The 72,089-nt window shown below is 36.7% G+C and overlaps 1 protein-coding gene across 1 annotated transcript; it reads left to right on the top strand.

Annotated features, from left to right (window-relative positions):
• The first annotated feature begins 31,391 nt into the window (after positions 1 to 31,391).
• LOC121474081 (transmembrane protease serine 11E-like) lies at positions 31,392 to 66,095 on the top strand. Its single transcript, XM_041726887.1, has 10 exons — positions 31,392 to 31,450; positions 41,959 to 42,131; positions 46,123 to 46,244; positions 48,639 to 48,706; positions 51,982 to 52,145; positions 55,293 to 55,331; positions 56,914 to 57,091; positions 58,438 to 58,697; positions 59,494 to 59,636; positions 65,798 to 66,095. The coding sequence occupies exons 1-10, from the start codon at positions 31,392 to 31,394 to the stop codon at positions 65,957 to 65,959; spliced, it is 1,368 nt and encodes a 455-aa protein (XP_041582821.1). The 3' UTR covers positions 65,960 to 66,095.
• The last annotated feature ends 5,994 nt before the right edge of the window (positions 66,096 to 72,089 follow it).

Genomic DNA, 72,089 nt, shown 5'->3' with positions numbered 1-72,089 from the left:
AGCCCCAGATTCTTAAATGACATCTGACTTCTGAACTCTGGAAGGCGTAGTAGTCTGGATGAAGCACTTTCATTGTCTCCACCAAAGATGCAGTATTGCTTCCGTGGAGAATCATGCCTTACTTGTAGCACTCAAGTGGTGCAGGTTAAAGGCCCTACCCCCCCATGAGGGGTGTTAATATAGAGAAAGCCTGCCACTCAGATTTGCAAAATTTATGGAAACTCTGACAAGTGCTTCTTTATAAGGAATGGCTAGTCTTTATTTTTCATTTTATTATTTTCTATTAGGGTACCTTGTAGCATAAAGTCTTATGCATATAATTTTTCAATAGTAAAACAATAGATACAAACAATAAATATTGAACTGGGGCATTTAATCAAAGCAAAACTTTTCATTAATTTTGAGATTAGGAAGCAAAAAGAAAGAAACATGTTACTGATTATATCTCCCTTACATTTATTATTGGCTATAATTGAGTAGAACGATCCCCTCAAAATGTCTCAACTTTCTTCTCTAACTCTGTGTTTTTTCTAGTTTCCACTCAATGCCTATCCTCCTTAAAGTCTTTTTTTTTTTTAAGATTTTTATTTATTTATTCATAGAGACACAGAGAGAGAGGCGGAGACACAGGCAGAGGGAGAAGCAGGCTCCACGCAGGGAGCCCGATGTGGGACTCGATCCCAGGTCCCTGGGATCAGGCCCTGGGCTGAAGGCAGCGCTAAACCGCTGATCCACCCGGGCTGCCTCTTAAAGTCTTTTGTACCTCCCACTATCTTTCTCCCCATAAAGCCAACATTCTTTTCTAGAAACTGGGGTCTTGCCCTCAGAGTTTGAATTCCCACTAGATGAGAATTCACTGAAATAGTCAGTGCTGCTTGGATCTTTGTATATGGCCTTCTGGAGAACTACCTTCCTGCCATGTCCTATCCATATTCTATTACATTTTTCTTACCTGGGATTTGATAGTTCTTTGTCACTATTCTTTCCATGTAGTGTGTTCTACTTTGCTTCTCTGAACAGCCCCTGTGTAATGCTAGATTTGCCCTTACATGATGTTAGGACTGAATCTATATTTTGGACTGTCCCCATGGTTAAAAAAAATCCTTGTTCTCATTCATTTGTTCATTCATCAAACATCATTTATATTCCTGCTATGTGTAGGTACGTGAGATATAATGACAGAAATACCCATGGATGGACACAGGAACTCTTGCCTACTGCTCATGGGAGTGTAAATTGGTAAACAACATTGGGAGGCAATTAGGCAATATTTTGTAATAGTTGCACATGGACACTCCCTATTATCCAGATCTTTTCTGTCTCCGTTTTTACTTATAAAAACTATTTTTTCTCAAAAAAAAACCAAAAAACAAATCAAGAACAACAAAAAACAAAGCAGAAAAAAATTCTCGTTTCTCTGCATTTGCTTCACATGCTTCTCTTTCCTTTATGACATATTAGATAGATTATATAAAATTTATAATTAATGTACATACATATAGGTACTTAAATTCACTTTTTTTAAGTGAATTTCTTTTAATTCACTTTTTTAAAGTGACTTAAAAAGTTATTCCTTAGATAACGATGCTCAGTTGGAGGTCCAACTCTTGTCTTTACAAGGCTTCTTCCAAAAAGAATATACCTATCCCATTCCCACAGTATATCTGATCTCAGGTATTTCAACTTCCATGAAAGTTTTCAGGTTTGAACTGTTGTACAGCAGATCCCTCCAAAAGCAAATGCAACAGCACAAATTACATACTGTCAGTACTCTAAAATACAGAATTATATAAGAGTCTATTATCCATCTAGCGAAAATATTCACATTTGTGACCACATTTGGGGAAAGTATAAGGTTTAAGCTATGCTCCCTATAAGAAGGTGTGACCCACATCTAAATCACTGCCTTTCTATAGCCATTAAAGAAACATGTCACTCCCCCCTACCCCTGTCTACTGTTTCCAAAGGAAAACTGCTTACTTTCTGTTCTATTTAAAGTCAAAGCATGCCTTCACATGCAAGTAAGAGAGTGAAAAATAAATAAGAAAGTGAAAAGGTGACCCTGAGATGACCCCTCCAGAACTTGTGCAATACATGTCTCCAGCTTCATTAGCTTGTCACTACAAACAGAGGCGATGTTTAATTTTCATGTCTAGATAATGATGCATAAAGACTATCTGATTATCAGATATTTGCAGCTGTTTGGAGAGTTTCCAGAGTATTGCCTTGCATATGGCTAGGAGCTCTGCTATGTGAGGTTCCTCCCTACAGCCTTCCAATCTTGCTGGCTGACAGGATATTTGCTACCTTTGCGGCTACTCATGTTTATCACCCGGTCACTCTGCCTCTAACTACCACTGGCATTGCCTGCGCAGCTCCTGAGGGGTGACACTGTTTTGGAAATTCTCCATAAGATGCTTGAGACCCCACTAGGTAATGGAGAAGTGCACAGGCTGCGTGCTATAAGAAAAGTGGCCACAAGATTTGGCCTAAATGTCACCAAATAACAGGCAATGTGAGAGTTGTGGTGAACTGGCCAACACCTGCTCTATTGAAAGGGAGAAGCTGCTGGGAGCAAAGTTTACCCTTGGGAACAAAGACCTCGGTTGCCAGACCTGATTTTGCAAGAAGTCTGAAGCTAATATTTTTTAGCAAAACTTTACTCCAGAGCAGTGTGGCACCTGATTCTTTTATTTTTTAAATGACACTGCCATGGCCAAACCAAACATTTCTGTGGGCTTCAATGGGACTGTGAGCCACTAGTTTATATCTCTGACTAATAGCTGCTATCACAAGTAGCTACTCTTAGAACCTACAGCCCAACTATACTTCCAAGTCCCTGCAAAGCAACCATCAGACTTCGACGTAGCATGAGTCAACACACACACACACACACACACACACACACACACACACACACACGGCATGTGAGGAACAATTCCATTCTGATCAGAGGAAAACCCACATCCTTGCCGCTAATGGAATCTGGTTCAACCAATTACTTAAACCAGTCACATGATTTGTCCAATTCCATCTCAAATAACACTTTATGGATAGTAATTTTCAGGTAAGGAGCAGGCTGAAAACAGATTTAAGAGCAACTGTCTTCAGCTCTGTGGAGGCAGCCTTGCTAATAAATCAAATTTATATAACCAAGCAGAACACTTCAGCCCAGTGTCAGGGCTCTCTCCTTGGGGACTACTTCCCTATATTCAGGACTCTCCTCAAGAATAATGGAAAGTTGCTTGTGTACAAGTGTAAAAGGCCTACTTAATTTCCACATCATGCAGGAAAACTGTATGTCATTTTCTTCTTGGAAGCTTCTGCTTCAAAATTTAAAGTTCATTTTCCACTAGACAGATGGTTCAGGAACCCCAATAGAAGACAAAGTAAATTTAAAGGAAGAACAATTAAGCCACAGAAGCAGAAACCAGTAGAGTTCCAAGGTCTACTATTAGTAGCAAGAAACAACATCAAACCGAGCAGAGGGTAAGAGGCCACCCCTAGTTTTTGGATAACCCAGTGGGTAGATGTCCACTGCGGAGAAGATGCATCAGCTACACTGGAATTGCCTAACTAATGTTTATTCTAACACATGTTCACTAGAGAATATTCTGATAGTTTGATTTTCTCAGGAGATTTGACTACCAGAAAAGAATGTGCTGGTCAGGCCAAACTGAAAATTATGGTCCACTTAGCTAGGTCGACAGTATTTCTCATTGTGAGTTAACATACAAATATTTTGGTTTATATGCTTTAGTTACACAAATATATAACTACACGGTATAAACACATTGGGAGTGGCTCATGTGTTTTACATACTCGAATATTTGATAATTTTATTTTATTTTTATTTTAAATACACATTTATTTAGCGTCATGATCAGACTATTACATTTAGCAATCAACAACATGAGTGCAAAAAAAAAAAATCTACATTAAAGCCCTTTGTTGGGCTGCTTTACGCTTTCCACAGAACAGAAACTAAAATAACCTGTTATACAATTTATCACAAATACTGTCCTTGAGTTTTTTGCCCATACACATGAGTATTGTCTAGGACATGTCTTCCTTGTAGCAGCTAGGCCCTGCCACCACTGTGCTTGGCGGAGTTCACAAATCTGTTGTAACCTGTAGCTTCCCTGTCACTTCTCTGGCTCTCCTCGCCTGCTAAGCCTTGTTTCCTGGCAGTAATTAAAAACTTCTGCCACTGCCATAGCTGCTGCTGCTGGAACTGCCATAACCACCTTGATTTCGTGGTTTGGCAAAGTATTAGCCTCCACCACTATAGGAGCCAGAGCTTCTGCCTCCAAAATTTCTTCCTTTCACGGGTCCAAAATTTGAGGATTGATTGTTGTAATTGCCAAAATCATGATAGTTTCTGCCACCTCCAAAGTTGCTTCCAGCATTACCAAATGCATTATAGCATCCCCACTGCCACTGTATCCACCACCCCCTTGACTGCCACTGAAGCCACTCGACCACTGAAGTTCCCTCCACGACCAAAGTTGTCATTCCCACCAAAACCACCTCCACGACCACCACCAAAGTTTCCAGAATCACTTCTTCAACCACTTTGTCTGGATGAAACACTAGCCATCTCTTGCTCCGATAGTGCTTTCCTTATTTCATAGTTGTGGCCATTCACAGCATGGGATATTTGAATAACAATCTTGTCTACTGAGTCATGGTCATCAAATGATACAAAAGCAAAACCTCTCTTTTTGGCACTGCCTTGGTCTGTCATGATCTCAATCACTTCAATTTTCCCATACTGTTCAAAATACTCTCTTAGGTGATGTTCTCACCTAATGATGTTCTTCTCTAATGCCACCGACAAAAATCTTTTTCACAGTTAAGGCCACCAGGTCTTTGAGAATCTGTTGAGGCAGCCCTCTTTGGTTCCACAACTCTTCCATCCACCTTGTGTGGCCTTGGATTCATGGCTGCATTCACCTCCTCCACAGTGAAGGTGACGAACCCAAGGCCTCTGGAGGGCTTGGTGTTGGGATCTCTCATTACCCCACAGTACATAAGCATTCCCTATTGCTCCTCAGACTTCCATTGATTGTTTCAAAGCTCAAACCTCTGATGAAGAGCTTTAGCAGCTGCTCAGGCTCTTTGGGAGACTCTGACTTAGACATGATGGCTGTGGGAGGGGAGATTTTAATGATGCTTACTGGCGGTGTCCACGGGCAGAAAGGAGTAATCTAACGAACGCTGATGACTTGATTTTTAAATAGACATTTACAGATAGCAACTTGGGTAAATTGAAATATCACCTGGTGCATTTAACTCATTTTTGACCTTTTAAATTCATGGACTGGAAAAATGAATTTTTGTTTTTATTTCTCAAATTCTTTTTCAAAGCTAAATCAATTTATATTTCTTTATACACAGAATTTTCCCTGCTCTTAAGAGGGAGAAAATGAAGAAAACTCCCATCTATTGATAGCCTACTATTGTTTAGGCTTCTTAAATATATTAGATCATTTGTTTTGCACAATAACCCTGAGGTAAAAGAGGTATTCTCCTTATTTATAAAAATAGGTTTAGATGTGTTTAGTGAGACTGGCCCTGGGTCACACAACTAGTAAATTGTGGGACTAAGATTTAAATTTAAAGAGGCTAGATGACTATTTTATTTCTTCGGTTTATCATTGACACATTGTGGCCTCAAGCTCTGACATAACATATAATCTCCTATGTCACTAAAAATTTTAATTTGCCCTAACCAAAGCTTAAGTGGTATTTGTATGAGCCAGATTGGGGTAGGCCATGATTCAAGTCTGGTGGACATATGGGATTGTAGAAAGATGGGTTTTAGAGATATGGGACTCAGGGCAGAGACAGGAGGCTCCACATAAATTTAAAACCTATGTTCTTTGTGAAGTAGAGGGGAGGCATAAAGAAATGGGTAGAAAATAAGCATGTTACAAAGAAACAAACTGAGTGTAGCTTCCAAAGAATAGATTTCATTGTGGAGAAATTAAGGATTGCTTTCATCCATAGTAGGCTGTTGGCAGGGAGCCTGAAGGCAGGATCTGCCTTCCTACCTGAAATATGTTTAAAACTTATTTGATACTTAGCATTAAGCTAAACTCATGCAGAACTAGGAAAGGAAATCATCACATTCCCAGTTATTTTCTCTGAAAATGATTTTGTTTGATAATTTGACTAGATACAGAATTTAAGGTTCAAAGGTTTTCCACTTAATATTCTGTTTATTTGTTTCACTGCAAGCAATATGCTGATGAAAAGTCTGTTTTCCTTGTCCTGTAAGGAATCTATCTTTTCTCTCAAATGCCATCAAGATTTTCCTCTTTGACTTGATATTCTAAGATTTCACCATCTTTTTTCTGTTTTTAATTTTGCATGGCCCTTGCTGGCCCTTTGTGAGGTTTCATGTCTTTGTGTGGTTCTGGAAAATTCTAGTCATTTATCTCTACTGAAATATTTCTGCTATACTTTCTCTCTAAACCTAGTGAAAGATGTCATGGCTGGTAGGGTAACTTAATGACTGGTCTGGATTTGAGGGCTCCCAATTCCTCTTCATGCCACTAGCCCTCAAGGCCTTTGTCCTTTTTCTCTGCAATGACTGCTCATATTCATCTTTCCTGCCTGGAGGTAGATAGTGCCATTTGTCTTGCAAGAGGAGGAAGAAAGAGATATACATGGATTGACCTGCCTGGCTCCTCCCTTTGTGGTACTCCAACTAATCATCCTGCCAATTGCTTCTGGGTTTAGCTCTTTCTCCTGGATTTCATCATCTTTAGGCTTAGAACATTAGTGTTGCTACTCTTACCTCCTAGGTCAGACTTTCCCAAGGGAATCCTGATCTGTAACCTCTCTCATACCTGTTTGTATTTTTCAAAGGTCAATTAATCTTTTTGTAGTTCTATAAGGTCTTGTTTGTTTTTCTGTTGGTGATGGTTTTAATTTAATTTAATTTAATTATTTTTTAACTATAGTTGGCAAACAATATTACATTAATTTCCTGTATATGACTTAGTGACTTGACAAGTTTATACATTATGCTATGTGCACCATAATTGTGGCTACCTTCCTGTTACAACACTATTACAATATCATTGATTGTATTCCTTTTGCTGTGTCTTTTATCCCCATGACTTATATTTGTTTGTTTTTTACTCTGGTTGTTTTTATTTTTAAAATACATTTCCTTCATTTCTATAAATTTAGTGTCGGAGGAGAGATTACCTCAAATGTTTGCCATTTTGAAACTGGAAGTTTGCCCTCCACCCTTTTCTCATTAATATGTGTGTTTTGTACTCAGTAATATGGTCAAATAATTATTCACGGAATAATCTGAAACAACAACCTTTAAAATTTGATTATTTCATTTGTATTTCATTTTTATTCCTTATAACTTATCTCAGTTCTTATTCCCCATCCCTATCCTTTTCCCCCCAAAATATACACATGCACTTCATACACTTAGCATTAGCATATACATAGATCACAAGTAGATTTAACTATGTTTGAAAATGTAATCCTCCATTAAGTAATGATGGAGAAGTAAAGAAGGCAAACCAAGAAGGTGTGGTTGATATATTAAAACAGTTGATTTTAACATTATTAGTCGTGACTGTGGAACATTCATTTAGATTTTAAGTCATTTATTTATAGCTTCATAATACCATTCCTTTTATTTTTTCAAATGTCTAAATATTAGGGTTGGGGAAGGAATAGTTTTCTTCTGCAAAATAACAGTCCTGAGAGGCCAAGTTTTTTCTTATTTTCAAAAATAGTATTTTGAAAGTTTTTAAATAGATGCACTCATTATGAAAATGCTTTCTTTTGGGGGTACCTGGGTGGCTCTGTCAGTTAAGCATCTGCCTTTGACTCAGGTCCTGATCCCAGTGTCCTGGGATCCAGCCCCACATTGGGTTCCTTGCTCAGCAGGGAATCTGTTACTCCCTTTTCCTCTGCTGCTTCCCATGCTTGTGCTCTCTCTCTCACTCTGTCAAATAAATAAATAAAATCTTAAAAAAAAAACCTGCTTCTTTTTAATTATAAGTATTTGGCATGAAGAGTTTAGCTGTGTTCAACTGTTGATTTGCCTCTGCATTTGTGAAATTTATTTCATAGTTCCTGTCAGTTCTTAAATATCAAAAGCAAATCAGAAGTAAACTCTGTATGCTTGTATTTTGAGTTTTTATTAACTGAATCTGTGTTTGACTGGAAGAGGGTTATTTTTTAAAAAGTAAATGGTATAAATGCCTATCCTTATAGCTATTATTCTACACCTGTGTAAGTATCTTGCTATCGCACAGCTCTGATCCTTTAACTTCTCAAAGTAATGAAAAATGAAAACTTTAACCATTTGATTGACTATCTTAAATCCTTAAATTTATCATGCCTTAAAAAAACATTTACTACTGGTAAGAAAAAATGAACTTTTAAAAAATTTGTTATCGAGAACTAACAAACAATATGGGATATAGAGAATACACATAGGAAGTTCCAAGAAAAAAATTCTTAGCAATTTGTATTCTTTGTGTTTTGGATATTTTGGTAAGTAGCCTAAGGAAAGGTCCTCAATTCTTAGATTGGTTTATAGAAAGGACCACTTACTGTTATTATTGCTCCATGAACATTTATAGAAAGTCCTGTTTGGTGGGACTTACACCTTTTCATATATACAAATTCAAGTTTAATCATGCTTTCTTTTACTTAGATGTCTTACCCTGATCTCCCATAGTTTTCAGGAATATCTCAGGAATGCTCTGTCCCGCTGCATCATCGGTCCTTTCTCCATTCCTTTAACTAATGTCATACTTGTTCTTTGTCCTCATATCTCATAGAGAGATTCTAAAATTTTGACACTTTGGTCAGACCTACTTTCATCCTCAGCATATCCCCAAATGAACATATGCCTCACAAATCTACTGCTCTACTTCCCAATAGGCTTAGACCATCTGGAAGCCAGAGGATGTAAGGATCCATGAATGATGTCTAAACCGGCCAGCCTTCCAGTACAGAAAGTAGGGTAGAAAAAGGTAGAGAGAGGACAATGGATTCAGAGGGGCAAATAAAGGTGCACCACAGGCAGAGAAACTATAATGAAATATCTCATTTAGAGAGAAAAAATGGAAGAAAATGATCTCTTGTTAACAATATATACTATAAAAACCATAAGAAATATAATTCCATTGCCCAGACACCATGATATGGTAGGATTAATTTTCTAGTCTACTTATAGACAGAGATTAGATATTTTAAAAATTACATTTGATTCTCCAAATCATTCCATATTATTCTCCACTGAATTGCAATACTCTTGTTTGGAAAATTGACTTTAGCTCAACCAGTGAGCCTAACTGGTCTAAAGACAATCACAGGCAGGGAAGAGGAAAGGTCACAATACTTATCTCCTGGCTCCCTTCTTACAAGTTTGCCTCCTGTGACCTTCACAGAAGGTCATTGATCTGCTCAAGCCTAATCACTCTGCGTGACTCTCTCTTTCCTTTGGTAACTTCTGGCCTAGGGGTGATAGCTCAACTGCTACAAAACCCTGGGTTCCTGTGTTCTACCTTGTAATTCCCACATCTAATCCTTAGTAAATAGTCCCTTTGTAAACAGTTCCTCCTTGAAGTTAACCTGTTTAGTTGTGCCATCTGTATCTTTTTGGGACCCTGATTGAAGAATACTGAAACTCATTCTCTGACCCAAGACTGGTATTTTGAAACTCATATTAGAGTCTGATTCAACTGAACTGAAGGAGATTATACAGAAAGTTTGGACTTTAAAACACTTGCCACAGGATATTATAAAGGTCTAACAGACAGGACTTAGTTTAATTTCCCATTTGGAAAGGAGATGGGTGTTTGTTTTTGGTGGCACATGGTTATGCATGTTGAGGATATTTTTGGAGCTAGAGGTGTGTCTTTGGATATGTGCGAGGCAACTGAAGAGTAGATTATAGTGAATATCCACTGTGGTTCTATTTTATGCCAATAATTTTAATTTTCTATTCATAAAGTAATCTGAGTTAGGACCATTGCCAATTTGGCAACACTATTTTATTAGAACAAAGGAGTATAAATAGGGCATAAATTAACCTATGTAGAAAATAAAAAGTAACATGAGTATTTGAGATTTTGGCAAACCACCCGAAATTAAAGGCCAATAGCCAGGTAAATTGGATCAAGTGCAGTCAAGTTTAGTAGAGCACTGATATTTGCAATATTTATGGTTTAACAATGTTCTTTTAATCATTATGTGGTTTTTGATATGATTATTTATTGAAGTGACTATTCATATATGAACTATTGCCTCTTTTCACACTTTCCCTACCCGTATTAGGGGTCCTTGATACAGATAGGAATGCTACAGCTAAAATAAATTATTGTCTATTCTCTTTAGATAATCCTAATCCTAATATGGTAACACGATATCCTTTTTGAAAAGATTGCATCCAGTCAAAGAATAATTGGTTAACATGACATAACAAGTTAAAAAAAAAAAAACCCTAAATGGGGCCCTCTCAAAACCTACCTTTCCCTACAACACCCAGAATTCCTCTGGGGGCACTATTTTTCTTTCAGATTGAGTTTTTTTGAACATTTTATAAATGTATTGTGCATTTTATTCAGTACTTTTGCTTATGCTACTGCTTCTTCCTGGAATGAATTTTCTTTGTTATCCTGGTGAAATCTTAATTATTTGTGAATTCTTGGCCTTCTGTAATCTCTCTGCCAAGCAGAAGCAATTATTTCATTGTCTCTCTTCCCTTAGCCTTTTTTTCCCCATGTCACTGGAGGAGCATCTACAGTTTCCTCTCCTGCTATGTCTTCCTGCTAGTGGAAAACAATTAATCATTCCATCTTCTAACCTTAGAACTCAGTACAGCACTTAAATACAATAGAAATTTTAATGCACATATGAATTAAATGTATTCATATTTTATTTTATTTTCATAGTCAACTGATTACTTTATCATTAAAAGTCTATACTATCTCAGTATTTGGAAAATTGAGGTTTATTTTCCCTTTCTTTTTTCTCAATAAAAGAATGAGACAATGGTGGTGACATTGGCATTTGTTCTGAAATTGTCTTGATTAGATGAATATGATGTGAGACTCATTTCCTATTGAGTAATTCAGTAATAAACAAACCCAATCATTGGTGAACTCCTCTAAGGTGGAGAGAAAGGGATAGGCCTGTCCACACACAGTTGATCAAGCAAGGCTGAGTAGAGGAACTGAATGAGAAAACTAATGAAGAAAAGCCCCTACCCTTTCCATGCTCTACTATGGATATTTAGTCCTGTACTTCAAGCTACTTAAACAAAAGACTGATGTCTAGACTTTCTTTTCCAACTTTAGCCCTCCTTTTTTTTTTTCCATTTCAGGTGTGTCCTTTCAGACACAAAAATATTATAAGGTGACACTTGATACTGAATATTCTCCCTTAAATATTTTCAGGGAGGTCATATGCATTCTGACAGCCTATTTGGGGGGGTTCCATTTTTAATGATTATTTTCCCACACTTTCAGGTATTCCACACATAGCGCGGGGTCTCATTCTTACTTGTGTATTTTGTTTTAACTTTATTAGGCCCAACAAACTAAGACTTGCCAATAGGTAGAAAAACATATTATTGTATTTGGGATGGTAACAGGAAGTTGTGGCTTCCAGAGATCAAAACAGCCTTGTTTGTGACGTTAGAAGGAAACCAAAGGAGTTGTTCACTTAGGTCCAGTTTTAAACAAGCAGAACAACATATTTTACCATAATATTTTTGGTCATTTATAAATGCTTTTGGGTGAGTCTGCTGTTCTAGGCATTATGCTAGATGCTTTGAGGAAAAAAGATGAATAAAAACAAAGTTATTTCCTTAAAAGAGGCTCAATAGAAGTTAGCCTTTTCCTTTATTATAATTAAAATCATTTTGTAACTTCCAAACAGAGATGTATGTGCCAAACACAACTTGCTAAAACTTATTTAAATAATCATTGTCAGGTTCTATGGTTCAATTTCACCACTTAAGCTCATTTAACTTGGACACTTCTGGTATTAGATGTGTCTTTTATATTATTATCCACTAAATCATTAATATTGTTAAATATTCATTCCTATCTTTTTTTTTTTTTTTTTTTTTTTAGAATGAGGCATTACACAAAAAAAGAGGTAGGCGGCAAGTTTAGAAAAGAAACCAACTCTGGCATTGTATTTTTGACTGGATGTTGAGTGTGAATGCCTCCTCTCAAGCAATTTAGATAATTTATATATATTCTGCTTCTGGTTAGCCTTCTAGATTCAAAAGCTGCAGTCTTTCAGGTCTTTAGTTTAATGACTTATCAAGAATACATCAGTGCTGGAAAACCACCAACCTAGAAGTTAAAGATATACTTTAAAGTTTGTTAGTTAGTAGGTCTGCTTATAACCTAGAACTAGACTGATTGGGCTCACATTCCAGCTTAGGCAGTTACCAGTACATTACCTAGGTTAAGTTACATAAGTCCTGTTGAAAACAAACAAAAACACCTCAAAAATAAATAAGTGGGACTATATCAGAGAAAATGTTTGTAAACCACTCATCTGATATAAGGTTAATCTTCAAAATATAGAAAGAACTCCTATAATGCAAACAAAAACACTAATACCATGATTTTTTAAATAGGCTAAGAACTTGAATAGATATTTATCCAAAGAAGATATATAAGTGACCAAAACACCTCAAAACAAAACTCTGTATCACTAACTATGAGGGAAAAGCAAATCAAAACCAGAATGAAATATACCTCATACCTGTAGGGAAGGTTATTATCGGAAAAAGGAAAAGAACATTGGTGATAATGTGGAAAAACTGAAACTCTTGCACACTGGGAATGCAAAATGGTGTAGCTGCTGTTATGAAAAATAGTATGGAGCTTCCTCAAAAAATTAAAAACAGAACCACCACATGATCCAGTAATCCCATTTCTGGATATTTATCCAAAAGAATTGAAATTAGGATTTTGAAGTGATATTAGTACTCATATTCATTGCAGCACTCTTCATAATAGCTAAGACATTGAACCAACTAAATGTCCATGAACAGATGACTGAAAAGAAAATGTGGCATATAAATAGCATTTCTCACAGAACTAGAACAAATAATACTAAAATTTCCATACAATCATAAAGAATTCCAAATAGTCAAAGAAATCTTGAGAAAGAACAAAGCTGGGGCATCCCTGGTGGCTCAGTGGTTTAGCATTGCCTTCAGCCCAGGGCGTGATCCTGGAGACCCGGGATGGAGTCCCGCGTCGGGCTCCCTGCATGGAGCCTGCTTCTCCTTCTGCCTGTGTCTCTGCCTCTCTCTCTCTCTGTGTCTCTCATGAATAAATAAATAAAAATCTTTTTTTAAAAAAGAACAAAGCTGGAGGCATCACAATTCTAGATTTCAAGATATAATGCAAAGCTATAGTAATAAAAAATATGGTACTGACATAAAAAAAGACACACAGGTCAATGGAACAGAATAGAGAGGTCAGAAATAAATCCACATATATATGGTCGACTGATCTATGACAAAGACATAAGAATATATAATGGGGAAAAGAAAGTCTCTTCAACAAAGTGTGCTGGGAAAACTGGACAGCTACATGCAGAAGAATGAAACTGGACCTTTTCCTACATCTTACACAAAAATAAACTCTAAATGGATTAAAGATCTAAATATGAGACCTGAAACCTAAAAAAATCCTAGAAGAGAACACAAGACAGTAATTTCTCTGACATTGGAAGTAGCAACATTTTTCTAGATAGTCTCCTAAGGTAAGGGAAACAAAAGCAGAATTAAACTATTGGGACTACATCAATATAAAAAGTTTGTGCAGAGTGAGGGACATCATTAACAAAACAAAAAGGCAACTTACTGAATGGGACGAGATATTTGCAAATGATATACCTGAGAAGGGGTTAATATCCAAAATATATAAAGAATTTATACAACTCAAGATCAAAAAACCCAAATGATTTGATTAAAAAATGGGCAAAGGAACTGAATAGACATTTTACCAAAGAAGATATACAGATGGCTGATAGACACAAGAAAAGATGATCAACACCACTGGTCACCAGAGAAATGCAAATCAAAACAAATGAGACATCACCTTATCCCTGTCAGAATGGCTAGAATAAAAAAACATAAGAAATAACAAGTGTTGACAAATATGTAGACAAAAAAACCAAACAAACTGTTGTGCACTGTTGGGAGTGGGAAACAGTATGGAGATTCCATGAACAATTAAAAAGAGAGATACTATATAATCCAGTAATTCTACTACTGGGTATTTACCCAAAGAAGATGGAACACTAGTTTGAAAATATATATGCACCCTATGCTTATTGCAGCATTATTTACAATAGTTAAGATATGGAAGTGTCCGGCCAATAGATAAATGGATAAAGAAGATGTGGTATACACACACACACACACACACACACACACACAGGAATACTGTGCAGCCATCAAAAAGAATGAGATTATGCCATTGTGGTAACATGGATGGACCTAGAAAGGATTATGCTGAGTGAAATAAGTCATAGTGAGAAAGATAAATACGATATGATTTCACTCATATATGGAATTCAAAACACAAAACAAATGAATAAACAAACAAAAAGCCGAATCAGACCTGTAAATACAGAGAACAAATTCATGGTTGCCAGGAAGAAAGGGAAGGGAAGAATGCAAAATCAGTGAAAGGGAGTAGGAGATGCAAGCTTCCAGTTATGGAATGAATAAATCATGGGAATAAAAGGCACACATGGGGAATAGAGTCAAGGATGCTGTGATAGGGTTGTATGGTGACAGATGGTAGCTCCACTTGTGCTGAGCATAGATAGCATGACATACAGAGAAGTTGAATCACTAGGTTGTACCCTTTTTAAAAAAATATTTTATTTATTTATTCATGAGAGACATAGAGAGAGAGAGGCAGAGACTCTCAGAGGCAGAGGGTGAAGCAGGCTCCATGCCCGGAGCCCAATGTGGGGCTCGATCTGGAACTCCAGGATCGTGCCCTGAGCCAAAGGCAGACACCCAACTGCTGAGCCACCCAGGCATCCCCACTAGGTTGTACCCTTGAAACTAATGTGTCCACTGTACTCAAACAAGTTTTTTAAAAGAAACCTTTTAGGGCAGGCCGGATGGCTCAGCGGTCTAGTGCCGCCTTCTGTCCGGGGCGTGATCCCTGGGGACCCGGGGTGGGTCCCGCGTCCAGCTCCCTGTATGGAGCCTGCTTCCCCCTCTGCCTGTGTCTCTGCCTCTCTCTCTCTGTCTATATGAATAAATAAGTAAAGTCTTAAAAAAAAAAAGAAACCTTTTAAAAAATTAAAAAAGGTTACAGTAATACCATTCCTTTTGCTGAGATGAAATAAGTATTCATATTTTTAAAGGTTATGATGTAATGTAAATTTTCTGATGAACATATTTTGAATTTTGCTTAAGAAAAGTGGGTATATTAATATAATAAAATACTATCCAGCCTTAAAAAAGGAGGGAATTCTGAAATATGTGACAACTTGAATGGACCCTGAGAACATCATGCTAAGTGAAACTGGCAATCACAGAAGGATAAATACTACATGATTCCAATTATATGAGTATCTAAAATAGTCAAATTCATAGACTTAAAAAGAATGGTCGTTTCTTTCCAGGGACTGAAGGGACGGATAGGGAGCTTCTAGTCAATGGGCATAAAATTTTAGCTAAAATGAATAGTCTTTAGAGATCTGCATTGTATCTATAGTCGACAATAATTCATTATACATTTAAAAATTTGTTAAAAAAGTAATTTCACATTATTCTTACAACAATAAAATAAAAATGAACAAAAATTATATGAATCTTTGTATTGTACTTCCCTTGTCCGCAAAATGGACTTATAAATAGTGGCTACTTTACAGGCTTGTTGTGAAAACTAAAACATACATGAGGTGCCATGAAGAGGCTATGGCACAGGCAAACAGTCTATAAGTGTTATCTATTATTATTATTATTATTTTTTAGATTTTTATTTATTTATCCATGAGAGACACAGAAGAGAGAGAGAGAGGCAGAGACATAGGCAGAGTGAGAAGCAGGCTCCATGCAGGGAGCCCAATGCAGGACTCGGTCCCAGGACTCCAGGATCACGCCCTGGACTGAAGGCAGGAGCTAAACTGCTGAGCCACCCGGGCAGCCCCAATTACTATTTTTACTTGAGTGTAAGAACCTGTTAATTATACCAGTGGTTTCCTATTATGACACAAAGAGATTGGGTACAAAGAAATGTTCGATAAATAATTCCTTCAACAAGTATTTTGAGTGCCCATATGTTTTAGGTGCTATCTAGGTCCTAGGGATAGAGCCAAAGAGAACAATATAAATTTCTTAGTCTTAAGAGTTTTCACTCTAATGGAAGAAACTGAAAATAATTTTAACTATTAATAAATACTTTGAAGAAAAAGAAGGCAAGCTAAAGGATGGAGAGTGATGGGAGATATTAGGGAGACAGATTGTTTTATTTATTTTTTAAAAAGATTTTATTTATTTATTTGAGAGAACAAGAGAGAGCATGAGCAGAGGGAGGGGCAAAGGGAGAGGGAGAAGCAGGCTCTCCATTGAGCAGGGATCCCAAAGCAGGGGTTGACCCCAGGACCCTGGGACCATGACCTGCACTGAAGGCAGAGGCTCAACCAACTGAGCTGCTCAGGTGCCCTGGGACAGACTGTTTTAGATGGAATGGCAGGGACTCCCTTAAGGAAAGGATTTTTGAGCATAGACATAGGTGAAGTGACAGAGTAAGATCTGGGAAGATCAATGAGAATTCTAGAAAGTGGAAACAGCAAATGTAAAGGTGATGAAGCAGAACTGAATTCAGGGGTCAAGAGCACGTAGGAGTGACATCTAGTATTCTGAGATAAGGTGGGAGGAGCCAAATAATTTTGGATTAATAGTAGATACATTCCATGGGTCAACAGAAATGATGGAAATCATGATTAAAAAATACTCCAGGAAGATAAGGACCATATGATCCCTTTTTAAAAAGATTATTTATTTATGAGAGAGAGTGAGAGAGAGAGAGAGAGAGAGAGAGCATGAGTGGGGGAGGAACAGGGAGAAGCAGACTCCCCTCTGAGCAGGGAACCAGATGTGGGATTCAGTCCCCAGACTCCGGGAGCATAACCTGAGCTGAAGGCAGACACTTAACCAACTGAGCCATTTAGGCACCCAAGAATCATATAAGCCTACAAATAGATGCAGAAAAAGCATTCGACAAAGTACAGCATCTGTTGAGGTTAGAAAAACCTCAACAAGGTAGGGATAGATGGAACATATCTCTATATAAAGGCCACATATGGAAGACCCACAGCTAATATCCTCAATGGGGAAAACCTGGGAGCCTTTCCCCTGTGGTAAGAAACAAGACAAGGATGTCCATTCTCACCACTACTATTTAACAAAGTACTGGAACTCTTAGCCTCAGCAATCAGAAAACAAAAAGAAATAAAAGACATCCAAATTGGCAAGGAAGAAGTCAAACTTTCACTATTTGCAGATGATATGAGACTCTATGTAGAAAATTCAAGGACTCCACCAAAAATTTGTCAGAACTTACACATGAATTGAGCAAAGTCACAGAATATAAAAATCAATGTGCAGAAATCTGTTGCATTTCTCTACACCAATAATGAAGCAACAGAAAAGAAATAATGGAATCAATTCCATTCGCAATTTCACCAGAAATAATAAGATACCTAAGAATAAATCTAACTAAAGAAGTAAAAGATCTATACTCTAAAAACTATAGGACACTTATAAAATAAATTGCAGAGGACACAAAGAAATGGAAAAGCATTCCATGCTCATGGACTAGAAGAAGAAACATTGTTAAAATGTCTGTACTATCCAAGGCAATCTACACATTTAATGCAACCCTTATCAAAATATCCCCAGCATTTCTCACAGAGCTAGAACAAACAATCCTAAAATTTGTATAGAATCACAAAAGAGCCTGAATAGCCAAAACAGTTCTGAAAAAAAAAAACAAAACTGGAGGCATCACGATTCTGGATTTCAAGCTATATTACAAAGCTGTAATCAAGACAGTCTGATACTGGCACAAAAACAAATCCATATATCAAAAGAATAGACTAGAGTACTCAGAAATGGACCCTCAACTCTATGGTCAACTAATCTTCAACAACAGAATGAAAGAATATCTAATTGAGAAAAGACAGTGTCCAAGAAATGTTGGGAAAACTGGCCAGCCACATGCAGAAGAATGAAACTGGACCACTTTCTCACACCACACACAAAAATAAATTCAAAATGAAAGGCTTAAATGTGAGAGAAGAAACCATCAAAGTCCTAGTGGAGAACACAGGCAGAAACCTGTTTAACTTTGGCCATAGCAACTTCTTACTCCACACATCACCACAGCCCAGGGAAACAAAAGCAAAAATGAACTATAGGGACTTCATCAAGATAAAAACTTCTGCACAGTGAAGGAAACAATCAGCAAGACTAAAAGGTCTTGGAATTCCTTCCTTTCCTATGGAATGGAAGAAGATATTTGCAAATGACATACCTGATAAAAGGTTAGTATCCAAAATCTACAAAAAAACTTATCAAACTCAACATCCAAGAAACAAATAAACCAGTTAAGAAAAGGGTGGAAGACATGAATAGACACTTAAAAAAAAAAAAGACATCCAAATAACCAGTAGATACATGAAAAGATGTTCAACATCTCTCATCATCAGGGAAATACAAATCAAAACCACAATGAGATACCACCTCATACCTGTCAGGATGGTTAAAATTAATAACACAAGAAACAGGAGGTATTTGTGAGGATGCCAGAGAGGGAAACCCTATTGTGCTGTTGGTGGGAGTGCAAACTGGTGAAGGTCCTCTGGAGAATAGTATGGAGGCTCCTCAAAGTGTTAAAAACTGAATTACCCTACAATCCAGTAATTGCACTAAGTATTTACCCAAAGGATAGAAAAATACAAGATACAGATTTGAATGGATACATGCACTCTGATGTTTATAGCATCATCATCAACAATAGCCAACCTTATGGAGAGAGCCCAAATGTTCATGGACTGATGAATAGATAAAGAAGAGGTAATAAATAAATAAATAAATAAATAAATAAATAAAAATATAAAATATGGTGGTATGTTTTATATATATAATATAATTATAATATATTATTATAGAATCATATTATATATTATTATATACTTAATTATATATAATAAATATATAACATATCTTATATATTATAGAATATTACTCAGCCATCAACAAGAATGAAATCTTAAAAAGAAAAGAATGAAATCTTGCTATTTGCAATATATGGTTGAGCTAGAGTGTATTATGTACATGAAATAAGTCAGTCAGAGAAAGACAAATACTTTATGGTCTCACTCATGTGGAGTTTAAGAAAGAAAACAGGTGAACATATGGGAAGGGGGAAGAAAAAAGAAGAAGGAGAGGGAGAAGCCGTAAAAGACTCTTAACGATAGAGAACAAACTGAGGGTTGATAGAGGGAGGTGGGTGGGGAATGGGCTAGATAGGTGATGAGTATTAAGGAGGGCACTTGTGATGCACACTGGGTGTTGTACGTAAGTAATGAATCACTGAATTCTATTCCAGAAACCAATATTACACTATAGGTTAACTACTGAAAATTTAAATTAAAATGTTGTATTTTGTACCTATAAAAAAATGAAATAAATAAACAAAAATACTCTAGGAAGTACTAAATGTTATGGAAATTAAGGGCCATAATTAGATATATTTGTAAGAAAGATTTTAGGATATTGAACAGAAGGACTTTTTCTGTTGTTCATAATTGAAAAGAATAGCTAAGTAACACCCTTCCTATGAGAAAGTCTGAAAAGATGCCAAAAACTGGGGCCAGACCCTGTTCCCACCAAGTGTAGACACACTATGAGGTGAAATAACTTGTTCTCCTAACAGCACTCAGCACCCAGTTGTGAATATGTATAAAGAGAAAAGAGTGTAAAAGACAGCAAACTCCTGGAGTGTTCACAGATAAAGCCTATTGGGAGAAACATGTGTAAAGATCACGTGTGTGTGTGTGTGTGTGTGTGTGTGTGTGTGTGCAAGAAGGGAGATTGGCCTGTCCTTCCTTAGCTGGATGGATGATAAACTACTGAACACACAAGTGTACCTGGTTCTGTTATTTTAGAATGATGTGGGAAGAGTCTTCTTGGAGAAGTTAAGCACTTGCCACCCAAACTTGGGGAGCCACTTGTGAACCAAACATGGCTGCTCACTTTTAGTCTTCAGATTTTTAAAAATATTTTATTTATTCATGAGAGACAAAGAGAGAGAGAGAGAGGCAGAGACATAGGCAGAGGGTGAAGCAGGCTCCACGCAGGGAGCCTGATGTGGGACTCGATCCCAGGTCTCCCAGATTACGCCCTGGGCTGAAGGTGGCGCTAAACCGCTGAGCCACCCAGGCTGCCCCTGTCTTCAGACTTATGAAGAAGAGCTCACTGGAGTAGCTCACACTAACAGAGCAGGAAGGGACTACAGTCTAGAATTTGTTACTGACAGGGAGTAAATAGCCTCCTCTACTCAACCCTGGTGTTCTGTGGTTCTTGAAGTTTCAGAAAGTGATCTCCCTGGTTACCACAGATATATGTAGAACAACATGAAGGAAAGGAAAGAGGCAAGATAGCTCCTAAGTGAAGGAAAATTCCAGCCAGAAAAGGAGTTAGGGGCAGAACTTGTGTCATAACCCAAAGTGGTCATGGTTGATTCTCTCTGATGATTCCTCAATGACTGAGAGGGCTAGGGTAAAGCTGAACATCATCCAAGGAAAACTAAACACATCCTCAGCACAGTGCTCTCAGTAGTAAAATCTATTAGCCATAGACAAAACCAGATTGAACCAGAGAAAGACCTGGGACGCGACTGCAACCAAAACATGGTTGACAAGGTAAGATTTCTTACTCCTATCACCCCTCTCTGACTCCAAAACTGGAGGAACTAAGTAGTGAGGAGAGAGGATCCAGACCTTCCAACTTCTCTACTCCAAGCAGCTGGCAACACAGTTTAAGCTTATGTTGAGGGGAAAGAAAAGGTGATCGTATTTACATCAGATTCCCAATTGAAGTTTTAAACTTGACAAAAATCCTAATAACTGAAATTAGTAGAAGATGATGCAATGTGCCAAGATTTTACAGAGAGTTATGAACTGGAGATTCAACAATTATGGTTGGAAGCCTTGATTGAAGAAAACTATTTGGCGTTTATGCTCCTGTTGAGATACATGATACAAGTAGCCAAGCAATAAAACATAATCATACAAACCACATTGGATCTACTAAGGAGTCAAATGCACTAATCTAAAATCATAGTCTCATGGAATCTTCAAAAAAAATTAAATGTAAAATTTCATCAAATTCTTCAGTTTAAAAGAATATTTTATTTGTTTGTTTGATTAATTATTTATTTTAGAGACAAGGAGAAAGAGAGCAGAGGGAAAGGCAGAGGGAGAGGGAAGGTGTGGAGCCCAGCATGGGGCTTGATCTCACAACCCCGAGATCACTACCTGAGTTGAAATCAAATTATGTCCTGATCTAACTGATTGAGCCACCCAGGCACCCCTAACTCCCCCCCCCTTTTTTTTAAGATTTTATTTATTCATGAGAGATAGAGAGAGAAAGAGAGAGGCAGAGACATAGGCAGAGGGAAGCAGGCTCCTTTCAGGGAGCCTGACGTGGGGCTTGATCTCCAGGATTACACCCTGGGCTGAAGGTGGCTCTAAACCACTGAGCCACCAGGGCTGCCCGCCCCCAACTCCTCAGTTTGGCAAAGTATTGATTCTGTCAACTGTCTTTTTGGTTTAACAAAGTACATGTGATTTTCCCTTAATCAGGCCTTTGTCAAGGCTATGAATTCAGACTATTTCCTATTCCGTTCATTTAAAGGTCTTTGGAGAGAAGTGATATTTTGGAAAGTCCATCTAGGGAACATGAGTACCTCTTAAAAATGTTTTTCGAAGATTAATTGCAAAAAAACTGCTTTAAAATGAAAATGGGGGCAGCCTGGGTGGCTCAGCAGTTTAGTGTCGTCTTCGGCCCAGGGCCTGATCTTGGAGACCCAGGACCGAGTCCCACGTTGGGCTCCCTGCATGGAGCCTGCTTCTCCCTCTGCCTGCGTCTCTCTCTCTGTGTGTCTCTCATGAATAAATAAATAAAATCAAAAAAAAAAAAAAAGAAAATGGATCCAGAAATCTTCATTCACTAACTAGTCTGTATTGTATATTCTAACAAATTAACAGTAACAAGATTGTTTTAGCTTGTTTTGTCTATTAATTATAAAAACCCATCTCTAGTTTTTACTGTATATATTATTATGTATTATAAACCTTAGCAATACCTCACATCAATACCCAGAAAAACTATCCCCAGCATCATGAAGATAGTTATAGCAGAATATTTTACTGAGGATTTTAAAAAATATTTTATTTATTTATTAATAAGAGACACAAAGAGAGAAGAGACAGAGATACAGGCAGAAGGAGAAGCAGGATCTCTGTGGGGAGCCTGATGTGGGATTGGATCTCAGGACCCCCGGTATCACCACCTGAGCCAAAGGCAGATTCTCAACCACTGAGCCACCCAGGTGCTCCGGGTAACGAATTCTTTAAAAAAAAAAATGTATTAACATGATTTCTTGCCTATTTAACTACATGACAGATTTCTTATCCCAGTCCCCTTCCTCAAAAACACTTCCAAATACTTGTGGGAAACAAGCTTGAAATAAGGATTCTTCCTTGATGAAGTTAAGGGAAGGGGAAGGACCAGAAATTTCTTTGGCAAACGGTTCCATCTATGGCCAAATGTGTTTGACTACTTTGCTTCAAGTATACAACAGTCTTTGCAGAGAAGGCCAGATGTTCGGAATGGGAGTGGTACTCTCCAACCAGCTGAAAGTGCAGGAAGTCATCTGTTGTCATTTGCCCCCTTCCCTTTAAGTATGGTTGCAGCCTAACAGCAATACCACAAACCCTGAGTGCAATGCTGGGTTAAAAGCCAATGCTGGACACCTGCAACCCGATGTTTCTATCAGCAATGGCCACAATAGCCAAACTGTGGAAGGAGCCTCGGTATCCACCGAAAGATGATGGATAAAGAAGATGTGGTCTATGTATACAATGGAATATTACTCAGCAATTAGAAACGACAAATACCCACCATTTGCTTCAATGTGGATGGAACTGGAGGGTATTATGCTGAGTGAAGTAAGTCAATCGGAGAAGGACAAACAGTGTATGTTCTCATTCATTTGGGGAATATAAATAATAGTGAAAGGGAATATAAAGGAAGGGAAAAGAAATGTTGGGAAATATCAGGAAGGGAGACAGAACATAAAGACTCCTAACTCGGGGAAACGAACTAGGGGTGGTGGAAGGGGAGGAGGGCGGGTGTTGGAGGGGAATGGGTGACGGGCACTGAGGTGGGCACTTGACGGGATGAGCACTGGGTGTTTTTCTGTATGTTGGTAAATTGAACACCAATAAAAATTAATTAAAAAAAAAAAAAGCCAATGCTGGGCTAGCTGGTATAGTCTTCTCCATTGAAAAAGTTGTGGATGAAAAGGACTGAGAAACAACTACAACATGATGACACTCAATAGAAAAGGCTTGGGCAGCCTGGGTGGCTCAGCAGTTTAGAGCCGCCTTCAGCCCAGGGTGCGATCCTGGAGTCCCGGGATCGAGTCCCACATCAGGCTCCCTGCATGGAGCCTGCTTCTCCCTCTGCCTGTCTCTCTCTCTCTCTCTCTCTCTCTCTCTCTCTGTGTGTGTGTCTCTCATTAATAAATAAATTAAAAATCTTAAAAAAAAAAAAAAGAAAAGGCTTAGAGGGGCAAAAGAAAGAATTTCAGAGACAGGTACTGACCGGTTAGTGAAAAATAAATCACATTTTGGCTAAGAAAATAAGACAGAGAAAAGGAGACTCAGTGATAGCTAGTTCTCCAGCAGCATTCTTACATGATCTCTTCTTACTGGATAGAGTCCAAAGGTTAATTATACTGGTGCTCTTTGTTTTCTCAGCTTGAAAAAATTAAGGTGCATGAGTACCTTCAAAACAATACATGATAGGAGGAAATGGAGCCACAGATAACAATAGCTGTGTCTACTCTGATAACTTGCTCATTCACTTGTTTAGTATTGGTCAGTCTGTAATGCACAACCCAATAAATTGACCAATAAAAGGATTGCTTTAGCATTACAGAGACATAACCTAGGTATAACTTTGAGAGCTTCCATAAATTAATTATATTATTATATATAAGCATCCATATATTACCAGACATAAAAGAACTTGATTCAAGCTAGGGGATATTTAAACACTGATAAAAATCATCCATGACTAGCCACACTGGCACTAGACTTCTTTAGTATACTCATGCTTATGGCCATCAGATGCCTCATTGCCATGACGCTGCTAAGTATTGGAAGGACTATGCAATAGTTTTTTGGGTAGTAAAAATATCTGTGGTCAACTTGTTATTTTACTAGTTATGCAACGTAATGTATTTACTGAGATTTTCCAAGAGATTCAAGGCCGCAAATATATTCTTCCTGACTCTGCTTCCACACCGCATGGAAGGACACGGGAGACAGACTGCCCTGATCTCAGTCATGAAGAGGAAAACTATGAATACATTTTCTTTACACCACGGTTTAGAGTTAAAGGATTACAAAATAAAATTTATGATTTTAGACAAACAGTAATGAAGAAAATAAATATTTGAATGAAAGACAAACTTTTGCTCTAAAATCCTTTTTTTTTTCCTCTTAGAGATCAATAAACTTAAAGACGATCGACTTTGCCTTTGTATCCTACAACTCTAAGAATAACTATTAAGAAAATACCTAAATACATGAAATGCTCCATTTGGTGGATAATTCAGTCTGTTTCATTCCTCCTTCTTTCTCTATTCTTCAAATGTCCACTAAAGTATAAGTAATAGCATGAAATTTGATGACACATGCAAATGGTCTTTGAGAAGCCTGAATGAAGGTCATTAACATAGGAAGGATGTACTTAATGATTATCTTTTGGTTGATATCCACTCATCTTCTCTTTGCATATCCTTAATCTCTAGTTTTCTATAATTCTAGCATATATCCATAGGGTTTTAAAAAAATCATGAAAGTCCTCTCATTTTCTGCATCTACATCTTTAGGTGTGCATAGCTCTAAGTATACACGACCATAGGACCACATAAAGAATTTATTTGAGTTTGGAATCTGGATTTTAGTGAAGAAAAAAAATCATGAGATTCTGTTGCAATGAGTCTGACCAGGTCTTGGCCCAAAGTTATACTCAGGAGGGATCTGTTTTTCCTTGAAAACAAGAGTCTAATAAAAATTTTCATTCAATATGAGATAAAATAGGGGCACCTTGGTGGCTCAGATGGTTAAGTGTCTGCCTTTGGCTAAGGTCATGATCTCCATGTCCTGGGATTTGGCCCCGGGTCGGGCTCCCAGCTTATCCAGGAGTTTGCTTCTCCCTCTCCCTGTACCTCTCCCTGCTTGTGCTCTCTCTGTCTCTTTCTCAAATGAATAAATAAAATCTTAAAAAATATGAAATAAAATAGAATGTAGCATTATTAAGCCAATATTAACATCTTATTAGTGAGGATTTTACTTTTTAATGGCTGTATAATAGGAATATTTTAATTTTATAACCTGGAAGTTTTTACTTCACTATTGCTGCCTCTTTATTTTTGGCTAAATTGTACTTTCAAGTGAGTAGACAGAAACCTGGTACTACATGCTCGATAATTTCAAGCAAATGTACACGCTATTCTTCAATGTTAAGTGATCCATTGGCCAGAATAAAAAGGGTAGATTTGATGCTCTTTCTAGTCCCAAGAAGTATGTCCCAAAATAGGTGTTTCTTGAGTTACTGCTAAAGAGTAATTCTAATTCTTGGTAGCCTAATCCCACACTTAGTACAGACCCCAACTTCCGCATCCATTTAGATGAGCCACTAGCTAAATGGATGCGTGGTAATAATATTCAACAGTATAAATAAATAAACAGATAGATAGATAGATGATAGATAGATAGATAGATAGATAGATAGATAGATAAATAAATAAATAAATAGCAGTGCCAATCTGCCTTCTTTATGGTGAGTTTTAGGACTGGTCACACATGCCCTCTTCCTCCTTCCTTCCCGTTCTCTTTCTATGCATATTTTTATGATCCCATATACGTTAAGAATATGGTTAGTATCTGTTAAGAATTCAATTTAGTAGGGACGCCTGGGTGGTTCAGCGGTTGAGCGTCTGCCTTTGGCTCAGGGCGTGATCCCGGGTCTGCGGATGGAGTCCCCCTTCGGGCTCCTGGCAGGGAGCCTGCTTCTCCCTCTGCCTATGTCTCTGCCTCTCTCTCTGTGTGTCTCTCGTGAATAAATAAATAAATAAAATCTTAAAAAAATAATTCAGTCTAGTAGAGTTGAGATACAAAAATTCTAGCTCAATACAGTAAGCGTCAAGATGCCATGAGAGCACAGAGAAGAAACACCTACTTTCATTTATGGGGATTAAGGAGGTGATTTAAAGATTATACCTAACACAAATACACAGATATCTGCATATACATGTATGAACAGACATTTTTTAAAATACATTACTTACTTTTCAGAAGTAAGACAGTAATGACTCATTGTTGGCTGATATGCCTGTCTCCAGTATAATGAAAGAAATATACTATCTCAATTGGGGGTTAATATCTATAAACAACTTGACTTCTCTAGAAAAATGATCTCACTTAATTTTAAGATATTAATACTCTTCTAGTCTCTACTGTATTTTCAACAGCTGACTTTTAGTCTATAACAAAGGAAAACTTTCATTATATGCAGGGTATAGTGGAAAGCATGTTAGATAAATTTGAAAAAAAAAATATAGGTATTACTCCTGGTTTGGTGGATTATAAAGTATGTGATTTTGACTGTTATTTAACTTAATTAAATCTGTTTCTTCACTGAAAACTTGAAGGAACATGAAAACATGAGGAAGCTGAGCGATATGATTTTAACATTTCTTTTTAGATTTAAACATCTGGCCTTTATACAAATTTGGTTTACATTAACATTTTTAAGATAGTGCAATCTTAAGGCAATAGCTTTTAAGTTCCCACTCCTAGAAAGTGCTTATAAATTATTTATGTTCTCCTACTCCTTATAAAATTCGACTTTGTCCTACTACTCACACAAACAGTTCCCACCACACTAGCCAAGACCTGTCAGACTGGTTCTATTTAGATCATTAGTGACTTCTTTCTTCACCTCAATCCAGCCCACAAAATTGCTGATATAGCCTGGATGTACACACTAGACTGCAGACCTTGGTCTCCACTGGACTCTTTCCTGCTGGTCAGCAATGTATCGGTGAGTTCCCTTTTCTTTGTCTTAAGTTCACTTGTAGTTTAAAATACCATGAACCACACCAGGGAATGTGTAGATCTCTAATTTCTCATTTGCTTAATACAGAAACATACTTTTGATGTTTAACATGAAATTGTGTCAAGGAATACCTTTCTCTTCTCTCTATATTACTGCTCCCTGTCATCCTAGGTTTCATCCTCAAGTATTTTTCTATATTCTTTCAGATGAGTTCAACAAAAGATAAAGGTATATCCAGTTTGACAGCTGTCTTTTTAGTTAGCTAAGTTAGTTTCAAGCATAGAACGTGTTTTTAATTTGGACTTTGTTTTATTGAGAAAATACTCTTATTTTCAGAGGTATATATGAAAAAAATAAATCTGAGATCATGCAGATCAAAATTACATTCATTTCTGTTTAAATAGCTTAAATTTTAAAAAAACTGTAGAGGTTTGAAAGAATAAGAAATAATTTAAGAAGACAATATGATTAAATTATTATAGTTGATTTAAAAAATAAACCCAATGATGTACTTGGCCACAATCACTTCTCTAACAGGTAAGTCATAATTATTTTGAGGTTGTTTTCATTCAAAGTTAGAAACTAAGCAATAATAAGGTTTTCATGTACTAGTTTGGCTCTGAAAAAAAATTTTATCTTTGGCTAAAATTTTATTTTCTCTCATTTATATATTGGTATATCATTTTAAAAAATATTCTACTTTGAGAAGGAAATGGTTTGGAAGTGTACAATTTCCAGTGGAATCATAATAGGGAAAAACACTCAAGTTCCGTCATTGAAAGAAAATTCCACATACTTATTATGAAAAGTTTAATACTCTTCTATACATGTTAATGAAGCAACTAAGAGCTACAGACCTAACAAATTTAGTCAGTTGCTCAAGGTACCCTGTCTTTTGTGAGTACTTCTCTATAATCCATAGTGATTTTTCTGTTCCACTATTTTTACATTAACTTTAAGAATATTATATAGAAAAGAGTGGTTTTAATTTAAACTTATAATCTCTATCAAACTCAAGATACTAAATAGATTGCAGGCTTTGTCTATGCTAGCTATGAATGAGTCTAGAATTTGTGTAGAAGAGCTATAATAGAATGCATTTTTCTGAGAATAGTCTCTAATTTGAAGTAAAAGATGTATCTATTTTTTAATCCTACTTTAGAGTAGAGGGAAGATATCTCTCAAGGAAAAAAATAAAGAAACAAATAACTCCTTCTTGATCTATAGCTGCACAAAAAGTGGAGCACATCTATGTTTGTCAGTCTAGGAGATGATAAGAGAATGGGTTAGGGTGGAAAGGGATTAAATTTACTGTGAACATTTGCAGGACCAAGTGCACCAACAGGAGTGCTTTGAAGAAAGAGGTGTAATTGGAATATGTAGACAATTTCTTTTTATTGACTCATAACTGGGAAGACATATAAGAAGCACTGAGGGGTTTTATCAAATGGCGTGTTCCTTCCTCTTTACCCAAATTTCTAAGAGCCCCATCCCTTACTTCACCTGTTCTAAATGAAAACCACCATTTTAGAATTTTAAAGTAAGAAGAAATTTGGACCAGGTAAATAGTATTCTTTATATGTTACCATTTCCTCCAAACTCTTACTTTATACTATCCTTTCAGCATGAAGAGAGTAACATATGGATTTTATGAAAATACACAGAGCAGAAGGTTAAATAAAACGTTATCAAGAATAAGTTTATAGGGAAGAGATTTGGGAATAGAAGAATATATTTATTAAATAATAAATTTATTAAATAAATATTTATTGATGATTGGGATATATGTTAACTCTAGTCCTCAGCAACCACTGAATTAAAGATAAGCAGACTGAATTTATGGACAATATCTACACAAAATTAGATACACAAAGATGATCTGAGTAATATGCAAAGTTTTAAAAATGGACAACTTTAATTTTTACTCAGTAGGGTGAGATCTACCACTCAGTCTATGTGTGGCCCATGGACCACCTCCATTAGAATCACTGAGTTCTCATTAAAAGTAAAGTCTAGTTCTCATCCTAGAAATTCTCATAACTCTCTGGTTCAGGCATGGGAATCATACTTTTAAAAGTACAAGATAATTCTTATTCACACTAAAGTTTGAGAAGAACTGATACAGTAGTATAAAGCCATAAAAAAGAAAGGAACTTGTAAGACAGAAGGAAAATAAAGCAGAAATGAAATAGGCCAGCTTTTAAAAGAGGTAGCCATTTGTTTTATTTAAATTGGTATAATTATATCTTAATGGGTGGTGATCTCTCCCTAGTCACCTTTCCCTCCAAGGGAGAAGACTATTCATTTATGCAAAGTAGTGATGATTAAGGAAGAGAGGATAATTTCAGGAAGTATGGTAAACTGAAGGGAGGATAAGACATGATTTGAAGAGTTTGTGTCTAACATGGAGGATCTTAATTTGGATTAAAATCTGTTTATAGGGGCACCTGAGTGGCTCAGTGGTTGAGTGTCTGCCTTTGGCTCAGGTCGTGATCCTAGGGTGCTGGGATCAAGTCCCACATTAGGCTCCCTGCATGGAGCCTGCTTCTCCCTCTGCCTGTGTCTCAGCCTCTGCCTCTGTATGTCTCATGAAATAAATAAATAAAATCTTAAAGAAAAAAAAATCTGCTTACAGGGAAACTTTAACATAAGGCAAATCAAGCATATGTTCCCCCTCGCTGCCCCCCACTGGAAGTCAGTCAATAGTGATACAGAAGGATTGTATTGACATATTGACGTTTAGACCCAGAGCTGCTATGGGATTCTGCTCCAAGTTTTGACAAGGCCTCACTTCTCCTTCAGCTACGATCAGTCCTGGTCCATGTAACAACTTTTAGTGAGTTCTCATTGTATACTAAATTTTGTGTGGAAGAAAACTACCTGTTGAGCACCTGTTATGTACTGTACATTTTGTAAATGCTATCTAATTTAATAGATAACTATTAAATTAGAGAAACACTTGAGAAACACTTCCTGTGATTGCTCCATTTAAAAGATGAAATCAGTGCAGCTCACATTGTCCAGTGTTAGTAAGCGTTGGATCTGGAATCTGACCTTGGCCTTCCTGGCTCTAAAGTCTATGGTTTTGCTACTGGAACACATTGTCTATCATGTGCGGGGAGCTAAAGGAAGAGTCTTTGGAAAGTTTCTGTCAGCATTCTGACAGAGAAAGGGAAAATACACACACACACACACACACACACACAACACATGCACACAGATAGAGATGTAGAGGAGTTGTGTATGTATGTCTATGTAGGCATAAATGGGTGTATAGTGTCTAGGCAAAGAAACAGATCGTGTGCAGATTGATATGAAGTAACGTACATACATGCTGAAGGAGGAAGATGTGGTGGTGGAATTTTACTTTCACTGATAGGTTTTTAGAAACATTTTAAGGAATGCTTGGACGGCCCTTTTTAAGCTTTTTTACAACTGTATTTAAACAAGGCGAAAATATGACCTAAATTTGCCGCACTCTTTCAAAGGTGATCAGTGACTGAGAGTATTGCGTATCAATTGCATCCTCGTTGTTTTCTAAAGAGGATTGCAACATTTGCTATTGTGTGAAAATCAAGTTCACTTAGTGCAGCATATCATGGAAGAAAATAAGGGTTTGTGGTAGCTGGAATTGTCTCGATGGACCTTATTGTTACTTTTTCATTGTTGTCTGCTTTCCTCCAAAAATATGTTATTCCTGCAATACAGAGAGGGAATAAATAGAAATATTCAAGAAAAAACAGCAACATCATATACTTCCATATCAGCATTGAGACTTACAAGTATGCCTGATGTGTTTAGTACTTGAGAGAGGGTGACATGGGCAGCTGTGGAGCAGGTCTTCTAAGATGGAAGGTGGTAAAATGGGTGCTCTGGGTGCCTTTCATGGCTTGGTCAGCATTAGGTGTTAGAGGAAATGCACAAAGAACTTCTCGAAGCACACTCCTTCACACATATTCTCATAGAAGATGATGGGTGAGAATTAGGAAGAATGCTCTCACCGTTTCAAGCATCATTAAATACGTTTGAAACAAGTGGATTAGAGAATAGGAAAGTTTTAAGAGGTTGAGGGGGAAAATGGGTGTAGAGACACCAAGTCATGCCAGAATCTGCAAGCCCAAACTTCTCGCACTTACATACGTGGTCTGTGCGGTTGGGCAATTTGTGAGATTTTTTTGAATAGTAATTCTGAGATAATAGAACTAAGCTTAGGGGAACCCAAAGTACCATATATCATCACTGAATTCTATCCTGCAATCTTTCATCTGTAGATGTCAGATGATATCTCTTTTTCAAAGCTACAAAAGTAGATACAGAGGAATTTGGCCCTTTGTTTAAAGTCAAACTGTGAGTCAGTGCAGAACAAAATAATTGCTGTCATTTGTTTTACATGTTCTATGTGCCAACTACTGTTCTAAAACATGGTGTTTAATCTTTAAAGCAACCTATGGTTATGTTATTATACCCATTTTATAAATGAGGAAATTGAGGTTCAGATGGTAACCTTATTTGCCCAGAGGTAATATGTGACAGAACTGGGAATTAATCTATGTCTATCTGACTCCAAACCTATGCCCTTAACCACAGTGTTGTACCATCTTCATGTCCCCTGTATCCACCTCAGTGTTCCCACTGGTAGGATGCCTTAACTGTCTCATTGTGTCAAAAGATACAAAAGTTATATTTACAAAAAACAATGCTCTTATTCCATGGATAGTCTTCTCAGTAGACTTTCAAGGCTGGTAGGCAGGAAGTATTGCTATCTGTATTCTATAAAGTAGGGGATACAACCTTCAAAGATTAGGTAATTTGCATGTGGTTACAGGAATGTGTGAGTCAGTCATACTAGAGATGAGATAGAGTCTGATCTTCTTGTTCCCCTGCAACTTGAATCCAATACTGTCAAGTAGAAGAGTTACATTGACACAGGAAATATGTTCCTACATGACCCAGGAAATACTATTGTTATTGTTATTACCATTACATTTGAGTATGTATAGAAATATATGGCCTTTTAAAAATTAGTTGTTCACTTTAAAAGCTTGTCAGGTTGCATTAGCAAAATTCAGAGAGGGTACATATAGTAGGAAAAATATGTATATATTCCATATAGATGATTCCACTATTTATTTTCTTATTTGGTACTTATCAACAACCCTTTGAGGTAGATAATTTTAATATTACCATGAATTTTTACATAGGAAGCCAAAGATTAGGAAGACTGAGATTTCCAAATCTCTGAGTAAGTGATTCGTAGAGCTGGAGACATACTCCAGATGTATGGGAACATACATCTTTCTCAGCTGAATTCCTTTTTGCACATAAAACCTAATGTAAACCCCTGACAGATCATGTGCAGATTGATATGAAGTATCATGGAGCAGAGTTGCTCTGGGTCGAGTGGCACTAAGGCTTGGGAGCCTCACTTCTCTATCTTCTCCTTATCCTCTTAGGCACACAGGAGGCAACTTGAGGGATTTTTCATCCCACTTTGAAAACAAATTAATTTCTCATCATGAAGTAGGAAATAGTGACAACAGCCAACATTTGTTGAGCAGTTACTGTGTGCCTGGTCTGATGCCAGTTGCTCTGTGGGTGTTTTTTCATTTAACCCTCAGAAGAACCCTATATTTAAGCCTATTAGCCCCATCTAGAGATGAGGAAATGTAGACTCAGAGAGAGTAATTTCAGAGCCACCTAGTGAGTGAGAGGGTGAGAGGCAGAGCCAGAACTGAATCTAAACTGATGCCAAAGCCCAGACAGATCTTTATCTCCCCTAAGAAGTAAGATGGAAGTCATTTGCTAAAAGTCATAGAGTATAATCAAAAGACTATCTTAAACTCAGCTGCTAGGGAATATTAAGTCAGGATATTTTATCATCTTTCCCATATAAAGTATAAAAAAATTAGTTTCCCAAAGATAATTTTTTTCAAAGATAATTACATAAAAGTGGCATTTACCTTGATTGCAACTCATCTGTTTTGCATATTGCAATAGCATCCGATTTAGCTATGTATGAGGGACAAGAAATTTAGGGTAATAGTGGTTTATAAAAAATGGAATTAATATAAACAAGTCTGGAGGCAGGCAGGCCTGTAGGGAGATTCGCAAAGTAAATCTAGGCTTCTACCTTTGCGCTGTCCCATCAGCAATGAATATGTGTCCTCTAAATCATGGCTCAACGTGATTGCCTGAGCTCCAACTAGCACATACGCATTCTAGCTATGAAATGCACATCAAGATTCTACCCTCTGGAATAGAGACTCCATTAGTCAGAAATTATTCACATGGTAACTCCTATGGACAAGGGATTCTATTTTCCAAGATGGTCGTGTGCTCAATCAAATATCAAACCAAATCAAAAATCAAACATTGTATTATTTAGAAAAAATATTTGGGGTAGACACCTATAAGTATCTACAGACATAAGTTTGAATGATGAGAAGTATATCCTATTGTGATCAGCAGTAGGCAGTAGATGGATTTATGGGCCTGAAGATTTGCCATGTAAATTGAGCTGCGGATATGAATTAAGGCCATGAACACTGGTAACTGAAATTATTTCATTCTTTTGGATAAAATAATACCTATTTTAGAATTTTATGGTTCTAATTTGGTATCGCATTCAAAAGTTAAGACTCAATACTTCCATATATTATAGGCCAGCAACTGGGGCAGGAAATTTATTGATCAAGAAATCTCACTTCTGGGGCAGCCCTGGTGGTGCAGCGGTTTAGCGCTGCCTGCAGCCTGGGGTGTGATCCTGGAGTCCCGGGATCAAGTCCTACATCAGGCTCCCTGCATGGAGCCTACTTCTGTCTCTGTCTCTCTCTCTGTCTTTCATGAGTAAATAAATAAAATCTTAAAAAAAAAAAGTTTATGACTTCCTTATATGAAACTTGTATTATTTAAAATCACTTGCAGTTCCTTATTTTGTTCCAGTCATCTGGCATGTGGCAATCAGAAAAAGGACGCATTTGAAAAATTACGTTAAAGCTAATTGTTTAGTAAATGTTGAATTTTAATTATAAAAATGTTAAGCATTTTTAAGTTAGGTGAGGCATGGAATACTAACTCTGGTGGAAATTAAAGAGCATCTAGATCATTTAAAGTCCTCATCATTTTTTAACAGATGAAGAAAATGAAAGCACATTTCAACATCATACAAACTGAGGGTTAAGGGATGCTGGAACTTATGTGATGTTGAATATACTTTCAGTTTTCTCACCTAAGAAACTTCAGACTTTGATGAAAGGACGTAATCCTTAAGCTAAAATCTTTAGGACTAAGATGTAGGTCACTGGTCTTACAGTTCAGAGCTATTGCTACTATATAATGCCGATTGTAATAGGAGGCAACTAAACGAAGTCATGAGAAAGATTTGGTAGGAAGACATGTAACATTACAAAAAGTTTCTGAAAGTCTATATTAGCAGCCTCGAAAGTGTCTCTGAGCTTAGGTTTCTCAGCTATTTTTCTTCTGATAACACCTGCCACCACATACATACATACTCTGTTAATTTTTATTTTTCTTACATGTTTTCAAGTGTGTATAATTCCTAATGGCATCCCTTCTCAACATTTCTGTGGGAAACCATTGCTTTTAAAGTTCCTTATTGAGATCATGCCAATTTATTATCTTGAAGTAGAGTTTGAGGAAAAGAAAGCAAATAGAATTAAAGCAAGTAGAATTAAAGATGAAATAGCTCAATTTATAAGTCTATAAACCCATACATAATTACTTAATAATATCTTTAAACTTTGTTGTACCATATCTATCTGAGATTGTACATTTCTAGAGGTCAGGCAAAGTGTCAGCCTGAATCTCAGTTTGTAGATTCCTGTGCTACACCGTATCTGGCTGGGAACTTAATAAATACCTTGATGATCACACAGTGGAGATCAGAGACATTCCTTACTGTTGAGGTGCCACTGATACTTGCCAGTAATATAAATCATATATTTAACAAAGTCTTATGATTGCATACATGATCTTCACAACTTCCTTTTAAAGTAGGTGGAAAGAAAGATATTATCACTTGAGTTTTATGGTTGATTAAATATAGGAATGGGTAAGCTGTGGGCTTTGCTTAACTTAGCAGTTAATGAGTGGTAGGGTCTTCTGTCACTTCTGTCACTACTGTACCAAATAATACTCTATTTTTGTGCCTACAGTTTCAATAATCTTTAAATACTTTATAATGTGAAGATACCATTAAGGAGTCATTTTAATAATAATTAAGGAGTATTGTCAGATATTTAAAAATATTATCATAGAGATTGGTATGAATGATTCATGTTGCCCCTTCCCCCACACTATCAAATTGCTTTTATTAAATAGTAATTAATGCCACTTGCCTATATTGAAGGAAACACTAAGAGTATTATAAAACTAATTTTTGTTTCAATATTAGGAATATTGTAGAGAATATAGTTCATTACATTACATAGTTTTTTTTTTATGAGGAAAAGAATTGTATTGTTACTGAATAATTGCTCATTGTTTATCCTATGGTTGCCATGAAAAATGTACCTGAACGGGGTTTGCTTGTTTGCTTTGTTTATTTTTGTTTTTGAGTCGGCTGCTGGAAAGCTACAAATTCTGTGGCTTGACTTAAGGAAATGTCTAGATGGGAATTAATGTGGTTTTAGTATTGCTCATTCATATATATATATATACACACACACACACATATATATATATACACACACACACATCTTTACTCATATGTATATATCTCCTTATAAGTAGTTACCTTAAGCTAATCTAGAACAGGGTGGAATATAAATTAAAATATTTATAATAAAAACAATGGGTTTCTTACCACTTATCTTAGTGCTATAAAGAGAAAATGGAAATGGTTTTCTGGTAATTAGACAACTACCTTGTTGTAATTGTAACTTTTCTATGAGAACCATTCATAGTTTTCATTCTTGAGAATGCACACATAGTTCGGTCCAAGGGCCTGGCTGATGTTATTAGACACTTTATTGGTATGTTTGTATAGCAATTAATAGGACAGAAATATGTTCTTTGCAATTTTATGAGAAGTAATTTGTATTTCTTTAAAAAAATAACCCAGCAATGAAAAGATATGATCTATTCACACATACACACATTTTAGTTCCACCCTGTATATTTTTATAGTCTCATTCAACAAAATATAAGAAAGATTAAAGGTCTCTCCAATGCCTGCTGGTTTGAGTCTTTCACAGAGGAGAAAGCACCTGAAGTATTTGTGTGGATAGGAAAAGCAGGCACAACTCAATAAGCTAAAGAAATAAGCTAGTTGCAAAAATGTATCGAAAATTGAATATTTATTAATTGACATTTTAAGTCCTAAGCACTGATTTAGGGGATTAACAATGTCATAAGGTACTAGGTTGTTACTTCATTGTAGTATCTTTCTTCATGCTTTTGTTTTGATATTATAATATGCAGACATTCAGTAACCTCAAATAATCATGTGTTTCCTGATATTAATGTGCCCTCATTTGCATTTGTCACTTTCTATACTATGATAACACTTTACAGTGGATAGATCAAATAACAGTTGGAAAATCATGTATTTTAAGCACAGGTGATATAGAAATATTAATTTCAAAACTTGACATTATATAAAATGTTTTCTGGAGATTGGGTTTTACTTAAATAGTAACTATAATCCACAATGTCCCACCTGTCTTTCCTTGTGTATAATATGCCAAGTTAAGGCAAACCAGAAGTGCTTTGAGAGATATGAAAACCCATATTGTGGTGTGGACAAATGGTCAGTTTAATCTGGTTTAGTCAACTTCAATTCAATTCCTTCTATGAACATATCTTGAGCATGTGATTGGAGAATATAGAGATAAGTAAGGCTCAGTCCCTGTCCTTAAGGAGCCCAAAATATGTACCTTATTGTGATGCTCAGGGTAAGCCTAACTGAAGTGGAGGGGATTTTTTGAACTGGCTCTTAAATACACATGAGCTTTTAAGATGCAAACAAAGCATAAACTCTGTTACTCCATGTAGGAGGCAAGCAGAGGCAAAGGCAAAGAGCCTGAAAGCTCATGGGGAAAAGACAAATGCCAGGCTAACTAAGGCCAACTTGGGTTTCTAGTAGTCTCAGACATTGGCTCCATCATTTCTAGAAAGACAGCTTACTGTCTGGAATGGAGAATGATTTAGAGATTATGAAGACAGAAGAGAAACCTGTTATTAAGCGATAGGACAAGTTTTAGTGAGAATTCCAGAACAAAATCAGTGGCAATGGGATTGGAGACAGACTACATTAAATTTGCCATGCAGATGAGACTAGAAAGTGAAAAGATTATTATGGCTTCCCAACACAATTAGCATTGACTTGCAGGCTATTGCTTAAGTCAATCATCAGTAAACTATGGTCCACCACTTTTTTTTGTACAGTCTTGAGATAAGAACGATTTTTATACTTCTATGGCTGAAAAGAAGAAAACTATTCATGACAAGTGAAAATTATATGAAATTCAAATTTCAGTGTACAGAAATAAAGTTTTATTGGAACACAGCTGGGCACATTTGTTTGCATATTGTCTATGGCTGCTTTGTGGCTATACGGGCACAGCTGAGTCGTTGCAAAAGAGAATATGTGACCCAGAAAGCCCGAAATAGTTACTATCTGGAACTTTATAGAAGAGTTTGCTGACCTAGATAATAATGCTTTGGAACCACCGGCTTTATAGATATCATGTACTTTAACATGATAAGATGCATGTTTAAAAACATCTTAGCTGGACTGGGTTGACGAAACATGTAGTCTAAGAATATCAGTGCTGCTTGCCATTACAGAGGATGAGCAAAGAGTTTGAGATCCACTGTTAATCAGTCTACGATGGTGGTGTTATGTGGGGGTTTGTTCCAATAAACTTTCCTCTGCAGCACTCTGAGCCATGACTTACTCTCCATGCTTGCCAAGGGGTGTATTTGCCTTAGTATCTTTTTTTTTTTTTTTTTGCCCTTGCCTTTTTGTTGTAGTTGCTATTTTTCTTTTTCAGTACTCTTATTTTTATTTTTAAAGATTTTATCTATGTATTCATGACAGATCCACAGAGAGAGGCAGAGACATAGGCAGAGGCAGAGGCAGGTTCCCCACAGGGAGTCCGATGTGGGACTCAATCCCAGGACCCCGGCATCACACCCTGAGCCAAAGGCAGACATTCCACCCCTGAGCCAGCCAGTTGTCCCTCGTACTATTCTCAAAATGACACGTTAAGAAGTGATAATGATAATACAACTCTGAGCACGTTACTTGTCTTCTGGCAATTTTAGGCTTATAAAAATATACCCATATTTTAACTGCTATATTCATCATTTAATCACACATGTCTTTAAATTGAAAGGAAAAATCATAGAAAAAAAGACATTTGACACCATCAAAGCTGTAAGAATTTATCCAATCTGTCTGAAGGTGATTTTACCTGAAAAGATTAAGTTTCAACAGGGTTTATATACAGGAGGGGTTAATCGAGGGTATATTGATATGTAATATGGATTTACTCCTCCATTTTACCTATTTTTTTTGAGCACACTTCTACCACATTACCAGAGTATTGAATCTCTTTCTAAGAGAGGAACAAAAAAAGTAATTAAGAAGCAGGGTGATTCGGTTTGAAAAGCAATGCCATACAGACTGGAAAGGGAAGGGATAATGTTTCAAAGGACAAACACCTCAGTAATGTGGTCATTACCATTATTATTAATAATTAAAATAATGATCATAATAATAATAGTCCTTGCTGATGATTTTCTGCTTGTGAGTTCAAAGTAATAAAAAAAAAACTTCATCGTTTTTATCTCTACATAGCTAATCATGTTAGGTGGGGTCTGAAATTATCATCTCTGGTTTAGACATGGAGAAAATAAGAGAGAGAATTGAATCTAGTGGTATAAGATTATACAGTAAGTAAGTTGGTGGCAGGACTTAGAATAAGACTCTCCTAATTGTTTATCAAAGTGTTTTTGATGGATTTTTTTTTCTTATCCCATGCTACCCATCTTGTCTCCTCAAAGCCACCAATGACAGCATCACTAAAATAGTTGTGAAAGGTGGGGGTCAGGGAAGGAGAACACATCAATACCTTGGATATAGTTGTGATGGGAAATCCAAAAACAAGATGTAAAATCTTCTTTTCAATTGTTTTTACCTTTTTAAAATCTCTCTTTTGTTTAATTCAAAAGCCGTAATGATTCTGGTTAAAAAAAAAAAAATGAATCCACAATCATACAGAAAGTAAATAAAATTAAAGTTTCTTTCTTATTTCTGCTCTTACAGTTCTTGCTCTTAGTAATTTTGTGTCTGTATTTATTTTGCTATGTACATACACAGTTTCATTATTTAAAAAAAACTGGAATATACAATGCATATTCTTCTGCAGTATTTTTTCCTTAAATAAATCATTGGCTATTTCCATGTTAATATTTCTAAATTTATCCCATCATTTACCAGCTGCTCTGTTTTACTTTCTGTCTTGATTAAAAGTTATAGAACAATTAGAACTTCTGCCATATTTTACAACTCTACACAATGATCATACATTTTTGATAATTGTAGCACATTTGCTACAATTACAAATTCATATTCTTTATCTGGCATGTTTTGATGTCAGTTGAAAAGCTCTTCCCTTCCCGTATTTCCCCCAAAGTTTTGCTTACATCTGCCATATGCATCTCCTTTCTCTGAAACAGGTGAAGGGCAAGCATTCCGAGAAGAAGAAACAGGGATCAGTTTTTAGGTTTCTTAGGCACATTTGCACATAAAAAATTAGTGACTCCTCATGGAGCGATCTTTTCATCTTGCAGTAATTGCCATTCTAGGATCAGGTGTTTGTAATATCACTCAAGGGAGCACTGAAGATTGAAGAGATGGAGGAGAAGAAGATGAAATGTCCTTGGCTACAGTCCCATTGGAAAATCACAAGATCAAGGCAGGAGACCTAAGTAGAGTCTCTGGAGCCTTTCCCTAGATCTCAGTGCCTTCAGGAGGAGCAGAGTCATGTAGCAGGAATGACAATATGACTTCTGTGACAATGTTCCCATAGAACAAAACATCAAGGCAGAGCCAGGGTGTGATGACGGTGTGATAGGGACCAAAATGATATCACATGTTGGTCCTACATAACCCAAAACAGAGTCCCCTTGATTCTTGTAAGCAAAAATTATTTATTGCAAAAATAGCTTTGCAGTTTGCAAGAAGTTTTCACACTCACGATCTCATTCAGGATCCCACAATCAATCCTGTATTTTAGACACAAGGGCTATACTGTCCCTTATTAACATATAGAGAACTTAGCACAGCATTTAAATGATTTGTCCAAGTTGCACAGATGCTAAGGAAAGAGCTGGATTCAGAATCTTTCTGGTTCTGATTGAAGTCCTGTGCTCCTCCAGGATAGTACTACACTTCCTCCCAGTCCTCACGTAGCAGACGGTGCTCTGAAGATAAGCATGCATGCTAGGGATTGTACCAGGGTGATAAACACCTCAAGAAATGTAAAATAACAGCTTCATATTCAAACTCCTTAGCCAACTCTGACTTATTATTCTTTATTCTAGCTTTTGAGTTCGCCTAGTAACTATTATAACACAAGGGAACAGCAATCATACTAATTAAACAGAAACCCAGCTGACCAACAGTTTTCAGTAACATGTTTTTGAAGGCAGAATAAATGGGAGAGGTTGAGGGAATCTTACGCAGAAAGGATTTCCTGTAGCGTTGCTGAGGTTTAGAGTGCAAGCACTCGGGTTCTTCAGAAAAGAGCTCCGGTTATCTCTTATGTGTGTCCTCAAAGTTTGTTTGTAAATAAATCAGACAAATAGAGGGTAGAATTAGAAATTCTATCCGGAACAGTATGGCTCAAGCTGTAACGTATTTTGTAGGCCATTTAAGATTTTAGAGTGGTGGGATGCCTTGGGTGGCTCAGTGGTTGAGCATCTGTCTTTGCCTCAGAGTGTGATCCCGAGGTCCCAAGATCGAGTCCTGTATTGGGCTCCTCGCAGGGAGCCTGCTTCTCCCTCTGCCTGTGTGTCTGCCTCTCTCTGTGTTTCTTTCATGAATAAATTAATAAATAATTTTTAAAAAAGATTTTAGAATGGTAAAAACAGGCTTTAAACATTGGCATAGCTCCAAGTGTGCTACACTTAGTATTTTGGATAGCCAGCTCAGTAAATCACAGCTAACACATACATGGTACTTTCTACATGTCACACACTGTCGACGACACTTTATACAGAGTAATTCATTTAATCCTTATGACAATCCCATGAGATGGGCACTACCATTATTATCTTCACTTTATGGAGGAGGAAATAGGCACAGGGATGTCAAATTACTTGCCTAAGGTCAGGTAACCAGAGCCAGGACTGGCTTCAGCACACTGCAAACCAGGATGTGTTCTAAACCAAAATGGGACTCTACCCCGAGCGTCCTGAATTCCCCGGACATATCTGCTTTACCTAAGGGGTAGGTGGAGTGCACCATGTGATATAACCCATTTATTTGCTTTCTTGCTCAGGCCAGCTGTGGTGAAGAAGAGGAAGAGAGTTTGTTTGGAGCCCTGGGTTATTGGCCTCATCACCTTTATCTCCCTGATTGTTCTGGCGGTGTGCATTGGACTTACTGTTCATTATGTGAGATATAGTAAGTATGAGCTGCCCTAGCACCGTGTGATTTCCCCCAAATATTTCTTCGTGTGCACTCCTGTTTTGATTTGTCTCAGGCTTATTCATTCATGACTGCAACTCATTTGCATAGCTAGTTCAAAGAATCCTTTACCTGTCTTGTTTTTCTCAATCCTCACAAGCCAAAGAGGATTTTTTTCTTCTATCTTTGATGGAGCAATGTTTCCTGCTGGGAATAGCATGCTAGATTTTATATTCATTAATAAGCGATAATCAAATATTACATAGGAAAAGACCATAGGAGAGGTAGCGTTGAGTTGTTTGAGGATGTAGGGCAATCGCCTTGATTTAAAATTATTCCAACTGTTTGAAATCCTGAGAGCCCCCAAGTTAATTACATCATCAAGGATCATAGAAAAGTTGGCTCTATTCTGTACTAATAAGCTGGAAAAATGCTCATAATGATATATTGTTTAGTAAGTGCCTATTTCTGTTATTTTAAATCTCATCTTGGGTTGTACTGCATGTGATTAAAGGAGATAGGATATGCTGAGAAGGTTAATTATAAAGAGGTTAACTCTGTGGTAATCAGGTATCTCACAACTAGATGAACCATGAGTGCTCTGTTATTAGAAAGGTCCCCAGGGTACTTTAGGACTGTTCTTCCAGGGTGTAATAACCCTTCTGAAGTTTCCCTCTACTCTGCCTCAAGTTATAATTAGTTGACTCTACTACGACCTATTGGCTCAATATCTCCCTTAGTGACTAGCTAATGCTTTGATGTTCAAGACACTGTAACCAAAGAAGCTAATTACTTGATTCTAATTTAATTGGGAATTTGCACAAGTTGCTCTCCTGTAAAAAGACATAATGATCTGTAAATTGGTTATCTTCTTCCACTAGCAGACACAATCTCAATTCCAATCTCAATTTCTAAAGCAAGGTAGATCATTTTTGGGTAGTTTGAAGAAAAAATATTTAAAGCAAAGACTTTTTTTTTGGTAGAACTTACCCACACACAAGTCTTTAAACTTTGGAGTATCTACATTTTGGTTATTTCTCTGGAGCATGTTTTTAATTAAAAAAAAAAAGTGGCTAAAATGACTTTTTAATTCTACAGTTCTGTTACGAATATATCATCTCATTATACTGTAAACATCATTGTTCCTCTCCACAGATGCCCAGCACTGTATTTTGTTCATTTCTGTATTTCCAGAACTTAGCAGGATCCTGGCACATATTAAATAATTAATATGTATTGAATACTGAATGATAAAGATTAGTGAATCGTACCTATGATATTTTCATGGGGGCATACTTCAGTTTGCCTGGCTTCACAAAGGATCCCTAGTAAAGCTAGAGGTCTCATTACCTCAGTGAGAGAAAATGTTTCTTACTGCTTCTCCCTTTGCCTCTCCCCAAGCCATCTTGCTCACACACATAACAATGAAAACCTGGCAAGATTTTTCCAGTAACCTGCTTCTGGGCCCTATTGTTTGGATGATCAGTGCAGCATTATGGCACACCCAACATCCACTGCCCACACAGCACACCTGAATAAACAATGATTGTTGTGATACGTGTTACTGTCTTGCATGTGTGATCTGCCCTCTGTTTGGAGATACAAAGAATAGAGTGAATATAGCATATAAGCATTTAGGAGTTGGCATAGCTCGATAACCAAAGTAAACTAAAGAGTTACAGAAATAGATTAAGATGGAGGTAACTCATCTTGAAAAAAACCCACCAATTTGGCATAAAGCCCAGGGCAGCATAGAATTGTGTGTGCAGCTGGTGTTCAGGGGCCTTTGGGGCTGCATTTCTGCCCCTCTGAGAATTAAATGACAGAAGGTGACTCTATTATGAGCAACATCCATGTAGGTTACAGATTCACAAACTTTTTAGAAACTTATCAGCAAACTAATGTTCATCCTTATTTTTCTTACTTTTCTGTTAATATTTCCCAGTAATATTTTCCGGCAACTACACATGCCATATAATTCTGGCAACTGGGAATATGTTTTGACTTAGTGACCTGTTTGAGTCTATTGAGCAAAGTAAAATATTGACTACAGACAAGTTCATTTGGTTGAAGCATATGAAATTGTTGGTATTTGACCATTTTTGACTTATATAAATGGCAGTTTCAAATAAATCGATCTAATAATTTAAAAGAGAACAGGACCAATATGTAAGAGTCAGTTCTTCTCTCTAAACACTAACTTTTCAGTGAGGGATTAGGTCCCGCCACCTGCAGCATCACATGGGAGTTTGTTAGCAATGCAGATTCTTAGGCTCAATTTAGACCCAGTGTTCAATATTTCCGTAAATTAAAAACCTTACTCGAGATTATGTGTATTTCCAGGGTCTTGCCTGCATTTCAGGTCTCTCTGGCCATTCAAGTGAGGGCCATTTAATGAAAGGAAGGTAAGGAAAGAGGGAGAAAGGCAAAACCTCCTTAGCCTCTCACTTTGGTGGCTAATTTCCAGGAGGCTCTGACCTTTCAGGCTGCCATCCATCTCCTGTTTGCATCACTGGACATTTCCTAGCCTTATCAAATCCTTTCCTACTCAAACCAAATCCTTTGGATGGCCAGAATGTTCTTTTGAAAATTTCCAGTAGTTTTTCCCACCCCAAGAAGTGGTATGTAAAGAGAATTTGTGCTCTGAGAGCTGGACCTTGACTTGAAATCCAGTTCTGTCCAGTTCTGTCTTTTCCGGCTATGTCATGTTATGGCTGGGCAATTTACTTACATTTTGGAGACTGTAGTCCTTATCTGTTAAATGTGGACAATACTGCCTTCTCATGAGATATGGTAAATTAAATGAGATACGTGAGTGTACTTGGGACACAGGTGCCCAATGTTAGTTTCCTTTTCCTCTTGGGTTCAAGTGAAGATGGAAAGAATGAGAAGCAAGAGAGAAGAGGAGAGAAATTGAAGATGGGAGAAGTACATTCCATTATCCTATATTAACTACACACAACTGTCTTGATCACCATTATATGTCTTTTTTTAAAAAGATTTTATTTATTTATTCATGACAGAGAGAGAGAGAGTGAGAGAGAGTGAGAGAGAGAGAGAGAGAGGCAGAGACACAAGCAGAGGGAGAGGGAGAGAAGCAGGCTCCATGCAGGGAGCCCAATGCGGGACTCGATCCCGTGTCTCCAGGATCACACCCCGGGCCAAAGGCGGCACCAAACCACTGGGCCACCGGGGCTTCCCACACCATTATATTTCTAATACTCAATACAGAATCATAGAAAAGATAGTCAGCATTAATATTTGTTGAATGAATGAATCTTAGGGTTCCATGCTTGCTTCATGTATAGAAGGGTGATGAATGATGCATTAATTTTCAGTGGGCCAAAAATGTGGGCTGCTTAAAATGGGTACAGAAAGTGCAGCCAGTGGCAAGACAAGACAATCCCTGTGGCTGTTGGGAGAAAATAAATGGAGTGACCATAACTGACCATAGCCAGGTAAAAACCAAGTGTCACTTTAAGGTTATGTCAGATGGTAGGTCTAGCTCTCTAACTGAACACCAAGCGTTTTCATCTTCTTTACCCCAAATAAATTTTCTTATATGACAGTTCTTGTGGCCAGAATTGATATGGTTTTATGGTTTATTGAATTGGGAGAAATCTACTTTTGGAATATAAAAGTACGTTTATTCTTGGGAAACTTCCAAGTCCATTCTTGTTTGTATGCTCAGATGGCATGACTTGCTGCCTCTCATGCTAATTCAGAAATGGATAACACATGACTAATTAGCCTGCAGGAACACCAGGCATAACTTATGGCTTTTACACTCTAAATCTTATGATGATGAATGTTGGTGTCTTTTATTCTTAGATAACCATGAACTCAGGGCAAGATGATGGAGATGTTGACCTGGGGTAGGGCCATTCTCTCTAGTCTCAGTCTTTCTAGCAACCACCAAACATAGAAATAATGATGCTTTACACACATCTGGTAAAACGTATGATGGTTTTCTCCCCTCTCTTCATAGATCAAAGAAAGACCTACAATTACTATGGCACATTATCATTTACAAGTAACAAACTGTATGATGACTTTGGAAAAGAGGCTTCTAAAAATTTCACAGAAATGAGTCAGAAAATTGAATCAATGGTAAGCACATTTTCCCTCCATTTCTAGGGCATTTGCTATCACTTTATATGGTATTTTTTGGTACCTAGGTTTCAAAACATGCATTCAACTGATCTTGCATACCTTTGAAAAATGGGAAGCAGCCCTGCCAGGGAAGTATAAAACAAAAATGACAATACATGACTTGGGAGAGTATGCCTTGCAAGGTTGAACCAAGTGAACTTTATCCCTTACTTCATGTCCTTCCCACTCACTCTTCCATAGCTAGTGCTACAATCTTGATCAGCAGAGTCCAGAAATTCTGGGAATGTGAGGGTGACCCAAATATGACTGCTGTATCTCAGAGAAGACACCTTTGAGCACAAGATTGAAACTATTCAGACACATACTTGACTAGTATTTTCATATTCAAATTTTCTGACCTGGGGATCCCTGGGTGGCTCAGCGGTTTAACACCTGCCTTCAGCCTAGGGCATGATCCTGGAGTCCCAGGATCGAGTCCCACATTGGGGTCCCTGCATGGAGCCTGCTTCTTCCTCTCTCTCTCTCTCTCTCTCTCTCTCTCATGAATAAATAAATAAAATCTTTAAAAAAAAAACAACAAAATTTTCTGACCTTGGATTACTTTTGGGTACATAAGTCTATAGGAGACACATGGATACTCATCTCTATATTTAAGGCTTCAACATTCATCCTCAGAGATGAATTAAATGTTTTAAAAAGTAGAAAAATGATCAGTATAGGCCAAGAGAACAAGCGCCTGGGTCATGATTTCTAATCACCATCAGATTACTTAGAGAATCATTTGGACTTTTCCTGACAGTCTGTGAGGTAATTAGTGGTATGATGTGATGGGAAATAGCCTAACCTAGAAGTTGGGATACTTAGTTTTGGAGCCATCTACTACCGATTTTCATTCTTTCACGAAGTTTGTGAAAATTAAGGCATTCAACTAATTTCAAAATTGTCTTCCATTTTCCATATCCTGAGTAAGAAAATAATGGAAGTTACCCACCTAAAAACTACTTGATAGACTAGAAGTCTGAGGATTTCAATACCTTGATAAGAAGGAGCTCAAATTCTGGTTGAATACAAATTCAGTCTGTATAAGCACTGAATCAGGGAAATATCTGAATAAACTCTTTTCTAGAGCTATATATATAAAATAAAGGAAAGAAAATGGAACTAATATGGTCAAGAAAAGATGCAACTATTTTCCTTGTCTTTTATGCCATTCACTAAAATAAATTTTATAACATCCAGAATGATTTATGTATAAAGGAATAGGACTCTAACACTCTTCAAAATTAACAATAATTTTGAAATTATTTGATTAAATAGAAGCCCTTAAATAAAAATATCCAAGTGAATGTGGTCATTAGGGGACTCACTTGTACTATGCTGATTTGTCCCATAATTGAAGTAACTCCCCTTGGGCACAAAGAAAGAGGAGTCAACAAAAAATGTGAGTAAAAGGGCTCATTGTTTCTATAGTCAATCACCAGCTTGCTGTAACTGTGTTTGGTCAATAGTCACACACGGAAGTCAAGAAATCAAGTAAACTTGACATGTTTAACTAAAAATTTAAGTTGGCTAGAATTCTTAATTGTAGTAGTAAGAAATATCTCCACAAGATACATTTTTCTACCTTATTAAAGTAAACCTTACAGGGACGCCTGGGGTGGCTCAGCATTTGAGCATCTGCCTTTGGCTCCAGGTGTGATTCCAGAGTCCAGGGATCGAGTCCTGCATCAGGCTCCCTGCATGGAGCCTGCCTCTCCCTCTGCCTGTGTCTCTGCCTTTCTTTCTGTCTCTCATGAATGAATAAAATATTTTTTTTAAAAAATGAGATAAACCTTACTTACAGAACATATTAGGCTAAGTATCCTAGTTCACACAGACCTTTCTAAGACCATTCTGAGTCCTGAATTAGGTGCAGGTTATGCCTGGATGTTCAGCAACTTTTTCACTGGTTTTAAGAACCATGTGACACTTGTCACACACTCATATCTATGACCCAACCATCACTTGGCAGAATTATTTCATTTCTTTTGTTTATCTATAGTAGAAGTAAGTCTGTATCTCAGGGCATGAGATATAGACTTCCTCTTAAAATAAACGTGTTTATTCTTTTTAGTATCTTTCTGAGTGTACCACAGCAAATAGCACTCTTGGCCTCACTACTATCGTTCCCAGAAACTGTAACTCCTAAGACAGGATTCATCTGAAATCACTGAGTAGAATACCAGAAAAGATTCTTCGAGATTTTTCAAGTTGAATGCATTGTAAAATGTTGGTTAATGCTTTCTGATTTGTTTTTTGTTTGTTTTGTTTTATTTTTAAATTTTCCATAGAGCTTAAAATGACTTGCAGGAAATTATTCTTGTTGACTTATTTTGAATATTTTTGGAACAGGTGAAAAATGCATTTCATAACTCTCCATTGAGGGAAGAATTTGTCAAGTCTCACATTATCAAGTTCAGGTATGTAGATCTAAAATTACAATTTCTGAATATAAGTTAAAAATAAAACTGTTAACTTGGTCAGTAATAAATACTATTTGAAATGTTAATGATATGATATAATTCAATTAAACCAACACTCATTTGACAACTGTTCTAAGACATGGGCTATAATTTGCTTTACTAATTCTCTAAATCCATAAGAAAGCATTTGCAAGGTGATGGATTTCCAGAGACAGAGGTATATTATTGAATTGTATTTTTGGAAACTAATTAGCATAAGTAGGAACCTAAACCGTATTCCTTAGTTTAATAGCCAATTGTCCCCTATATAAAATGATTTAGTAGATGATATTTGTCTTAAACTCTTGGTTGTTCTCTTTATCAGTTTTATTTTTTCTTTTCTACCCCTTTCTGCTCCAAATATTTACCTAAGAAAATTCCAGATCTAATAATCAACATCAATAAATAGAAGTTCAGAGCATAATATTTTAAGCAAAATACTATATGAGGGTCTTAATTAATATATTGTCTTAATACAAATTATTTGTATTTTTCAAAAATAGAATGAGAGCTGTTTCCAGTATTAGTTCAATGACAAAAACTCCAAGAGTTCCTTCTCAATCTATCACTTAGCTGACATCTGTGGTGTTACTTTGACCACTGTCTTCTGAAAAGTCTATATTCTCTGGCATTTGAAATACTATTCTCTCTTGGATCTGTATTTACTTCTCCAATCCTTAAATTTCCACTCTCTCAAGGAGACTTCATGCACCCACGTGACCTCATATGTTACTGAAATCCAAATTTCTATTTCCAATCTAAACTGCTTTTTTTGATTTCCAGAACTATATACTTGCCTATGCACATCTCCACATGGAGATTCCACAGAAAGTTCTCTAACTCAGGTAAAACCCAACAACACCAATGGGAAACTTGGACATCATCCTATACTCCTCCATGTTCCGGGCTTCTCACATTTTATGAATAACTAAGTTCTACCAGTTTTACCTTCCAAATCACTTTCCAATTTGTTTACTTTTTCATCCCAGTAATCTTTCTACTCAGTATTTCTTCTGCAATCAATAGAAAGAAATGCAAGTTTGTAGGAAAGATGAAATCAATCTTAGAGATGCTGAATTGAGATAGTAGGAGACACATGAGCCTAAAATACAGGTCTTACTCAGGGAAGGAAAAAGGAACTGAGTTCAAGATGAGCCTTTGCTCATTATCAACTCAAAATACTGAAAAGTGTGGAGGTAAATGGAATTTCTCAGAAAAAGGGTAATGCAAGGAAAAAAATGATGATGAAGAAAATCTGAAGGGGCAGCCCAGGTGGCTAAGTGGTTTAGCACCGCCTTCCGTCCAGGGCCTGATCCTAGAGACCGAGGATCGAGTCCCATGTCAGGCTCCCTGCATGGAGCTTGCTTCTCTCTCTGCCTGTGTCTCTGCCTCTCTCTCTCTGTCTCTGTCTCTCATGAATAAATAAAAAAAAAATCTTAAAAAAAATCTGAAGAAAACAAAACCTAAGTATTTGGTATTTGGAGTTGGGGGAAAAATAGGAGCCTACGAAACAGATAGGGAAGAAGAAGGGAAAAAGATAAATCATGAGAAAGGCACCACTGACATGAAAGACAAAAAGTTTCAAGCATGGAATGGTCAGCATTGACAAAATACTCCTGAGAGACCAAGTAATATGATTGGAAAGAATTCATTGGATATGTCAATAAGGAAGCCATTTAGTGTAGAAAAAAGACAGTGGAATGGAAGAGGAGGAAGCAGTTTGCAAGGAACTAAATATGAGGCAGAGTGTAATTTACCCTTTCAAGAAGGTTTGCTGTGATAAGAAGGTGAGACATACATTGAATAGCTGGGGTAGAGAGAAGGTTTTGTTTGTTTTGTTTCTATTAGCCAGTATAGGAATTGTTTAAGAGAAAGAAGAAAGAAGAAAGAATTGTTGTACAGAGTTGCTTAGTCAGTGAAAGGGGGTGAGATACATAACAATAATCTCATTAAAGCCCTATTTGGGGGGATCCCTGGGTGGCTTAGCGGTTTGGCGCCTGCCTTTGGCCCAGGGCGCGATCCTGGAGACCCGGGATCGAATCCCACATCGGGCTCCCGGTGCATGGAGCCTGCTTCTCCCTCCTCCTGTGTCTCTGCCTCTCTCTCAATCTCTGTGTCTATCATGAATAAATAAATAAATCTTAAAAAAAAAAGTCCTATTTGTTTTTTTCAGATTACAAAAACAGTACAAACTTCTATAAAATTCAAATAACATGCTATTAAATAAAATGGAAAGCAAAACTCCCTCTCCAATAATTCCACTTCCAGAAATAACACATATTCTTAACAATTCATTGTGTTGATTTAGCCAATGACTTTTGATGGACACTTGGATTGTTACATATTTTTTTCTGATATTTAAAAACAAGGTTATGATAAACCTATATATAAATCTCTTTGCACACACAAGGGTATATTTGAAGAAAGCACTGTTTCAGAGAGAATGGATCATCAAATGGTAACAGATTTATAACTGGTAAATAAAGCTGACCTCTAAAAATAAGGTTTTAATTTATATTAATAATATATTAATACCAATAATATTATATTAATTTATGTTAAATGAGAAGTCAACACATTGTATGGTGAGGGCTATATCTCCGAGAACTAATTGTATGTGAAGAAAAGAGGCTAGAATAGAGAATGAGAAAGAGAGGTCAAAGATGATTCCAAGTAATTCATTCAAACAATGCTAAGGCTAATTTTTTTTTTTTTTTTTTAATGCTAAGGCTAATTAATGCTCTACCTTGAAAATATAATCACATGAAGTCAAGATAATTTGGTTAAGCTTCCTATTATCCTTACGACTAGAAGTTGTTTAGGAGAGCATGATGTTGCTTAGGAGATATCATTGGATTTAAGCCACTGGGAATTAAGCCTGAAAGCCAAAGCCAGAATTGATTTCATATTGACCATACGTTATATTGGATAGTACTGAATGGTTGACAAGAGAGTGTCTTTTTATATTAATAACTAGATATTTTGGTGTTAAGGGAGACTGTAAACATACTAGCTTACTATCAGGGAGGCTGAGTTGGAAATTTTATATGTGGTAAATGATAGGAATATAGAAGAAAATAAATTGTATCTTTTCAATTACATTATGGATTTGTTTTGCGTATGTGTTTTAAATGGATGATAAAGAAAAAATAGATTGTGATATTACCATAAATATAATTATGAACTATATCTTTTAAAACCATATTTTTCTTTTTTTTCTTTTTGGTCCACAGTCAAGAGGAACATGGAGTGTTGGCTCATATGCTGCTGATTTTTAGATTTCGCTCTACTGAGGATCCTGAAGCCATCAATAAAATTATTCAACATGTTCTACCTGAAAAGCTGCAAGATGCTGTAGGACCCCCTAAATTAGATCCTGAATCTGTTGAAATTAAAAGTAAGTTTATTTCTCTTATTTAGTTTAATTCTCTTACATATAGAACAGCTCCATGTTACTTTTGGTCTTAGGCACTGATTTTTTTTTTTTTTTTTTTTAGGGGAAGATGGGAGGGACAAAGGGAGAGAGGGCTTGATGTAGAGCTTGATCTCATGACCTGAGATCATGACCTGAGCCAAAATCAAGTCAGATGCTCAAGTGACTGAACCAGTGAGGTGCCCCTTAGGCACTAATTTTTAAAAATTGTTTTGGATGTCCTTTAATTATGGAGTCTTGCCACAACAGAACATTTCTTTTGGGCTTAAATTGGTACTAATGAAGTATTTTAATACTACCCTAAACTTATGCTTCCTATGCCAGTCTGTCATTACCTCTGGGCCTGGGTTCTTTCCTGTATTGGGCCTTATACTTCAGCTATAGCATCCAATTATAAGTGAAGAAAATGGCTTTGTATATTCTTCTCCTTCTTCCTGTCACTTCCATTTTATGTTCTGAGGGTATGATGTGTGGAAAGGGTCGTGCCATCCACATGTTTGCCTTCAAGTTTCATTGATACATCTTGTTACAGCTTCTTCCCTTAAACCATTTACCAATGAAAAGTTTATAATGTATTTTCAGTTATTTTTGGTATATTTTACAACTAATTTAAAAAGTCTGAGTTTTTTGTTGAGGGTAGGGGAACAAAATAAGCAGGGATAGGTCCTTGTTACTAGAAAATAAGAAACAGTAGATCCTCAACGGAAGTAAAGTTTGGTTAAGAGTCAAGTTGTGTGCTATAGAACAATGCTAGTCAATAGAAATATTATGTGGACCAAACATATGATATTACATTTTCTAGTAGCCACATTAAAAAAGTGAAAGTAAATGTGAAATTCATTTAAATAACTTGATGTTTAACCCAATATATCAAAGTATTATTTCAACAAGTAGTCAATAGAAAAATTATTTCTAAGACATTTCATATTTTCTTTTCTGTACTAAGACTTTCAAATTTAGTGTATATTTTATATTTATAGCACATTCAGTTTAGACTAGCTATATTTCAAGAGCTCACTAGACAAATGTGGCTAGTGGACACAGTAGTGGATATGGTATAAGTAGAAAGTAGGAACATAAGTTGCTAACATCAACGCTGTTAGACCTAACTAGAGACCCGACCTGATGATCACCTACCCTGCTTGCTTAGGAAGGAAGGCTTGAGTAATTAGGACCAACTGCATAACTTATGCAGCCTGGTACAAAATTTTGGACTCTTTTCAAAAAACAACAAAAAAATACTGTTAAGAGTATTAAAATATGACTTTTTTCTACAGTCTCTCTTGACTTGCCATGGTGTTTTTATTTGCTAATTAACACCATTCTAAGTGAAAAAATGAAAATTTTAAATTACTAGCAAGAATTGTATTATTCATCTTCATATTGTAAAATATCAATTACATATGTAAATGTAATTTCATCTAAGTATGCAGAATTATGAAAATTATACAGCTGTATTTCATAGCTGACACATGCATGAATTTGGCTGCTAACAGATCAATGGAAACAGTATACACAGCTGGCTTGACAATTTTTGTTTCCCCTGTTGATATGTGCACATTTTACCAATACTATCTACCTTCAGCTTAAGTGAGGAAGAATTAAAAAGTCCTTCTATGTCACTATTTTCAGCAGAACCTATTGGCTTATAAAAAGACATAATGGGAGCAAGAAAGGATATAATAGGCTCACTTGGTGTGTGTCTAGTAGATTGCTTGCCTTCTTTCTGTGTTCTAAGCAAGTTGTGCTTCAAATAGGACTGACAGTGCTCCCTGGTTCTTTAGTAGTAGACATCACACATTTATCTTACTTTGAGTTTGCTGAACATTGTGGATTCACCAGGATTCTTGAGTTCATAGTGTATCATGAATGATACATGCACACGGAGAGCTAAGAATTCATGGACACATATTGTGTGTATCTCTTCTGCTCACACCATGCCCCATTATTCTATTATTCTATTTTTAAAGCACAAGTTATGAAATAAAAAATATCAAGAACTTTAAGAGTGTGCATTTAATGAAGTGCAAAGTCATGCTGAGTTCAGGACCCAATGTAGATACACATCCATTAAGCTGACCCTGTTAGTAATATCAGCATGCAAAGCCAGAACTTTCTCTAGGAAGAGGGTGAGATAGAGGAGAACAGGTTATTTGAAACAGGGAGATTAGTGGTGATGGTATTTAATATTTAATGAGAATAAATGGTCACTTTCTTATTTGAGCCATTTCCCCCAAAAACAGCCAGAAGAGAAAGTCAGAAAGAAGTACTTCTAGAATATAGATTTCTAGCATATCAACACTTTTAAATACTGAAAGAAAAATTAACATTTACATTTTTGTATTTAGAATTCTTATTCTGCCATATGCAAAGAAAATAGTTTTGGTCTTTGAACTCTACTGAATCAGGACATTAAATGCATAGAGTTTTATGTATCTGTTGGTTGGCTTAGTGTTTGCATAGGGTTAGGGCCTGATCGTTGAGAAGTCAATAAGCTAAAGAGCCATGGGCTAGAGTTGAAAAGAGGGCAAATTGTCTTCCTAAATTTGCAGAAAGAAAAATTAGAAAAGGATAACATTATTTTTAAATGGGGGACAGATTTATAGACCTGCTACTCATGTGTGTTATACAAATGGGGCTATGCCTATGAATTCAGTAAAGGAAAAAATCTGAAATAATGGTCAGTAAACATATTACATTTAGGGAATCAATACTATGATTTAAAGTAGTATTCCCCAAAAGGAGGAAATACCACATCTCATTTTCTGGTATGAAACTCAGATTTCTGGGTTTCATCACAAAACTACTGAATCAGAATTACTGGGAAGAAGAACGGGAATTGCCAGTATAAAGATGCTCACCATGTGACTATTATCCTCATTAAAGTTTAAGAAACACTGCTAAGATCGTCCTTTTCCCAAGGAATGACCACACTCTGTCTACAATAAACTGTGTTGCTTTTTTTGTTTTGTTTTGTTTTGTTTTGTTTTTACAACCTAGAGGTTCTGTCTTATAACAGAATTAACCACCTTTCCTATTTGAAGTACTCAGAGGCATTATGAAATTCTGATGTGCTGGGCCTGTTCTATTCACCATTTCTGTGTATTTCAGAAATCAACAAGACAGAAACAGACAACTTTATAAACAATTGTAAGTGTTATATATTTTTAAAAATTGCATTAACTGAATGTAAAAAGTTAACACTGGGTCATTTAGGTTTACTTTGTAAATACTTTGTGTGATGTTATAGGGTCAGAATAAAGTTTGGTCTGTGCTCAGCTCGGGATGCTTTAACTTATCTTTGAGGCACATTTTCTTACCAAAGAATAAAAAAATTGGGAAAACTTTGGAGTGGATATATAGTTGCCTGTGACAGATGTGTAAAAAAGTGACTTGAACCATTGTTAAAGGGAGAAAAGACTCAATGTTCTTACTGCAAATATCTACAATATATTCTCACAAACATTTTCTAAAGATTATGTAAAAGCAATCTGTATGTTGGAAAATTTCAGCTACAGGCAGAAACTTATTGTTATTCTACACTAAATAAAATCTTCATGATGCTATTAATTCCATACTATAGAAATCATAGGTAACCATGGGGTTGGGATATATATTGGTAAAATTACTGAAGGCCCAGATAATATTTTCACTTATGTTTTAAAAGTACCGACTCTAGGCCTGGTATTTCCCTTTCCCTAACGCAGGGTACCCACCACCCCCCATGATCTAGAGGATACATTTAATAGGTATAAAATTAGTAGATAATATATTTATCTTAAAAGATGGAAAGAAGTACACTACTCACCAGCTTAGAATATTGGTTAATTCACAAACTTGATTAAACATGGGACCAAAGAATAATCCTGTTACCTAAATAGTGTGTATTCTTGCCACCAATATTTATTCTGAAACTCTTGTGTGCTAGTTGTGTATTAGGCAAAAGGGATATAAAATGGATGAGATATAATTCTTGCCTAAAGCAGCTCATGCTCTAATGAGACTAGATGTATGAACCTAATGTATGGATACATAATTCTAAAGCAGTAGTTCTCAAACTAGGGCAATTTTGACCCCTACAGGATCCCACTATGACATTTTGGTTATCATGACGGCAGGGGGAATGCTACTGGCATCTAATATGTATAGGCCATGGATTCTTCTAAATATCCTGTGATGCACAGCATAGCTTACCACAACAAAGAATTATCCATCTCAAGATGTCAAGGGTGCCAAGGTTAAGAAGCTCTTTTATAAGCTATATATACATATATATATGTTATATGTATACGTATTATATGTATACATATATATTATGTGTATGTACTATACACTTCTATATAGTATACATATAATATGTATATAATTAGCACTGGTAACTATTAGCATATATACATGTATATACAGACAGACATATATACATATGCATATATGTACACACACATATATAGAGATGATGATGAAGATGATGGAAGTATCATAAAAGCCATAACTAATCCAGTTTGGGGGCAGAGGAATTGTTGAGAAGGCATCCCAGAGGAGGTAATGATTGACTTAAATCTTTAAGATGAATAGTTATTAAATTAATGAATGGCTATAGTTTAAGGAGAAGTGAGAACAAGAGAAAATGCTTGATACTATTGGAGCACAAAGTACAAAAATTTGAGATAGTAACAGTTTGATACGTAAAAGCAACTGCTAAGTAAGGCATCACATCATCTCTCTTTGACAGGCTGTGGGACACGAAGGAGTAAAACTGCAAGACAGAGTCTCAGGATCGTTGGTGGGACTCAGGTAGAAGAGGGTGAATGGCCGTGGCAAGCCAGCCTGCAGTGGGATGGAATCCACCGCTGTGGAGCAACTTTAATTAATAGCACATGGCTTGTGAGTGCCGCTCACTGCTTTAGAACGTAAGTCCTGAATGACTGGCTTGTGAATGACTGGGGTAAGCAAGGTGCATTGGGACTTGGCAGGAAGGAAATACCTCATGAAGTTTGAAAGAGATGAGTTTAAAGGTTTTTATTTTTATTTATTTATTTGAGACAGAAAGAGAGATAGCATGCACACGAGAGAAAGCATGAACAGAGGGGGAGGGAGAAGCACGCTCCCGGCTCAGCCGGAGCCCAAGGTAGGGCTCAATCCCAGGACCCTGGATCCTGACCTGAGCTGAAGGCAGATGCTTAACCGACTGAGCCACCCAGGCACCCTGAAAGAGATGAGTTTAATATAAAGATAACATATACATCCCAAGAGTGGGACACTCATAAACCTTAGTAAGAGGTTTAATAGTCTGAAAATGGAAATGGCATCAAAGTACATGTAGATAAATTATCCACAATAATTTGTCAAAGGAAGCAGGAAATTTTTTAAGATTTTATTTATTTATTTATGAGACACACACACACACACACACACAGAGAGAGAGAGAGAGAGAGAGAGAGAGAGAGGCACAGACACAGGCAGAGGGAGAAGCAGGCTCCATGCAAGGGAGCCCCACATGGGACTCTATCCCTGGTCCCTAGGATCCCACCCTGGGCAGAAGGTGGCACTAGACTGCTGAGCAACCTGGGCTGCCACGGAAGTAGGAGTTTTAAATAAATTTTAAAGCCATCTTTTGACTTTGAGCTTGATGTCAAAGAGCCATACCTCTCTGCTGTATATCTATCAGAGATGGGACTAGGTGGATGGTAGGTCAGTGGGGAAATTCCACATGGCAAGAAAGAGTTAAATATGAAGAAATTTGGTAGTATTAAATTATACCACTAAGTTGACTATTCCATTCCTTGGAATACAACCTTCAACCCAATGCAAATGCAAAATGCCTATGTAAATAGGATAGTAATACTTTGTTATATTTATGTGTAGCCTTTGCAGTTTTCAGAGAAATGTGTATGTTTGTGGGTAGGGGACATGGTGCATAGAATACATTTAGTTCTTTGATTCCATATAGAATATGCTTTCCATATGTCTCTTTGAATCACTGATTCCTAGAAATGTCAAAAAGTCCTAGGATCTGGAGTGAGCAACTCAAACGCAGAGTAGCATGTATCTCCTAAAAACCATGCCGCTGTGGCATTTCTCTCTGATGTTACTCCTGAGCCTGATTCGCAGATTAGAAAGAGTTTGCTTTTATATATAGAAACTATAATTTTAAAAAGAAAACTTATATTGACACCAGCAGCCTAAATTGTTTAATATAAGTCATTACATTGGTAGAATGGTAAAGTGGAATTTATTCTTTGTACTTTTTTGTCAGGTATAATGACCCAGCCAGATGGACTGTTTCCTTTGGAGTAACAATAAAGCCTCCAAAGATGAAACAAGGCCTTCGAAGGATATTTGTCCATGAAAAATATAAGTATCCATCACATGACTATGATATTTCAGTTGCAGAGCTTTCTAGCCCTGTTCCCTACACAAATGCAGTACATAGGATTTGCCTCCCTGATGCATCCCATGAATTTCCCCCAGGCAGTGAGATGTTTGTGACAGGATTTGGAGCACTACAAAATGATGGTGAGTATCTGAAGAGCAATCAAACCACAGTGACCCAATCTGGTATTCTAAGGCATTTTCCAGCTAAGGATGGAAATGTCATTATGCCACAATATGTTGGTGGGTTGGTTATATGGACCTGGGCAAGTCAGGCCCTATTTATGGACTAAGTCATTTAAAAGACACATACATTCCTTCATTGCTTTAGGTTACTATCAGTATTACTATAGGAATGGTGCTTTGTAAGGTGTCTGAAAGAGTAAACATATCTGAACTCTTTACTAGGGAATAAACCACATAAGAGATTGGGGATCATTAATATGCCTAAATTGTGATGATTAGAGAATCAAAATTCCACCATTATCCCTACTGAAATTACATTCTAAGTTTTACTATAGGATGGAAGTCACTTAAACAACTTAAGGTACTCTCATAGGTGCCTAATTTTTCAGTTAAAGTAGTTAGGAAATAATTCTTTCCCCAAATATGACTGTAACTGAAAGCAAAATACATATCCTATATTGCCGTCTCATCCAATAATTATGAAAGATTTTCTTTTTTTAATTATAAATTTATTTTTTCTTGGTGTTCAATTTGCCAACATACAGAATAACACCCAGTGCTCATCCCGTCAAGTGCCCACCTCAGCGCCCATCACCCAGTCACCCCCACCCCCTGCCCACCTCCCCTTCCACCACCCCTAATTCGTTTCCCAGAGTTAGGAGTCTTTCATGTTCTGTCTCCCTATGAAAGATTTTCTTGAGGTTTATAGAATATATGTATATCTACAAATATAAAGACTATTTTTTCCCTTTAGGTACCAGTCAAAATCACCTTCGGCAAGCACAGGTGGATCTCATAGATACTCAAACCTGTAATGAACCCCAATCTTACAATGGTGCCATCACTCCTAGAATGTTATGTGCGGGCTTCTTGAAAGGAAAAAGAGATGCGTGCCAGGTACATAGTTTGACTTATTAGTATGCTGCATCATTTTTTGTTCACCTTTTATTTCTAAATCATTATAGATTTATAGAAAGTTTACAGAGGGGTCTCATATATGTTCTTCACCTCCATTTCCCCAAATGTTATGTCTCACATACGTATAGTATAGTATAAAAGCTGGGAAACTGACATTGGTGCAATGTGTGCTTCTAGTTTAATGGCATTTTGTTACATGTGCAGATTTGTGTAACCATCACTGCAGCTGAGAACTATTCCATTGCCAAGAAAACCTCCTTTAGAGGACTAAGCTTCTGATACCACTCTGGCTGGGAGAGCCTTGTTACTATCACCCTTGCAGCCTCCACTGACATCATGGGGTAGAGGCCTCATTACTGTTGGTAGTGAGGAAAGCCCTGACTTTCCACTAGGTTTCCTCTGAAATCACCCTAGTGAAAGAGTTAGGCCTCATTTCCATTGAGTTATAGTCTATGCTCCCCAGCTGGGTACCACGGGAAAGAGAGGAGAGTTTCATCATTACCTGACAGAAATGAAAGTCGGTTTCCAACTCAGCCTCCTCTAACACCCAGAAGTGGTGGGGGATTGGGCCTCCTGACAGCCTGGTAGGGGTAGAAATCTAGGCTCACCATTTTGCCTTTGTCGATGGGGGTTGGGAAGGGTGCCACAGTTCTTTCTGTGTTTGGCTGGAGTAGAGAAGATATTGTCTAAAAGTTTTGTGTCTTCCATTGGTTGCCCCCTTTTTGTTTCTTTTACTGGAGAGAGAAAGGTTTTCTTGGGCTTCTTTTTCATTTGCATCTGTTGGCAGGTTGATAGATTGATGTTTTTCTAAGCTCTGTGTTCAGGATAAGTGGAGCAAAAAAGCAAATTCAGGGAGCTCACTGTTGAGTCATTTCTAAGTTTTCTAGCTCGCATCTGGCTTCTTCTAAATACCTTTCAGAGTTTTTATATTTATTGCTAAGTCCAATGTTTTAAAAATTAATTATTATCTTTTAAATTTAGCTTAAACAAAAAGTATCTATTCAATGTCTTCATCCACAATGCTGATAGAATTAAGGCCGCTACTGATTCCTTGGGTACACCCTTTAATTCTCCTATAATTTTAATTTTGTGATTTGATAGATCTTATGTTTAATGTGCACTCTTAAGCCTCAAATTAGTTTTTGAAATTACATGTTATTCTGTATGTTTTCCAATCTAGGTTCATACAGTGGTATATCATTCATCTCTAAGAATTTTTTTTGGCGACTTTTCATGTTTTTTTTCTTCCTCGCATACATACTGCACCTGTTTTTTGCTTTCACTGGCTTTATTTCCCTTAATCCGTGACTGATTTCACCATTGTCCTTTCCCAACTTTTACCTCTGGGTCAGTCAATTCAGCATTGTTCAATACGCTACATTAAACTCTTTCACCCACTTGACCTTTCTCCAGACGAACACTGAAGATTAGACTTAATTCATTGCATTTCTTTGTCTGCTCTGATGCCCAGATTATTCTTCCCTGAAGGAAGACATGGAACAGTATAGACTGGTTCCATTACAAAATTCTACAGAAAATTCAAGTTGATTCTGTGAATAAAAATACTAAAATAAAACCAATTTCATAAAAGATTCACTTGAAAATACACCTATAATCTTCATTATTTGCAGATTCTTTTTTTAAAAATTTTATTTATTTATTCATGAGAGACACACAGAGAATGACAGAGACATAGGCAGAGGGAGAAGCAGGCTCTTCGCAGGGAGCCTGATGCGGGACTCGTTCCTTGGCCTGGGATCCCAGCCTTAGCCAAAGGCAGATTCAACCACTGAGCCACCCAGGAGTCCCTATTTGCAGATTCTGTACTTACAAATTCACGTATTTGCTAAAACTTGTTTGTAAATCCCAAATCAGTCATCAAGGCACTTTTGTGATCATTCAGGAACACATGCAGAGTGGCAAAAATTTTTAGTGACCCAATGTGCATGTTCCCACCTGAGGTCAAAAAAAGAGATGCTCTGCCTTCTTGTTTCAGCTTTCATACCATACACTTGTGTCCTCTTTTTTGGTCTTTTTAATGCCATATTTTCCACATTTTTGTGCTTTTTGTTGGTGACTTTGCTGTTTAAATAGTCTCCAAGTGTAGTGATGCAGTAAGGTACAAGAAGACTGTGATATGTCATATGGAGAAAATATATGTGTTAGGTAAGCTTCACTCGGGCATGAGTTACAGTGCTGTTGGCTATGAGTTCAACATTAATGAGTTAATAACAGATCTTAAGTAATGTACCTTTATATAGGAACATATATAAAATATAGCTATGTATTGATCAGTTGATAAAATATGAATAGAGGCTTATGGAAATCTAACCCTTTATATCCCCCAGGAATGATGATTCAGTATTCACTAATTCAGGGTTTGAGGCAACTCCATAAAAAATAACTGCTGTGAAAGCAAGAATCAATTGTATTTTATTTGGTTTCTTAACAGTCAGAATCATAGTTTAGCTATTCTAGATCTTCTCTTATCTTGATCTCTTTCATCCTACTTGCCACTTGTGATTTTGCATTTGTGATAATCATTTATGATCTTCTTTCAAATATCTCAGCTCTTATTTATGGTAAATTTCAAATGTCATAATAATTTCATCTGCAAATATGTTCTCTACTCTATAGTACTACTTCAATGATGGTATTAGATGTGAATGTTCCTTATAAATTTGAGGAATTAAAGAGAAGGAACCAACTTTAACTCTGTGATTATAAAACCCTGCTTTCCTATCTCTGGACACCAATTTTTTCCTATCTCTCGGACAAGTCCCCCCCCCCCCCCCATTTTATGTCTAGTGTCCACCATTTTTGAACTTGACCAGTTCCATATATTTTAAAATCTCAAAAATCATTATTAACATCATATGCAAAAGTCTTTACTTGGATTTCCTACTTTCTCACCTCAGTGCCATTTGGCTACCTCCTCTTTCTAAAATATGATTCTTCTTTGGGTTCTATGATCCTCAAATATGTTGCTTTCCTCTCCTATTTCTCCCACCACTCATTTCTGGTTCCTTATTTTGGTTTATTTGTTCGTTTGTTTGTTTACTTATTTAATTTTTCATGAGACACCCCAATCTTACAATGGTGCCATCACTGAGGGGCCGAGACACAGGCAGAGAGAGAAGCAGGCTCTCTTAAGGGAGGCCGATGTGGGACTTGATCCTAGGACTCCCAGGTACCTGAGCTGAAGGCAGATGCTCAACCACTGAGCCAGTCAATGCCCCTGGTTCCTTATTTTGGTATCTCCTTCTTTCCCTTTCTTTAAGACTCACTATCCATCAGGACTTATAGATCTTGGATGAAATTTTTCTCCATTCTCCAAATACTAAACTATCTTTTCTCTGAATTCAGCTGTCCCTTTAATAACTTCCAGATCTGTATAATCAGAATTAACCTCTTGCCAAATTCAGTCTCACATTTCTACCTACTCCAAAACTATTTTCCTTCATATGTTTAAATTTTTAGCAGAAGACTAAAAATTGTACATGTGCCATCCAAACTTAACAAGGCATCATGAAACATTGTAGGCATACATTGAAGATATTGTGGGTTCCAGACTACCACAATAAAGCAAGTCAACTAAATTTTTTGTTTTCCTAATCCATATAAAAGTCATGTTTACACCAGGCTGTAATGTATTAAGTGTGCAATAAGCACTATGTCTAAAATAACCAATGCACACATGTAATTTAAAACTACTTTATTGCTGGGACCCTTGGGTGGCTCAGTGGTTGAGTGTCTGCCTTCAGCTCAGGGCATGATTCCGGGGTCCTGGGATCAAGTCCCACATCAGGCTCCCCACAGGGCATCTGCTTCTCCCTCTGCCTGTGTCTCTGCCCCTCTCTCTGTGTCTCTCATGAGTAAATAAATAAAATCTTTAAAAATAAATAAGTAAGTAAGTAAGTAAATAAATAAATAAAAATACTTTATTGCTAAAAGTTGCTAATCATCACCTGAGCATTCAATGAGTTGTAATCTTTTTGCTCTCCGAGGATATTATCTCAGTGTTGATGGCTGTTGGGTAGTGGTTGCTGAAGTTTGGGGTGGCTGAGGCAATTTCTTAAAATAAGACAATAATGTAGTTTACCACATAGATGAACTTTTCTTTTCATGAATGATTTCTCTATAGCATGCGATGCTGTTTGATAGCATTCTATCCACAGTAGAACTTCTTTCAAATTGGAGTAAATCGTTTCAGACTCTGCCACTGCTTTACCAACCAAGTTTATTTAATATGCTACGGCCTTCGTTGTAATTTTAACAATCTTCTTCACAACATCTTCACCAGAAGTAGATTCCATCTCAAGAAACCACTTTCTTTGTTCATCCATAAGAGGAAATTCCTTGTCCATTAGTTTTATCATGAGATTGCAGCAATTTAGTCCCATCTTCAAGCTCCACTTCTAATTCAAGATCTTTTACTATTTGCACCACATCTGCAGTGACTTCATCCACTGAGATCTCAAATCCCAAAGTCATTCAGAAGGGTTGAAATTTTGACCTCTTCTCATGAATAACAAATGTCCTTAGAGGCATCTAGAATGGTGAATTCTTTCTTGAAGATTTTTAATTTACTTTGCTCAGAATCATCACAGGAATCGCTATCCATGGCAGCTATAGCTTTACAAAATGTATTTCTTAAATAATAAGACTTGAAAGTCAAAATTACTAAACCCATATATTAGCAGGCATGAAAACAACTCATTTGCATCTTTCAATTAAATAGATTTAAATTTTGTTATCTCTTGAATCTTCTGTTTCTTTGTCCTAATCTACTTCTGCCTTCGTATGGGCTTGAGTTTCAATTATCAAAATGATTTATTTGTATGGTACCCGAGGGCAAGGCCCATATATTCACACTCTTTTTACATCTCCTACGACTTTGAGGGTATTGGTCAACATTTGTTGGCTAACTGATTTTAAAATTACTGACACATTATTACAAATTCAGTTCCCATTAGTATTAATTGATATTTTTACTTGACCAAAAGAAAATACACAAGGAAGTTAATATAATGCAGGGGAAAAGAATCTGGACTTCTGAGTTAGATTGCTCTGGATTCAGATCCATTTCTGCCATTGAATAGCATATGCCATCAGGCAAATTACTTAAGTTCTGTAAGTTTTGGTTTCCTCATTGCTAAAATGGAGAAAATGAAACCTCACTCTACATTTTGTTGCCAGAATTACATGGGTTAATGGGATAATATATAATTAATTAAGGTCTCCATAAAGTACTGAATATGTAATGGATGATGAGTAATAGAGACCCCAAGATTTTTTTTTTAAGATTTTCTTTATTTATTCATGAGAGACACACACACACACACACACACACACACACAGAGGCAGAGACACAGGTGGAGGGAGAAGTAGGCTCCATGCAGGGAGCCCGATGTGGGGCTTGATACCGGGTCTCCAGGATCACGACCTGAGCCAAAGGTAGAAGCTCAACCGCTGAGCCCCCCAGGCACACAGAGACCCCAAGATTTTGAGGAAAGATCAGCCTGTGCCTTGTCTTTATGAGCTATATAAAGAAACAGCCTTCCAGAGTTCACAAGGCATAAACAACTGGAATTTGTAGTTTTAAATATGTATTTACTAAATTCTGTTTTATGCCAGGTTCTATGCTAAGCACTTTATACTTACTGTCTTAAATAATCTTCAAAATTATCCTCTGGGGGTAGGTATCATTAGAAGCATTACGAATATGTAAATTAAAGGTCTCAGCCTGCTGGAAGAGCCAGATTTGAGATTTAAATCCAGGTGTCTGACTCTAGTGTCTGCCTTTTATCAGTAATAGACTCTACCCTTCTTCTGGGAGCTATGTCACACTGATAAAGCCTATAAGGAATTATCTTTTCAGATGTACTGGATAAGAGTACTGTTCTCCAAAGAGATGGTGCCTTTAATCTCAGTGTATTGACCCCCAAATGTAAGCCAGTACTCTAGGTAGTGGACCCTCCTTATGTGAATTACTGACACGGGGTATCGCTTTTGCATTTGAGCACACTGGAAACTTTAGAAAACCGTCCCTTTCATTAAACTCAAGCTAGAAAAAGAAAAAAAAAATACTGCAGTAATGAACTGAATTATTAATTACTAATCTCTCTCTTCTCTTGTAGGGTGACTCCGGAGGACCACTTGTTAGTCCAGATGCTAGAGATATCTGGTATCTTGCTGGAATAGTGAGCTGGGGAGATGAATGTGGGCAACCTAATAAGCCAGGTGTTTATACTAGAGTGACTGCTTTCCGGGACTGGATCCATTCCAAAACTGGTATCTAAGAGAAAAACTTAGCAGAATGGAACTTATTTTTTAAGTGTGGGCCATTCTCAGAGATACAGAATTGCAGAAGTCTTTGCATCAAAAGTTTGGCTAATTGACATAAATTTCTTATGCATATATACAATTTGAAGTGATTCCGTCTTTGATTTACCCAGCTTCTCTCATTTTAGGAAGTCTCCATTTTCAAGATGTAGGACAGAGTAAAAGGAAGGGTAAAAAGGAAAGAATTACATTTTTATGTACAGAAAAATATTAGGAGTTTTTTTTTCTTAATGGAATGAGGAAAACAATCCCATTCAGGATGACAAGTCAAGCAAACAGACCCCAGAATACCAAATACTTAAGATGGAGAAAGAATGAGAATTAAGAAAATGCACAGAAACCAAGATAAAGTTTTATTTTCATTTCTAACTAACAACTACAGAGATCAATGTGGGGATGATTCCATTTTTCTGTGGCTTATAATAATTATACAAATGCTGTATAATGTACTTGTTCTAAGTTAAAGCAAGTAATACATATTTAATATTGCACAGTTGAGAATATCAATATATAATAATAAAAATAGCATCCATTTGCTTGATGTTATAATAGTTCATGAAAAAGAGGAAGATGGGAAAATAATACTACTCAATGTATTGCAAATTCTTTTAAAATCGGAGGCCATGAAAATTCACTTAAGAACAACCAGTATACCTTATGTGTTAAGATTTTTTGCTGTTGTTGAATAGAAGAGAATGAAGAGAGAATCAGTCCAAACTATTGAATGACGCAGGATTTTCACCAAGTGGCTTCTGTATTCAAATACACAGCCTTGAAAGGAATAAGGTCCAGGTGTTAATGCGTAGTTAAAGTCATGCAAATGGAAGCCAGACCTCCTATTTTTAGATGATGGCACTTCTTTGCCTGTTGCTGCATCCGGCCCATGCTTGGACCCAGAGACCTTTTAGACTTCTCTGGGCTTAGATGGGAAGATATAGGAATTTATGCTGGAAGCTGCCTCCCTGCTATGTCTAGTATAATACTGAATTACTAACCGCTTACAGGTAAAACTGAAGAGTAAAAGCCAGATGTCAGCCACTTTCATAATTTCAATTTTGGTAAATAACTACTGAGCAGTTAGAGACACAACAGGCAAGTGATCTAGGCCATTATGAATTTAATTAGAACTCAGGCCAGCATATATGAGATTTCACTAAATTTTTCCAATACCCTTGCCTCCTTGTATACAGCTACTCATCCAAGTCCTGTATCTGACCATAATCACTTTGAAAACTGACAATAGTAGGAAAAATTTGGCTTTAACCGACCCAAGTAGTATTGGCATATGAACTGGTAAAATTTAGGTGGTTGGCTAAAATAAAATGAAAACTGCAATGAATTGACAGTGTGAAATATTTTGCATAAGTTATTTTGTTTTATGTAATAAATATTTTGGGGAAAACAAAATTGAGGGAAGTGATGAATTTTAAACAAAGATTTAAGTACATTTCAAACTGAATTACTCTCAGTATTCCATTCCAAATGGATCCCCTGTTTCAGGACATTCTGCAGTTGTGCCTGTAGGTGGCTCCTGTAAGTTGTAGGAAGATAAAGATCTTCAAGTAATAAAAACTGTAGTAGAAATTCTATATTAGGGTCTTATAAAACCAGACGAACACAATTCCTCTTTTTGAAGGCATTTAAAAATGAATACATCATGATAATATTTCCCAGATTTCTGGAGGTGAGTTTCCAAACTAAAAATTTGTAACCTGTATTATGAGTAATTTCTTCTGCAAACAAACTTGAAGAGATTTAAATTAAGGAGAAATTTTAGAAGTTTAATTTAATAGTGGCATCAGAGTCCTCAGAGAAATATTTTTGATACATTCTTTTACAAAAGATTTGAGAAACAGGTTGGGTCACAGTGAAAAAATGAGAAATAATTCAAACTTTATGTGCTCAGAGAAATAGATAACACAGTGTGTCATATTTTTAAAATGACTCCTTTTGAACATGTCTATTTAACCATCTCCTTGGAGAAAGCTAAGAAGTCGTGACTGGAATAATATTCATTAATTGTACAAGAGGTAAGCAGTTCCTTCTGTATCTTTTATCGCTTCTCACTGTATCTAGTAAAGTGCTCTGTATTCTAATAAGCTTTTAAGAGTTGTTTTATTTTTGTATTATGCAGAAAACATAGCTTTATTATTGTTCACACATGTATTTTAAGAAGCTAAAATCCAGATTTTATATTAACTGTGTGACTTAAGCCAGCTGATTAAGTCCCTAAGCCTCAATATATACTCACTTATAAGACAGGGATAATGATACTTACTTCAAATGATTGATTATAGGAATTAAAATGAGATAATGTTTGAAAGTACTCAGCACAGTGCTTGGAACATAGTAGGTTCTCAAGAAACGGTAGCTATTATAACTATTGTAATTAAACTATAGTTTATTGTTTTAAACAATTGGTACTTGATCATAATAGTTTGAATAAATATCTTTGAAATGAGATAATTAGACTAACAGAATGGTCTGGCTTCTTATTTAACTCCTCCTTGAAGGAGTTTAATAATAATTTAATTATTTAATAATAACTCCTCCTTGAAGGAGCTATTGACTCCCTCAAGTAGATACAGCATCCTCTTTTCTGAAATTCCTTATCATCTAAAAAAACCTTTTTATAAAAATTTTCAGATAATCATAGATTCACATACAGTTGTAAAATATAATACAGAGCAATCCTTTGTATCCTTTATCCAGTTTCCCACAATGGTAAACATCTTCTTAGCTATAGTATATTATCACAATCAGGAAGTTGACATTGAGATAATCCATCAATCCACCAACCTTATTCAGATGTTTGTGTGCTTTTAATTTTATGTAATTTTATCATGTGTGGATTTGGATAACTACCACCACAGACAAGATACAATATAGTTTGATCTCAAGGACCCCTCCAGTTGCTCCCAGCCATCTGGCTCTCTCCCTATCCCTGTCCCAGTCTCTAACTCCTGGCAACCACTAATCTCTTATGTATCTTTTAATTTTGTCTATTTGAGAATGGTATATAAATGGAATCATACAGCATTAAACCTTAAGAGGTTAGCTTTTTCACTCAACATAATTCCATTGACATCAATCCAAGTCGTGTGTGTCAGTAGTTCGTTCTTTTATTGCTGAGTTGTATTCTATGTTACAGATGTACCAAAATTTGTTTAACCATTCACTCACTGAAGGGCATTTGAATTGTGTACAATTTTTGACTATCATGAATAAAGCTACTATAACATCTGTGTGTTGGTGTGTAGGTTTTTGTGTGAATATTCATTCTTCTGGGATTAATGCCTAGAGTGCATTAATGGTCATACGGTAAGCACATGTTTAGTTTTTTAAGAAACTGCCAAATTCTTTGAGCTGGCTTCTTACCATTTTTTTAATCTATCTGTACCTATGCTCTCTCTCCATATTTTTTAGATATGTGAATATTTATTCATATGATATTAATATTAATACATATTTTATCTATGTGAATAGATCTGATTTCAACAACTAGACTAAGTCCTCTGCAGTAGGGACCATGACTGATTCATTTTTATAATCTTCACAGTTCATAGGAAAGTCTATTATTTATGGCACATACTCAATAAAAATTTATTAAATAAATAAAGAGTGATGATAGTAATAAAAGCAAGCAAACTCAATACATGAAAAATATTAAAAAGGGAATTACTTTGGGTAGAAAAATTAGTATTGCCTTCATGAATGTATTATGCCATAATATTTATAATTTTGGATTTTACCATAGTATTTCCAAGTATTTCATGTTGCTTGATGTATAATATTGCTCTCCACACTTTCCGGATAGTCCACAATCAAATATAGACTAAAATACATGGATTATATGATGATCCTATCCTGTGTCTGTTTATTTCCTGATACATAATGTCTTTAATGGTTTTCGAACACATCTGTATCAATTTCTACACTGTACTTGTGGAATGGATTCCAGTATAAGTCTATACTTCATAAATATTTCTCATTCTCAATTTTAGTAACCATGACTATTTTTTTATCCTAATAAAGTTTTTAGTGTACAACTCTCAAGGTGGAGTAGAAGACAGAGCCTGTGAAATGCAATTAGAAGATGTTCCCAAGTTGACACTGATCCATTAATCTATACCACTTTGGCACAGCTGTAGCCAGCTTAAATAAACACAATCACTATAATGACTGCCCCACACATACCTTTGACTCCTATACTTCTCTTTTGCTTCACTGACCTATGGCAGTTGCTTTTTAACCACAACCCTGATCAAATCCAAATCTCCACCTACTCTTTTCCTACACCACGCCATTGAACATGTTTGGAGAAAAACACAAAACCACACCGACAGGTCTAACTTCAAACTCATGATCACAATTCTCCAGTACACTCTCAGCGCTTCCCCAACATCATGTGACACTTCGCTGTTCACCCTTCTATTCTTCCAGATGTCTATTTCACATCTTTTCCTCTCCTCCACTCCCCTAACACCTCCTTCCTCATCCCCACTCTCCACTGATGATCTTAGTTCTCACCTTCCCTGAAAGTCAAGCATCCTGAGGAAACCTCCCCCCACCTCTACTCACATGTCAGCAGCTGCTCCTGCACACTTGGCCTTCCTACCTGTTGCCCCAGGTGCTCTGAAAGGCAATCCCTCCACCCATACACTAGATCCCAGCTTCTCTCACCTACTTAAGTAATTTGCTCCAGCAACTCTTCCCTCCCTTTCCTACATAGTCAGCTATTTTTTTTGTGACTTCCTTGATCTTAAGCAAACAACAAACATATATAAATCCCCCAAATTATCTTGACTCCACTTCTCCACCAGCTGCTGCTCCAAGTCTTTGCAGGAAAGCTTTTTGAAGAGATCGGTCTATATTTACTATCTCTTAATACCTCTCCTTCCCTTATTCCTTAAGCACATTTCAATCAAGCTTTGGCTCCATCATTTCACTAAAACTGCTCTGCAAGGACATTAATAGTCTCCATGTTGCTAAATCTAATGGTAGAGTTCTCATCTTAAATGTCTCATCAATAGCATCTTGCACAGTTGATCTCTGCTTCCTCCTTCCTAAACCTTCCTTTTCTTTCAGGGCACCACATATTCCTGATTTCCTGCTACACTCAGACTTTGTACTCACAGGCTAGTCTCATTCTCTGGTTGCCCTCCTTGTCCTTAACCCCCTAATGTTTGCTGACTCTAGGGCCAAGACCTTGTTACTTTTTCTTGGTGATCTTCTTCAGTCTTATAGTTTTATTTAATTTTTAAAAAGGTTTTATTTATTTATTAGACACAGAGAGAACAAGCAGGGGGAGTATGAGAGGGAGAAGCAGACTCCCTGCTAAGCAGGGAGGCTGACATGGGGCTCAACCCCAAGACCCTGGGATCATGACATGAGCCGAAGGCAGACGCTTAACTGCTGAGCCACCCAGGTGCCCCTGTGTCATGGTTTTAAATACCATCTACATGATGGCATTTCCAGGTTTTTGTCTTTAGTGCAGACCTCTCTCCTCAAATTCAAATTTCTATGTCCAATTGCCTATTGGTATCTGCATTAAGACGTCTAATAACCCTTTCAAACATAATCTGTCTAGTTTCCAAACGTGTTATATCCACTATCTGTCTCTGCGCAGTCCAGTGCCGTTCTTCCAGTTGTTCAGGCCCTAAACCTCTGAACTCCCATCTTTCACATCCCACATCTAAAAATTTTCTAGTATAATAATATTCTCTAGAATTTTGTCTAAACTCAAGCTCACTTGTCAGTTTGTAAATTAAACACCCGCTTCCTTTTGAAAAGAATATTATTTGCTACTTCTTCCATTCTCTGAAACTCCAAAATTCCAGAGACATTCGCTTCATTAGTTCAGTTATCATTTTCAGCTATTCTTGTTACTGTGGAATAGAGTTCATTCTGGAAAAATGAATATGGAAACATTTATAATAGCAGAGTAGCTTCCTAAAATCTTTCATTCCATTTGAGCTTCTGCCATTTAATTCCTGTTCGTGGTTGTACAAGGCAGCTTAGTTAGCCTATAGTTTACTTTATTGGTTCATTTATTGAAATATAGATGCCCCACAATGCTACATTAGT

This window comes from Vulpes lagopus, chromosome 12, assembly GCF_018345385.1.
Source record: "Vulpes lagopus strain Blue_001 chromosome 12, ASM1834538v1, whole genome shotgun sequence".
In the NCBI taxonomy this organism is placed as follows: Eukaryota; Metazoa; Chordata; class Mammalia; order Carnivora; family Canidae; genus Vulpes; species Vulpes lagopus.
Note: the sequence above shows the minus strand (reverse complement) of the source record. Positions and strands in the feature narration are given on the sequence as shown.

What these genes read in the sequence shown, in the direction of transcription:
- LOC121474081 (XM_041726887.1), top strand. Translation starts at nt 31,392, where the DNA reads ATGCACAAAGAACTTCTCGAAGCACACTCCTTCACACATATTCTCATA. An exon ending in TGTTCATTATGTGAGATATA is followed by an intron (nt 42,132 to 46,122) that starts GTAAGTATGAGC and finishes CTCTCTTCATAG; the next exon opens with ATCAAAGAAAGACCTACAAT. An exon ending in TGGAGCACTACAAAATGATG is followed by an intron (nt 58,698 to 59,493) that starts GTGAGTATCTGA and finishes TTTTCCCTTTAG; the next exon opens with GTACCAGTCAAAATCACCTT.